The 51,910-nt window shown below is 38.7% G+C and overlaps 3 protein-coding genes across 3 annotated transcripts; 2 read left to right on the forward strand and 1 right to left on the reverse strand.

Moving 5' to 3' along the window:
• Positions 1-2,771: 2,771 nt before the first annotated feature.
• LOC106944879 (taste receptor type 1 member 1) lies at positions 2,772-8,139 on the forward strand. Its single transcript, XM_015028170.1, has 6 exons — positions 2,772-3,301; positions 3,547-3,844; positions 3,959-4,681; positions 6,007-6,213; positions 6,550-6,670; positions 6,876-8,139. The coding sequence occupies exons 1-6, from the start codon at positions 2,991-2,993 to the stop codon at positions 7,802-7,804; spliced, it is 2,589 nt and encodes an 862-aa protein (XP_014883656.1). The 5' UTR covers positions 2,772-2,990; the 3' UTR covers positions 7,805-8,139.
• Positions 8,140-14,782: 6,643 nt separating this feature from the next.
• On the forward strand, positions 14,783-16,145 carry her3 (hairy-related 3). The gene is made up of 4 exons (XM_015028171.1): positions 14,783-15,072; positions 15,153-15,248; positions 15,339-15,420; positions 15,511-16,145. The coding sequence occupies exons 1-4, from the start codon at positions 14,881-14,883 to the stop codon at positions 16,029-16,031; spliced, it is 891 nt and encodes a 296-aa protein (XP_014883657.1). The 5' UTR covers positions 14,783-14,880; the 3' UTR covers positions 16,032-16,145.
• Positions 16,146-18,809: 2,664 nt separating this feature from the next.
• On the reverse strand, positions 18,810-51,356 carry gpr153 (G protein-coupled receptor 153). The gene is made up of 6 exons (XM_015028173.1): positions 50,875-51,356; positions 35,382-36,012; positions 29,036-29,465; positions 26,322-26,511; positions 24,103-24,287; positions 18,810-22,152 (listed from the first exon to the last, which is right to left on the reverse strand). Exons 2-6 carry the CDS (start codon positions 35,753-35,755, stop codon positions 21,304-21,306), a joined length of 2,028 nt encoding a protein of 675 aa, XP_014883659.1. The 5' UTR covers positions 35,756-36,012; positions 50,875-51,356; the 3' UTR covers positions 18,810-21,303.
• Between the last annotated feature and the right edge of the window lie 554 nt (positions 51,357-51,910).

Below are 51,910 nucleotides of genomic sequence, written 5' to 3' on the forward strand. Positions count from 1 at the left end.
CAGACTTGTATGTAAATTAGACTAATCAGAGGCAGGTGATTGGCTTAACCAGTTATCGCTTTTACTTACGGCAATCTGTGTTATGTGACTAAGCTTTTACATGACATGTGTTGTGGGGGCGTAGTCAGTGAATGTTGACTGCGCCCCCACTGCAGTTTCCCACCGAAGCGACAGAAGCCAAGTCATTTCAGAACAATTTGCTCTACACTTGTCTTACTTGTCTGAAATTTCTGGCCTTTGATAAGCTATATTTGAATGAAATCAACATGTGAAACATGAAAGTGTAGTTGTAAACATCACAAAATCCTGATCTCAGTCCTATAAAGGTGTATACAAAGAAGCTAACCTGCCTGCATTAGGTCAAATGAAACACCTCTGTAAGGAATAATTGGACAGGTTTCAAGCAAACTGTTTGGAGGAGCTGAAATGTCTCACCCAAGTTGTAATGGCTAACTGCAACACTACTGAATGGAAATTAAATGTGTGTGACAGCTGAATTTTATGGAAAGAATAAAACAAATCTGTGAAAGAACTTCTGGCATGATTCTCCTCAGTATCAGCTGTACTCACGCACAAATACACAATAAACTGATCCATTTAACCCACTTTTTTGAGTGCTCCACTGTTTTTGTGCATCTTTTTTGGGCCTCCCATGAAAGGAAGTCAAGTACCGAACTTCATACAGGGACTGGCAAATACTCCAAATCCCAGAATGCATTGTATCAACATTTTTTTTTATTTTTATACAGAGCTCCCAGAGGAAGGGGCTTCACAGCAGGGAAACTGTGTGATGAGATGGGGAGTATTGGACTGCATCTTTGAAGAAGCCTTGGATCCAAAGTAAATAGTCAGAATGTTGTTTGGGCAACTGGTGACTGTTTCCAGATTGGTGACAAGCCTGAGTCTGACCTTTCACCTCCTGTAGAAAAGTCATACTAAAACTATTATAGACTCCCTCAAGTCTGATCATGTCATCATAGCAGCTTAATTACCCAAAGACCGCACTAAAAACTCATAAATGAATTAATAAAAATACCTCTTTTCACCTTTTTTGAGGCGTTATTCTTTGCTCTGTTTGCAGAGGAACATTTTCTCTTTTCCTTTTCATGTCTGTTCTGTCTTGCTCAGTAAGTGCCCATCCCTTCCGCCCACAGGGGACAAGCTGTTCTGCCTTTCCACAAGCTGCCAACCTGAATTCAAATTCGGGCGACATTGCTGCCCATCAATCACTTTAGTCTGTGGTCTGATTGCAAATTTTCCTCGAGCAAATGAGCTCAGTGGTTTAGTTTTAAATTATGCAGGGATCATTTGTAAGAGGAGGTGGATTTTAACATAGACCAACGAGCCGGGGTTAAATTCATTTGCATCTCTGTTTGTGTCTCTATTCTGATTGATCTTGTTGAAATGCATCTACAAATAATGAGACTGCGTCTCAGATATGTTTTTATTTCAAAGGTGTGAGTGAATGAACAGATTGCAACACACTACAGTTTATTAGACAATACTGGTTGGAAGTAGTATATCAGAAGAACATTTTCGTTAAGTGATATGTTGCATATAAGTATTGTGCATGAGTGTGTGAGTCCTGACTTAACTAACTGAAACAATATTGAATCATGTAGTCGTATGACCTAATATGGCAACAGGCCTGATTTTCTGAATCATCCTAAATGAAAAAATAACACTGTGTAAAGATTCACAATCTATTTTTGTTTTAATTTGATGCATCTTTTTATTGTTTGTGTCTTAGCCAAACTGAAAGGAAAATTAGCAAGAGAACTATTGGCATGAATCCTTGGTTTGGATGAAATCTACATGTCCTCCAATTGCATGCAAAGATTTCTTCAAGTACTTCTTAAACAGCTGATATCTCACATGAATGAATTAAAAGCAACAAATAAAATGAACACATCCAAAATTAGGTTGAGTACAGTATTTCAAAACATTTTTGTTATCCATTAGTTTTTGTTTGGGTTTTTTGATTCAAATCGTTTAAATACATCGGCTGTTATTATGTTTTATGTTGTTTTGGCTAAAGTGTCATGATTGGTGGTTTTGTTGCTGGTGAGGTAGATGCGGTGGACTCAGGTTTGCTGAGCAAATGATGGTTTAATGAAGGAGTGAACAGAAATCCAGGCAGCACAAGTGAACGATGAGGCTAAGAACTCAAACACAATGGTAGCACCGGTACACAATTTGAAACAATGACAGCAGATGACTGAGCAGGGAACACAGGTGGGATTAAATACACAAGGAAGGCAATCAGGGGAAACAAAGGACAGCTGGGGACAACACAGAGACTCAACTGAACACAGAAACCTAAATAAACACACAGAAAAACCAAATCCTCACATAAAGAAAAACTAAAACTTTGTTGATAATTAGAGGAATTAACAAATAATCAAACTGATCTGCAGAGCTCCAAAAGTGTTACATTGAGGGAATGTATTGGCCAAATATGGAACATACTAGTTACCCTAACTTAGATCATATAGCAGATATGTTGGTCATGTTGGTTGTATAGTTCATCCTCAGAAAAAAAATCAGTCTGGAGCTATCAAATATTTCTGGTAAACTTTCTTAATACAACCCTAATGCAAAACCCATCGTGTTTATATTTAGTCTGCTTTAGGCCATTTTATTTTTATATGACAGCAAGCCAAGCTCTACCTTTTCATTTATATTGATGCAATGTCCAACAGACAACACTGGATGTCAGTATTTAACAAATAATACAGTGGATCTAAAATCCACCGAGCCACCTGGGATGAAAATGGGCTTCATTGCTATCAAATCAGTAAAGGAACTGTTCTTTGTTCTTTGTCTATATAAAGACTAACATATTTGCTGCTGAACATTTTCACTGCTTTATAACCTGACTGAATCATTAAACTTGCTTGTTGTTGCTTGTTGTTAAATGTCCAACATGATTCTTTTGCATACTGATTTGTAAAAACTCCTTGAACCATGTACCGGCCTGCATTTGTCAGATGTCCCGTATTTTCTCATGCGTGGAGAGGAACGATAGAGGCTTGACCGACACCAGTTTATCACAACAAACTATAAACAGAGCTAATTCTCGCTGTAGCACACAGCAGACGTGGAGGGCTGCCAAAATGAAACACCTTCTTCTTGCTGCTGTGCTTTTGTTTGAAATTTTTTTGCATGCTTCAACTCGATGCACCGCTCCGACCTCAGAGTTTCATCTGGACGGGAATTTTTTGATAGGTGGACTGTTTGATATTCATTACGCCTGGGGCGCTGGTCTCCATCGCCGACCAGAAGCTCTCGACTGCTCGACGTGAGTTAAATTACGACAATGATTCATGAGGGAAAATAACGAAAGAGCAACATTTTAAATTGGATATAAATATACTCTCTCAATAAGACTAAAGTACGTGTTGGATTGACTGCACAGACAATGCATTTATCGACAAAGATAACTTGATTAAATACGAATTGCAGTTTGAAAGTGATGATTTAAAAATAAAAAATTTTTCTGGAGTTATTACGGTTTGTTCTGATACTTTGCTTTCTTGTCCTCAGTCAGTGTTTCAGCATCTCAAATTATCGGAGGTTTCAGTTGATGAGATTCACGGTGGAAGAAATCAACAACTCCACCAGCCTGCTTCCAAATGTGACTCTGGGCTACGAGATGTTTGATCACTGCTCGGACACGCTTAGTTTCCCGGGAATTTTAAAGCTCATCTCAGTGAATGGTGAGATCCGACCCTGGGCTGAGCCAAACACAAAACTGTCCCAGGTGATAGCAGTGGTTGGTCCTTTCACAAGCACTCAGGCCCTCACTGTAGCCCCGTTTTTTATGGTGGATCTCATTCCTATGGTAAGTATTGAAAGTTATCATCACAATATCAGGTGATGTATCAAGCTAAAATTCAAATGTAACTGTGTTTTTCAACTAGTGAAGCTGAATTTTTCTGTAACTCTTCTTTGGCAGGTTAATTATGGATCCTCCATTTCTATTTTTTCTAAGAAAACTAAATTCCCGTCGTTCCTTCGAACAGTGCGTCCCAGCAGCAATGTTATAGAGGTGATTGTTGCCATTCTGAAGCACTTTAAGTGGAGCTGGGTCGCCTTTCTTTACACTGCCAATGATTTTGGCAGCGACGGCCACAACTTATTCGTGAATCGGGTCAGGGACACCAACATCTGCATTGGATACACCACAGACCTCAACGCCGACATTAATTTTTCTATGTTGTTCAGTCACATTGAGCTGCTGAGGATACGCGTAATCGTTGTCTTCACAGATGAAGTGGCTGCCGAAGTTCTCATCAAATCAGCTATCCGCTTTAATGTCACCAACAAAGTTTGGATAGCAAATGATGAATGGTCTCTGAATAAACACCTGCCAAAGTTGGAAGAAATACGAAGCATTGGAACGGTGCTTGGTGTGGCCCAGCCGATTGTGACAGTTCCTGGTTTTGGTGATTTCATCCATTCTGCTGAGGGTCAGACCGAGTGTGGCTACAATGGACAGCAGATGTGTGGCAATCAGGTTTTCAACTGCAGTGAGTGGAGTGCACAAAGTATCCTGGAGGCAGACCCATCCTTCTCCTTTCCTGTTTATTCTGCTGTGTATGCGATCGCTCATGCACTGCACAAGACCTTACAGTGTGAAGAAGAGGGATGTAATAATATCACAGTGTATCCAAACATGGTAAGGATCAGGATGTGATCATTCGTTTCAGCAATTTAAGTTTAGTTGTACCTTTAAACATAGTCATACGACTCAGGTTATTGGTTGTTGGATATTAACCCAAGTTTTGCAATCTATTATTTTACAAATCTCCTGTGCAAACAGGATACTGACGGGGTCAAGGGTCATACTTATGCTGTTCCTGGGTGTGGAACACCGTTTTTATTTACATTCATCGTATGGCAGTTATAATAAAAGCTAAAAGGAAGCTTTTATTATAACCTTTAATTTCAAGATATAAAATTCAATAAATACATGATTTAAAAATACTTGACCTGGGGTGTAGGATGTCTTTTGGTGTCCTCAGACAATGCCAAGGAGGAAATGCGTTAAATCTTTTGGAAGTAGTTGTTGGTGTCCATCAACAAGTAATAGGCTTGAAGTCTAGTCATAAATTTTGAAATTCCTGTCAGTTGCTGATGTTCATTTCCTTTTAAAGACCATTAGAACGGTTATCAATAGGATTAAGGAAAGTGACCTAGAAGTCACATCTTGTACTGCTTGAATAAACGCTGTGCAAGTTTAAAATCATTCGTGGTTTAGTTTTATACAAAAACATCCCCTGAATTTTCTGCTGTAATAAATTTTCAAGGAGATCATTTGTTGTTGAAAATTATCAAGATCTCCAAAACCGCTAGAAATGAAACTAATGTGGTTGGAATGGCCCAGTCAAAGCCCACTATGTTGTGTTGGAGCCTTGATAGAGCTGAGGACCAGATAATGCATCCAAATCAGAAAAATAAAACTGCATATGAGTGAGACAAATGTGTTCAGATTTAAAAGAAAGACCGACTACCTCACATTATTAGTGCTACATGCTTAGTTTGCTCACACACTGTTTCTGTCTTTGTTATGTTCTGGTTCAGTGTGTTCTGTCATTTATCTGAAACTCTGATGACATGCTTAGGACATTTAGTTATCTTAAAGGGAGTTTAGGGAATTATTATATTTCATTATTTTGTAATAGCTTCATGAATGTGGATTGTTGGGAAATTTTTTTATTTTATTTTGTTTTTTGCAAGGTTTCAAAAAGCATTGCTCAAAAATTTTAATTTTTTTCAGTCAAATTTATCATCTCATTTAATAAATGTGGAATTTTTAAGGTATCTTTTAAAACCTGTGTGATAAATTATTAAAAAGATAGTAGTCTGCTGCATGAATCTTGTACATATTCAAGTGTATCATTTACATTTTTTTCATGACTTTGAGATCAAGTTGGAGAAAAAAATACATTAATTAAGCACAAATTTGGAACTATTCATTTGACTGTCGTTTATCCATTTTAGGTTCTAGCAGAACTACAGAAGTCCAATTTCACTCTGTTAAACCACACCATTCAGTTTGATCAAAATGGCGACCTCAAGTTGGGACTGTATTTCCTCGTTTTCTGGAATAGTACTGGTGATGCACAGAAGTTTGGATTTTATCAATTTTATCCAATAGTCAATTTCTACATCAACAGCAGTGAAATCATCTGGTACACAAATAAAGAAGTAAGCACTCTCTTGTTTGGATGGATGGATGGATGGATGGATGGATGGATGGATGGATGGATGGATGGATGGATGGATGGATGGATGGATGGATGGATGGATGGATGGTAAAAGCAGCAATCAGTGAGAATCAAGCTTTTCAATAGGTCAGCTAAACATTAAAGTATTCACTGGAAGCTAAATAAACTTGCTGAACAGAGTGAAGATTATTCTACTTACTATCCTCAGATGCCATCTTAAAAACCTAGACTAAACGTTTTGACAAACTGTTTTGATAGCTGCATGAAAGTTGTGTGTGTGCTGATTTTTTTGTGTGTTTGTTGTTCCTTAAAACAGGTTCCCACTTCTCTTTGCACCCCAGAGTGTCCTGACGGATATGCAAGAAAGCAAAATTACATCCACAGATGCTGCTTTACCTGTGAAATCTGTCCAAATGATACTTACATCAATGTTACAAGTACGTATGAGGATGTGGAATTATTGAGTTATTAATATTATTATTAAATTTTTAACATTTTGGTTGTTTTCAATAAACATGTGTCGGTTATAACCGCATTGTAAGAAAATTGTCAGTAATGAAAAAGATTTTATACCAGCTATAAAACTGTGTCAGAGTTATTTAATTAAAGGGGATTTTAACTTGTTTATGTCTCAATTTTTAGAGGATCCTTACAACTGCATCAGCTGTAAGAACACAGAGTGGTCTAATGAAGGAAGTACATCATGCAACCTGCGGCTGGTGGAGTTCATACCGTTCACAGACATGGGGGCGGTGCTGATCATGGTTGGAGCCTCCACCTTAGTGGGCCTCAGTGGAGCCATATCTGTTCTCTTCGCCTTCAACTACAACACTCCTGTTGTCAGATCTGCTGGAGGACCGATGTGCTTCCTGATTTTAGGCTGCCTCGCTCTGTGCAGTGTCAGTGTGTTCTTTTACTTCGGCAAACCCACAAATGCTTCGTGCATCTTAAGATACTTTCCCTTTCTGTTGTTCTTCACAGTTTGTCTGGCATGTTTTGTGGTGCGCTCTTTTCAGATTGTTTGCATTTTCAAAATAGCTGCCAAGTTCCCCAGACTCCAAAGATGGTGGACTAATTATCACGGCCAATGGCTGCTCGTCACTGGAGCATTCACAGCTCAGGCCCTGCTACTCATTGTTAGCTTTGCCTACGATTCTCCCAGACCTTACAACGAAACATCGTGGCACCATGGCCAAATTGTGCTCTTCTGTTCTTTGAATCTAGATGCAACCTCCTTTTCTCTTGTTTTACTCGGCCTATTGAGCTGCCTCTGCTTCATTTTCTCCTACATGGGAAAAGACCTCCCAAAGAATTACAACGAAGCCAAAGACATAACCTTCTGCCTGCTGCTGCTGATCCTCACCTGGATCTTGTTTGTTACCATTTATATGCTCTACCACGGAAAGTTCATCCAGTCTCTGAATGCTCTTGCAGTGCTCTGCAGCCTCTACTCGTTCTTGCTGTGGTATTTTCTGCCAAAATGTTACATCATTATTTTTCAGTCCCACAAAAACACACCGCAGTACTTTCAGTGTCTCATACAGAACTACACCAAAACAATCAGCAAGTAGATGCTCTGATTAAGTATGACAGTACCAATCACATCTGTGAATGAATGAGTCAAAGCAACACTGCAGGTATGTTTGAGAAATTCTGGAATCTGACCAATTTCAACATGTCAAATTGCAAAGTCAACTTTCATTTAATGTATGTTTGACATATACAGTATTTTTTTACAACAACTGAAGGTGACATAGTTACTCTATTGTGGTATAAAATGCCACTATTTAGTAAAAATTTATATTGCTTAATACCAGAACGAGTTGGATAATATTTTCTATTTGATTCTGACTTCTATTCTAACCACATGAGGGCGCCACTTTAATGCAGCAGGCTAAACAACCATCCTTCCGTGTGAGTGTGACAGAGAGTTGATTTTCTTGTTTTGTTTACGAAAATAAAGTTCAATGTTAAGTACATTATTTTTTACATTTGTACTTATTTATATGGAGCCAAATTACAACTAATTCCACCTCATGGCACTTTACAAGACGAACTGGTTCTAATTCATCCTTAGAGTCCAAATCAATATTTTGTTGCTGATTCTAGTCCATTTCTTTACAATTCAGTCATTTGGTTCACTTATACACAATTTTACCTTGATTATATCAGAGAACAATCAAAGATTGATGATATAATGTTCAGTGGTGAAAAGTTCTGTCTGAGGAAGCTCATTCAATCTGATAAAACCTTTAAATATTTCATCCTGAGAAATCATGAGGTGACTATGGAAACCAATATTTTGCTACTAGATAGTACAAACATTTTGCAGAGCCAGTAGCAGCAGCCAAAGCCAACATTATTGTATATTTGCTGACATTCATTATATGGTCTACACATTTTTCCTCTCGCATTTTTTTCCCATTATATTTCTAAAACAGGGAACTGTTTCCATTTGAATGAAAGTTGCAGAAACTATGTAAATGTAATTAAAATCTAATTAATGTTGTTCAGTGCAGGTAAATATTCTAATTTGACTCAATGCAAATCAATTCAATTTGCTGCCAATTCACAGCAAATGTCATCTTGAGGCATTTGTTGTCTCGATCACAGGAAATCCAGAGGTATTGATTTGAGTTATGCAGTCTGGTTGGTCGAGACGCTTCATTAGAAGAAAAAGCCACAGTGCTGCACCAACACTTAGGGCTAGACATCTTAACAAGGATGCCTCAGAGAGAACCACTAAGAGGGGACTTATTTACCAAAGGTCAACATCCACCCTTTCCAAAGTCTGGCCAAAGTTTTATGAGGCTTTCAGCTAGTGTATTTTATGGTTTCCCCTTTTTAACTTATGAAAACACCAATGTGATGAGTTCTACAGAGGATTTCAATACTGATAATAATCATTTGTTCAGTAACTCATATAAACTATTTTCAGAATATGGCTAATAAATAGCAATAGGTTATCTAACCTAGAAGAAATTGACTTAAGTGTCAAACAGAAGTCAGGCCAGCAGGGGGCACTAAGCAGCCGTAAACTCTGCTTGGTGGCCCTCACCTTTTCAGTCAGTATGAAGCTGGATCTCAGAGATAAGCCCCTTCAAACCAAGTCCATGTATCTATTTTTATTTTGGGGGGGCGGGGGATTAATCTCTTAATTTAATTTGTATAAAGATAAACACTGTCTTTTTCCTGTTGCCGGGTTTACTCAGCACTGGTTTTAAAATAAAGTGCTGAGCTGAGGCAACCTATTGCTCTTTATTCCCCCACTTTTAAAAAGTAAAAGCTTCACGCCGAGATGCTCGGTTGGACTGGGGGTGGAAGGGTTGCCCCTCCAAGTGAAACGGAAGAGGCTTGCCGCAGGGGGCACATGGGGGGGCGCAGTCCTGGTGGGTAAATTGCCATTTTGTTGTGGCTTTTCAGCTTCCAGGCAAGGGGAAAAAATGGGAGGACGGACCGTGAAACTAGGAACGAATTGGTAAAAAAGTGCCACTTAACATGGCATATGGCACTTTTCTTAGAGAGCGGGACGCTGACACCTACAAATTGACAATTTCATACCAATTTCAGAGTAACTTTAGCCACACACGACGGTGCCTCGATTAGCAGCAGTTTAGATTGACACAATCTGCAGGGCAATGTTACTCTTCTAAACATCAAGGGGAGAAATGTTTAGCTGGTGATCATATTTATTTAATTTCTATCATCTTATAAAGTCTCTCCCCTGTGTAACATTTTGACAGCTTACACTGGACAAAGAAAATGCAACTATTTATTGCGTGTTGTAATTCTAATAATTCTAAATGTTTATCCTTTAATGTAAAAAGCACCTCCAGTATCTAATCTAAGAAAACGTGTTGGCTTTGAGAACTGCTGCAGCCACAGATCTTATAAGTCATATGTTTAATAAATGTTCTTCTTCTTTTTTTTTTTTTTTTTTTTTTTTTTTGTTTTGTTTTGTTTTGTTTTGTTTTGTGTTTTTGCTGATGCAGCATACATTTTTCTTCTAATAGGAAATATCGAGCGAGGAAAATCGCGGGAACGCCCCGCGGCTTTTCACTTGTAGCTTTCTATTTTCCACTTTTGACCAGATAAAGAGGAAAGCCCTGGGAAAGAATCAAGCTGCAATTGGTCCATCATTTTAGGTCAAATAATAATAAAAAAAAAAGCACAGCAATTTGCGTTTGCTGGTTTAAGGTTTGGCATAAGATAGTCAATTCAGCAGACACGGATCAGTAACAACTGACACTGGACAGTTTTGTTACAATGCAATCTGACCTTTTATTTTCCACCGAATGCTTAAGTATAAAATATATTTCGTTTTTCTGGTTTTCTTAAGCAAAACCTAAAAAGAAAAACATTAAGTACACCAATATTACCATTTATTTCTAAACAATTATGTAATTATGTGCTCTAAAGCTGTTATATTTTGTCCCTTCATTACATTTCTATAATCATCAGCTAAGAAACATCATTGGTGTATTTTGGTAATTATTTCTTTGAACAACAAATTTAAACTAGACAGATAAAACACATGGCTTTCGTAATTATGACACTAGAGTTAAATGTTTGTCAAGTGCTGTTCTTTAGCCTTTCATCATCATAGCCCCAAATTCAGAAGGCGTTGCGCGTAAAGCTAAAAGATAAAGTAATTTCATCATCATGTTGTTACTTAAAATCAAACGTTGCTCTTGTGGCTGTCGCCTTACGCGCGACTGAAGGCAGTGCGCCAAAATCTGCTCTGGTATTCTCATTCAAATCCTGCTCTACTCCCTCAGAGTAAATGGCAGATGTTTTGCAATTCAAGACGCATCAATGCCCATGTGCTTCAGCCTTTAACAATGGGGAACTCCTTTAGTCAAGCTCTTGTCTTTCATTTCAGAAGCCAACAAAGGGCTTCATCCTCCAGCGCAGTTATAAAGTTACTTTCCTGGTCAGTTCATTTCGGCCCTTGAGAAAAAAACCTTAAGCGATGTTAATGTGCGGCCTCTGCTCCTTTCATGCGCTAACCCCGGCGCACACAGGAGAACAGCGGCCTTTGTGTCGCCACTCCAAAATAAGAAGTCTTTAAATAACCCGGGGAGCAGTCTATAGAAATTCATGACGCTATTTTTTTTTCTATATGATGTTTGATCAGAATTTCGCCAGCACGTCCGTCGCGTGGCTTCTTCTGAAATCCTCCAAATATTTTTAGTTTTTTTTTTCTCCCAGTCCACCTGTTCATGTACCTGCTCTCCCTCTCCCTCTCTCTCTTTCTCTCTTTCTTTTTTGTACTGACGCCCTGGTGTACACAATGAGGGTTTGGTCACACCTCGAGTTCAGCTCAATGGAAGGCGGTTCATCGATTTGCTCCGCTCTCCGTGAGCCAAATTATGACCCAAAGTTGGCGTATATTTTTACCAGTGTCCTGCAAACATGTAATAAGCTAAAACCTTTATAAAATACTTGGTGAATAAATATTTTTTAAAAAGTTTTTTTTGTTTTTGTTTTTGTTTTGTTTTGTTTTGTTTTGTTTTTGGAGAATATAATGCTGCTAATTGATGTGGCCTAAAAATGGCTTCCAATAAATGGACAATGCGTTTAAACGGGAATTTAAAAAATGACCATGTTCTTTCTATTAAAGACATGGCTTTGCATAAAACCCGATGTTTTATTGCATGCCAGGTAAGTATTATCCAGATCTATATAAATATAGAGTAAGATGTATAGATTGGGGAAAATATTTGGACTTTTTGACATTTTCTTCATCCGTTTATCCATCCGCCCGACCGAAGCCATTTCCAGATGTTTTATTTCATATATAGATGGTAAAATACGTTGTCGAGGACGTTTAGTGAAAATTCTGTGTTGAGGGAAGCAAGGATAAATGTTGCTCTTTGGGTTGGAAAGGCTGCCAACCCCTGCTGTAAAGAGCCACGTTGGTTTCAACGCGCTTTCTGCTAAAATCTTTGCACCGTCATTAGCCTGTAGCCATTGACTTGCAGATGCATCGCTTTCTTTTCAGCGGGGAAGCAGTTTATTGCAGTAATTGCATAATTGCAGCACTAATTGTTGTTAACAAGTTCCCCAATAGTCCAATTATTGCAGCGGTTTTGTCGCGTCTCCTCCGGCGGGAATCCATGACAAAGGTCCGATTGGGTTAATGAATGACCCGCGGCTGAAAAGTGACAGTGTGAGAAGAGGTCCGATCTCTTTTTATAAACATACACCTAGCGTGTCATTTAACGGCACTCACATTATTGTCTCCATTTGACGCACACGTCTCTTGCTGCGCTTTTCTTATGGGTAGATGTGGCGTAACTCCATGAACTGCAAGAGTTTTTTTTTTTTTTTTTTTTGAGAGTCCTGCAGTCATCTGCCACAGGTCACGCTTCAGAAACGTTCACTAAGAGTTACCCAACACTAATTTAAATCAAGGCGAGTAATCAGAAGTGAAGATTATTATTAGGGGTGCAAAAAAGTAGGGGGGGGGGGAAACAACAACAAGAGAGGCGACAACTGCTGTTAGGACTACATGTCAAAATCAACTCTCCACGGTGCTGTGCGGGGGGAAAAACAGGCGTGAAAACGATGATTATGTGCCGCAACGCCGGGACAAAAGCCACCAGAAAGGCTACTTAGACCAGAGCATCCAGAACAGATTTTATACCAAGGTTATAGCATCACAGCCATGGCAGGCAATTTCTCGGTTTTTATTCAATTGATGTTTATTTAAAAAAAAAAAAAAAAAAAAAAAAGGCCGACAACCCCATGCATCAGTTGGAGTCTAAAAGTTTGTAAATGATTTGATTGAAACTTCGATCTGTCGAGTCCCATGTATAAATCAAAATGTTCTAGGCTGAAAACTGTTGGTTTTAAATATACAGAAACTCTTACGAATCTAGCTGAACGCGATTCTTGTGTTTACGTCAATAATTTGAATGACTGATATTCAATACATCCAAATGCAACTTTTACAGTGTAGTCTAGCCGCAAATTAAAGCCAAATCAAAATAAAACATTCTTCGACAATGTGCTTAAAGCAACTTTATGAGAACACTGGCAGCACGACTCTAAACTTTGGCACTGCAAATGAGAAGGTATAATATATATATAAACTAATCTGAGACACATTTAAGTATTTCCATGCGGCCTTGTGTGCGCGCACGCAGGACGCGCACTGAGCCTCCTTGAGCCTGAAGTCGGCGCATTGTTTCAAATGGCACGACTTTCCCAAGAGTTAACCCTTTTCAGAGAGCAGTGTGGCAAATCGGGAGGCGAGAGTCTAAGGACGAGGGGGCGGCCCGCAATTCTCCTCGGTGCCTCACCGAACCCGCATGCCACGAAGACAAAAAACTGCTGACGCACAAAAGCCAAAAGAATCCGAAAAGTCCCAAAGAAATCAGAAAACGTCCGTAAAGTTCACGTTTCACTTTCCAACTTAAGCAGGTGTTGTATTTGTTTATTATCTTTTTTTTTTTTTTTTTTCGTTTTTATTGTTTGGTGTAAAGCAAAGCAGTTTGACTGATAACAGCATTCTTCGGATGCAGAAAGTTTTTTTTTTTGTTTTTTTTGTTGTTTTTTTTATTACAATCAGCACGCACCAGAAAATCAGAATCTTGTCTGGACATGGTGGGGAATTATCACGGTGCTGCCTTGAACCAGGTGGCGTGAAACTCACACATAAAAGCCTGAATGCAAGAGTCAACACTTCCCTCTCTGCACTCCAAGAGCAACTCGTTATGGTTATCATTTTTACGCTTCTCTGTTTTTTTTTTTTGTTGTTGTTGTTTGTTTGTTTTTTCGGGCCCTCACACGTTGATTTTTGGACGTGTGCAGACAAACATACAGTAGACCGACCTTCAATCTGCCTGCTAGATTTGTAGACCGGTTTTGCTACCGAAACTGTTTGACAGATCCAAAATGCTGTGTCTATTTCATATAAACTCGGGCTTTACTCGTGTGAGTTTGTGTTAGTTTTCCATTAGTTTGCGCAACCTGCTGGATAAAATTCTCCGCAATTATGTGCAAAAATACTGAATCTTGCATAAGACGTGAAGAGTCATGTGCTCCACAAACATGAATAACAATATATTAAAAAAAAACATTAAAGACAGAAGGCGCGTTTGGAAAAAAAGTCACAAGATGACCTGTTTACAGCTTGAAAACGCGTAAAGGCGCTCTGCTTTATTACATTTACAAAACACTGTTTATGGTGGAAAACTTAAACTTCACATGGCCTATCACCCTGGCTATAAAATGTGGTGGTGGCAGCATCATGTTGTGGGGATGAGGAGGTTTTTTTCAGCACGTGAAACAAAAACAAAAATCAGTTTCTGGAAGTTCAGCGTTGGAATATCCTATGGTTGTGAATGCAGCACAAAGCTGAATACAATTTGAGATCTTCATTTATGAATTTAAAAAGGCTTTAATGTTAATTCTTTAGCTATCGTATGTTTTTATGTATCATGTACAATTCTAACAAAACACACTCCGAATGTGGAGCGAGGAAAAAAACAAACAAACAATAAAGTTAAATATAGACAATGCCTTCAAATTAAAACAGTTTTTAAAATGCTTGCTGTTCTTGTGTTGGTCTGCAGTGGTGGTTGGCTTACGCTGGTGAATGACGCCATTGATGTTCATTTGAGCGCAGGAGACAGGCGGGATGGTTTGTATTGACATGTTAAGTGGGTGCTCCTATAAAAAGCTTCCCCGGATTCTCCGCTCAGGGCAGCGGAGAGGGAAAGAAATTAACTTCAAGCAGAGTAAATCAAAATCTGGACTTAAAAAAAGAAAAGAAAAAAAAAGAATGGTGGCAACATCAGAATGTGGTGAAAAGGGCAAACCCGGAAGCAAGGTACAGATGTAACGAAACTCAATGGAGGGGGGGGGGGGGAGAAAAGAAAAGAAATTAATCTAAGCCTGACCTTTTTACAGGTTTCAAAACCTCTCATGGAGAAGAAGCGAAGAGCGCGGATAAACCAGTGTCTGGACGAGCTGAAGTCGCTTCTGGAGAGCTACTACAGCAGCAGTGTGAGTGCAGACGGCATGTCTGGACTTTTAAAAGATGTAACTTTACCCGAGTGATCCAAATGTGATCGTTTCTATCAAACTGTTTCTCAGATTCGAAAGCGCAAGCTGGAGAAAGCCGACATCTTGGAGCTCACGGTGAAACATCTGAGGAACCTCCAAAAGATTCAGAGCAGTGAGTTGCTAACTTAATCTGAGTCATTAAAGCAGCAAGACGTGTTTCTCTATAAGTTATCTTTTCTTTCCCCCTCGATATTCGCTGCAGTTTCCGCCGGTGCTTCTGAGTTTCCTGATTACCAGCTGGGCTTCCGGAACTGCCTGGCAAACGTCAACCAGTACCTGCTGCTGGCTGATCACCTGAACGGGAGTGAGCGCTGGATGATGTCGCAACTGTCTAACAAGCTGTGTCGCTCTTGGCGGAGAAGTGAAGCGTCCAGCACCACGGACAGCGACCCGAGCCAACCTGAGGCGGCGGAGGCGGAGGAGGAGAAGGAGAAGGAGGAGGAGAAGGCGGGGAGGCTTCGGCTGCCGAGCGCAAATGGACACGAAGGAGAGAGGAACCCGACCAGATCTGTAATACCGACACCCCGAACGGCTCACACGGCCTCTTCTTTAGCCATGGAAGACACGAACAAATTATCTGACGCCAAACAGACCCGTGTTTTTGCGCAGAAAGCTCCCACGGGAAGCATAGAGACGCAAAGCAGCCGTCACCGGAACCTTGAGTGCGCCAGTCAGCGGCTTGAAGCTGGGAACGCGGAGCGCAATGTGTGGCGGCCCTGGTGAAGCTGATGGGAAACCCACTCACTGAATGTTTATCATTGCACTGTAGACTTTCACCACTGTGTTATTAAGCTCACTTATGTATTATTTTATTAATAAAACTGTCAAAATATTGACTGAGTTGTTCATGGAACTTGGAAATAAGAAGAGAAAAATGGTGAAACTTTGTCCAAACGTCATTTGTTTTTGTTTGTTTTTTGATTATGCTGTTTTTAGTTTATCGTGGAAAATAGCTTAAAAAACAAACAAACAAAAAAACAATTTCATGTAACTGTAATTTATCACCTATAAGACACCCAAAATGGTTTCCAATTCCTAATTACATTAAATTCAAAATAATCATTAAATTTGTTTTCCTGTTTGTTGTAACAAACAAACAAACAAAGAACTGATTTGTTATTAAAACATAAAAAGTTTCTGAAATAGTAAATAGTAATACAACTATTTGGCCTTTTGGCAGAAGCCTATTTTGAGAGTCGCAGCTAAAATGTGCCGCTCACTGACAATGACAACACTCAGCTTCAAGACAGTTTGGCTTTAATATAATTATCACTCTTTAAGGTGGATCTAAACTTAAACTATCACTTAAAACTAGATCCAAGCTTAAGTTTCAACAAATTGACGCTGAAGTCTTATGACAGTTTTTGACTTTTACTAAGGTGATGTTTTCATTCATGATATAACTAATATAGGTATTATTTATTTATTTGTAAAGAAAGCAGCATCTAGTGCGGAACCATTTCAAGATAACATACTTGATTAAGATTTAGATAAGACCCTCCGAAATGGATTTTTACAGTGATCCGCCAAATGTTGCATATGAAACTGAAAAATGTCCTGAAACTGGAACAAAACCGGGATCGAGACTAATTAAATAAAAATACGAAAAACAGTTGTGTCACAAAATGAATTAAAATATAAAGATTATTTTAAAAAGAGGTGTGAGGTATAGAAAACAGAAAGAAATCCACTAAGATCAGGATATTGGAAAACATCATCAAAATTCACAGTTTCAAAGTTTTCATTTACTTTCACAGCTCTTCTGGAGCTTTTTCTTTCCTTCTCTTGTCTTTGTCGAGCATTCACTTTTTTTTCCCCTTCCCAAAAGTATGACATGAAATGCATCGGACGTGGACCTCCGCTTCATTCTTCTCCACTTTCACGCATAAGTACCGAAACAGGAGCGGAGAAATCGGACGCTTGTCGGACAGCGTGGCGATTTTCTGCTATAAGCTGCGAATTACACGCCAGGATCCTTCATTAAAGTCCGCAGGAGCTGGAGACAGTGGCTGCAGGAGGACAATGACGCCTATATCCCTCAGATTAGGTTGCACCTTGAGTAAGATCAACATTTTAAAACTAAGAGCGGAACAAGTCAGTAATGTGTGGACTATAAGTTGCTTTTACAAGTAGACAAAAGTTTGATACACAGCAAATTCAAAAGTGTATTTGCAGTGTGTTATATGTTAATTCAACACTTGTTTAGTCTAATTCAGCAACATGGGTGTTAGTTTCCCTAAAAAGTTCCAAAGAGTTAAATAAAAGCAATCCTGTTCAGTGTTGATTTCTAAATTAACACCAACAGTAACTCAGTCTGGTGTTGATTTAGAAATCAACATCAGACAGTTCCTCCCACAATTGTAACATATTTGTGACATCACATCAGGGGAGGAGCTACAGGTAGGGTGAGGGTTGCAGCAGGCCCCTAGCCCAGGCTTAGAAGGGGCCCATATGGGAGGTAGAACATGCCTTCAGGAATTCATTTTTTTTTTAATCACATCTGACAAGAACTGTAAAAGGAAGACCCTCTCCTGTCGGGAATTGTGTACACCCATCAAATACCGTTCCCCCCTTTAAAATAGGGGGAACGGTATCTGATGGGTGATTCATGGCCATCAGCGCACTCAGACATGTCTATGGTCAGAACACCTGGCTGTCATATGGCGTCTCTCTATCCTGGGAAGGATGGCACCTTACAGCGAGGTGAATCGCAGAAACGCCCACAAGCTCTTTCAAATGGCGCAAACTGAAATAACGCATCTGCCTCCCACACGAAGCTTGTTCCTAATAAAACAGGACATGGAAAAGTAGAAGCAGCTATTTCAAACCAAAATGTTGAAATGTAATTGTCATTTCATATCGGTCGTTCTAACCCTTTGCTTGGTTGGTTCGTCCCCTAAAAACTCAGCCTGGAAAGCTCGCATCATCAAAGTCAAAGCTGCTCTGCTAACAAGACCTCTGGGGGCCAGAGACACAAGGAAAGTTTGTTTAATGCGATAAAGGGGAGCATCACGTGACGAGCGCACTGAATGCACTTCAACTTTTTCTAAGGACTTCTATGAACTCTTCCACACATTGTTTCACTCTCCAAGTTTGCTCCACCAGAATAGGGACGCACATGAGAACTGAAGGGAGGCAGAGAATCCTCCATTAGCATGAGACTGAGGTCAGCCGGGTGGAATTAACGGGCCAGACGTGGATGAAGTGCGCTCCAGACGCTCCTTTCTGTGGCCTGATGCGGATAAACGATGCCCTTGAAGGTGCAGATTTAGGAGCCGACATATCACGACGGGTAATGGCGACACAGGGTTTATAACTCATCCATACAATAAAATTATTAAAGATATTTACCTAAAACAGCTAAAAAATAAGACGTCCCTTATTCCCCCAGGGTTTAAAGCACTACAAGATTTCATGTTTATCCAGGTTTTAGAAAGCAGACACTAATCATCAGATTATCCGGTGAACACACACCAGAACGATTCTACACACAAACTCAGGTGTTTTCATGTGAATTTAATCAGTCATATTATGTTAACAAAGTCATCAACTCAACAAAAAAAACTAACATTTAACGTCATTCGTATTTGAGTAATAAACCTTTGAATAGGTCACAAAAAATGTTTAATATTGTAAATACAACGGAATGAAAAAAAATGTATATATACCTAAACCACAGCAAAATATGACTGTGCGAGGTGATTTGCTTCCAGAAAGGAAAACATGTTTAAGCAAAGTTGTTTGAATATCCTGAAATCGGTAAGAAACACGCAAAATTTAAACTAAGCTGTTAAAAAAAAAAAAAAGGGATGACGCCAAGCATAAATGCCCAATAAGTGCTACTTTATTCATTTGGACGGTGATAGTAAAACAAAAAACTAATTTTATGACAAATAAAGGTGCAAAAGGGGATCATTTCAGTTCTTCATGCCTACTTAATAAGCTGCACTTTATTAGTGCAAATACATTCACATTCACAGTTACTATCCACAAGCACTCAAAGCTCCCGATTGTATCTCCTGCTTACCGTCTTCATTGCATTACTTTAGCAAATTATCACTCTGGAAGAGATGAAATGTAGTTTGTTGATTTATTTGGAATTTGTGCAGAAACACATGGTCGATATTTAGTAAAGTTGCTGCTATGTTAGAAATTATTGTGCATTTTACTTTCTGAAAATTTGAATTCAAGATAAGAAATGCAGATCTTCAAGTCACTTGTGAAAGTATTCCTACCCCTGGAGGATTTTTAAAGATACTTTACCACATTACAACCACAGCAGTAAACTTAGTTTTATAAAATTTTGTCTAACAGATCAACACAAAGTAGTGCGTAAATGTTAAATGGATGGACGTTGACTCACATTTTTTTAAATTTCTGTTACATGAATTATAATCTAAAAAATTTGGTTTGCATTTCAGGCCCCTTAATACTCCGACACCCGTAAGTAAAATCCAGTGCAACTAGCTGCGTTCAGAAGAAGACTGCAGATTGAGAAGAACAACAGTAGTGTCTAAATAAAGTCTTGTTCAGATGGGAACTAATTAGATATTTAACACGTCATGTTCTGCTGAACACACAATCTTCACAGTGAAACGTTACGGTGGCGGCTTTATGCTGTGGGAGTGTTTTACCTCAAGAAGCCTGGTGCTAAAAACAGGGCAGTCCAGGAAAAAAAAAAAATCTTCACATGTTTGGCCTTTCTGTTGGTCTTTCATAAAATAATAAAATACACTGAGGTTTGTGGTTTTAATGAGATAAAATGTGAGACATCTCTAGGGATAGCCTCCGCAAGGCGCTACAACATCCCTCTAAAGAATTACAGGGGTTTACTCAGATTTAATCTTCACTTTATTTTTGCAGAGCCCGGTCAATTAAGCAAAATAAACAAAACCTTCCAAAGCCCATTCATTTTCACATGTCGCCCAGGAGAACCAGGTCACTTATAAGTTGAATTGTAGTTCCAATTTATGGTTCATAATTTGTGCTTTATGTGAAATAACTAAATGTACAGTGCATCTGAACCAAAGCGTAGTGTGAAGTCAGATTATCGAGGGTCAGCAGGGGGAGTAGAAAACACGACTTGCATATTTGTCTTAAAAGCTGTTTGTTTTGTAATGAGCTACATCTGTGCCTCATTATCACCAAAGTCAAGAAAGATAAACCTTTGGGAGGAAAGATTTCATATAAACAGAAATTCCCAAAAACATAAATATCCAATATTTTTCCATATTTACATATTTTAAAAATAACTCTTTTTTTCTTTCTTTTTTTTAAATAAAGGATGGGGCTTCACGTTTTCAAAAGATCACAGAAACCATTAATTAGGCAAATGATGGAGTGGGATTAAAACTCATTTTCCATTTTATGTGAAAAATGTTTTATAAAAAGGTTTTATGTGGTGACTGGTAATTTAAAAATGAAAGAAGTTGAAATGACTCCTGCACTGAAGCAAAGCTGAAGGAAAATGTGCTGCGTTCAGGAAAGCTTGTGTTCGTACCACACAACAAAAACACATTACAGGCCAAATAAAACACAACTCAAGTTCAAGATTTTAAAAGAAGACAAAAGAAAACATAATAATAAAAAAACACATCCTTACCAATGCACATGAAAATATTTTTATCCTCCTATAAGAGCCAAACGACAGAAACAAGGTTCAGGAATGATCACACCAACTAAAAACAGTTCCTTTGTGTCAGTGCTGGCGGAAAAGTGTTTGTCACTGGAGATTTTGCGTTGTGACAGATAAACAGCTGGATTGATCAATATTGATTTCAGCCCACACATGAAATCAAGGCCCAGTCAAAAAAATAGGTTCAAAGTTCCTAAGGCCGTCTAGGATTAGCAGACGATTATCTCTGGTAGGTAAGAAAACTGAATAATGGCACAAGTAAAAAGGTCGATATGTTCCAGCCTGTCACTTCTCTTAACCCACTGAGGTTTTCAATTAGATATTAGGTCCTAATATTTATATCAACGTGGGTGCTTTGCTTCAGGTGGTGGAGCCAACAGAATCAGAGTGAAAGGTAATGTATCCCGAGGACGACGCTGAAGGTGTGCTTAGGAAACTGTTTGTGCTGCCTTTACTCTCAGCCTTGCTGAGGTGCTTCTGCTTCAGCCAGTCTGCTCCGGCGTTGGACACGGCACCTTCACCTGTCCTGTGCCTGCTGCCAGAGCGCCCTGCAGTCCTCTCTCTGCGTCGGGGTGAGCCCCCTCCGTCCTGCTGTCCCCCGTCACGCTGGCCTTTACTGCAGCCCTTCCCCGAGCCGCAAGCCCCGTGGCTCGTCTTACCAGGGGACCGGTCCGGTTTGGGGGAGCCCTCTGGCGAGTTGCCCCTGCTGCTGCTGCTCCTCTTGTGCTCCGAGGTCCGCCTGAGCGCCTGAGGCTCCCGCTCAAAGTCTGTGAGTGGGAAGTGGGGAAGGATGATGGCGTGCTGCTCGTACACGTTGGGGATGAGGGAGACGGTGGACGTGCGGCGCGGGCTCCTCCGGGGGCTCGGCACGGGAGTCTCGTCTATAAAGTTAATCACCTCGTCGCGGCTGAAGCACCGCAGCTCGTCCTCGTAGTGCTCCCCGCCGCACACGATGCGGGGCAGGTGCCTGAGGGAGTGCATGCTGTCCTCAGATCGCCGCCGCTTGCGGTGAGGGTGGTGATGATAGTGGCTCTCCTCGTGGTAGGAGACCAGGCTGCTCCTGCGCCTCTCGCGGCGCGGCAAGGTGGAGCTGTAGTGGGCAGCCACTATCACGTCCTCGGTGGAGCCCCATCGATGCAGGTATGAGGGGATCTGGTCGCTGGTCCACATGTCTGTTTCGTCGTGGGAGTATCTTCTTGTAGGGGGCACCTGGAGGGAAGACACAAAACAAACCCTTCATAATAAAGATTGAGACATTAAAATGGATGAAATATTAAAAAAAAGTGGCTACAAAAAAATATGGCAAACATGCTATGTACCGTTATCATCCTCTTCAATAATATAGTTTTATACATGTAGGATTTATCAGCTTTACGTAAAGATTTAGTGCAAGATTTAGATTTTTATTAGTGCTAATTCAATTGCTAGAGGCCGTTTTACTGTGGTCAGTGGAGGAAAAGAATGAAGCATAAACAGCTTAGATTCTGCATAGCGCCCTGACTCAAAATTAAATCCCACATGCAGCAATTTCAAGCTTCTATTTCCTCGTCTTAAGAGAAACTTTTAGCAAAGAGTTATTCTATTTCTATGATCTTATCTTATAAAGGTTTCCTACTTGTTATACTCACATTGTGTTCTGACAACTATTCAAAGACAGTGGGTTTGTCAGGATGACGTCAAGAGCCTCAAGACTGATATCAGTCTGCCCCCCTGTGGCGTCTTTCAGTAAATGCAGAGAATTAAACAGCAGACGATACAGTAGCATTGAACTCTAAAGGTGAGAGAGCTGGACAGCAGAGGGCAGCATAAGCTTTAGAATGAGTGAAGATGCAGGGCGGACAGGGAAACATGGACACAGAGCAAATAAAGCCAAACAGGCTTTATTTCTGCTAATCAGACACCTTGCAAGTTGTGAAGCTCAGGCGACATTTAATTGAAATCAGAAGGATTTGCAGACATATGTCACACTTGATCTACTTCGGAAACAACTTAATATAGTTGATTGAGTCAAAGTTCAGTCAGTCATCCTGTAACTGAAACAAGTTTATGTTTTTCTTTTATTTTTGCAGGCACACACAAAGATCAACACAGTCTAATACAACTACACAGCAAAAATAGACCTAGTGATGTAAACAAAGGACAAAAGATGATGGACGGGGGCACCGAGTTGGTATAATGGAGTGATGGCTACTGTATACATCTCTGTTTGATGACGTCTTAACCACAGTTAAGTTAGAAACACATTAAATGTTGCGTTTGAAGTGTCCATCTTTTATGTTGGACATCTGATGTGTTGGGCCAATTTAAAGAAATTGATTTGCAGAATGGATACGTATAAAATGGACCTCATGATACTCTTTTTTTTTTTTCCATTTTTACTGAATAACACAAAGATGACACAGTACTACTGTCGGATGCTTTGTAAGAGGTAATATTGCATGGTTGGGAATTGCTGACTTTGGCATTACATATCCCCACTACAGTCTTTTAGGACAGTTCAAACTATGATTACTTTAAACCACGTTAAGGTAATACGGAATCAGAGAGGGTAAAAGGCTATTTTCAAAATGGAGCCAATGTCTGAAACAAAGCACATATTTTCATTCTGAATTGTTGAACTGTCCTGGAAGGCTGCAAGTTCCAGCTTTATTGCAGATGCAGGTTGAGAACGAGCTTTTTCACAGCTCTTCATCTGACTGGGATGGAAGCTGGATTGAATGAACACAATGCTATTTTTCATTATTTTTTTAGCAGAACATGAGCAGACGTTTATATCGCTTGAGGAAAATCCTGAAATGTAAAAGGTAAGTCAGTTACTACACTCTTACCCTCTTCCACACTATTGTAATGTTTGTAAGTTCGTGACGAGGACATAGTACTTGGTAAATGAAGCACAGTTAATGTATTGATGGGACTACTGATGGTCATATTTACCAAACATTAGTCAGCCTGAGAGAATTTTAGATTCACCCTAGGAAAACAAAACAAAAAAAGGCCAAAAAAAAAAACCTGCTGCAAATCAGAGAGAAAGCATCACAATTATTACCATTTCAATCAAGCTGCTGCAAAGGCATACAAGGCCACTTCACCATGCATTCAATAATAAAGTAATTCAACTGATTAAAAAAAAAAAGAAATGAAGGAAATCAATAAATATACCTGCAAATACTGCATTTTATCTTCCTGTTGTTCCCTCAATGGATACCCTTGCAGAACCCCCCTTTCTAAGGTTGAGAACTCAAACTTGGCATTACGGTCTATCGTCACGATTTCAGGCGCCGAGCTATAGTCATATGGTCTGTCATATATTAAGTCGGCATGAATTCCTCCATCTTGGCTGTTTTCTGCAAAGTGCAGAAAAGCACGAGCATCAGGATTAGAGAGCAACGAACTCCATACACAAGACAGACAGACAGACAGACGAATAGAAAGGAGAAACAAGTTCAATCGTTCTCTGATTTGTTGACTCCTCCTATGTGTGTTCTCAGGAATGTAAGCCATAAGCAAAGAACCAAGCAGAGATAGCCAAGGAATTGCTTGTGAAATTCAAAACCAAAACCAGAATTGTTGCAATTTTTTAAATCTTTATTATTATTATTATTATTATTATTATTATTATTATTATTCTAACACAATAACTGGCTTTATGTTCACAACAAATCAACTGAAGATGGGTATAAAATGATCTTGAGGATAAATGTTGGCCAAATGGATGGAGGATGAAAGTTGCTATTTGCACAGGCAGCTTTGCATGCAAAGTTAGTAGCTTTGGGAAACAGGAAACAGTTCTTATACATACAACTGTGATGAGTTATACATGGCAAGCCCTCTGGAAAAAAAAGAAAAACAAAACAAAACAGAGAACTGGGAGTGTTAATTATCACACAGAATATGAACTGCCCTGTGTTTTTTTAATGGCACCCTTTGGACAATTTTCAGCTCTGAGGAAAGGCGTCAAAAAGAGAAAAAGGGTCGGAAGGTCTGGAGGATTAGAAACGGGGCAGGAGGGGTTCGGATGGGGTTGAGTTTAAACAAAAACGGGGAGAAACATTTTAGCAGAGTTCATGTTTCTACCTGCTGCATGATTATCATGTGACCTCATTTTAGAACCAGATGTTGCAGAAGTGTCTGTTTTCTTGGTGGAAATTTCAAATGAATTAACTTGAACTGAACTGAATTAAATCGAGTTGAACTAAGTACTAAATACCGGTTTAGTATGTTGCACCGTCTGTATCATGAGACTTTCTGATATCAGCTAAGTGTCGTTTAACGTGTGTGTATGCCTTTAAATGACTTCAGTCAGCAGCTGACTTATCATTGCACAAATACAAAAGAAAAAGCAACAGAAAATAAAACAAAAAAAAACAAACATAAAAGCAGCATTAAAAAAATCATTAATTCAATGTATTTTAGATTTGTAACCAATACCCAATTGTTTTATTCCTGACTTGAGGGAAATATGACCATCAAAATGACATGAATATGCATTTTAACAGCGTTTGGTTCACTTTCACTAAAAGCTGTCAACTGAATGAGGAATCCTTTATTCTGCAGGATAACCCATTTTAAACCCTTACAGTAAAAACACAGATGCTTTGTTAAGCAATGCAGCTTCATATATCTGTAGCAGTTTTAAAGCATAAATACAGACATCATAGTTATAAGCACTTTATAAAGCTACACAGACACTTGTCCTTTCAGTTTTTATTTCATAACAAAGGTCACATGATAACACTTGACCTGTGACTTGAGATCATGAAGAGATTAAAGAAAAGTAATTAAAGCTACTTAAAAAAATATTTGCAAATGTTCTAACTTAAAAAGTACACAAAAAAACAGAAAAAAAACCTACAATATGTGATTTTGAGATAATAGCTTCAAAATCACAGAAGTTTTCCATCGAACAGTTGCTGAAGTTTAAAGTCTTTTCAAGGCAGAGAAAGTACCTGTGTGACTGTTCTCTTTTTTTCTGACAAGCTGGAGCAACAATCACTGCCACTGCGCTGAACATTTTAAGTTTTGTCAACTGTGTCGTATATCAGCTTGTAATCCAGGACGTTTAATCAATAACATAAATAGAAATGTTCCCTTCCTTTCTTGACTGAACAGAAATAATTTAACCTAAACAGGTGCTATAATTTAACATTTTTGCCACCAAATATTCTGTTTTCATTCTTTTTAGTCATGAGCAATTTGAAAAAAGATTTCCTTTGGATTATTCTAGACTAAAGCTGTTTAGACATGTACGTAAAGAGCTTTCCTTCATTAATTTAACAAGTTATCATTTTAAAAAAGGCTTTAAACATCATCAGCTGGGCAGGTGCAAATGAGGGAAAAACGGAGGCGGGGCAGAAGGGAGATGCCTTACAATAACTTACCCTCATCCACTTCGTCGTTGGACATGATGGCGACACACTTCTCCCACACCATGCGGATGTCGGCCCGGTAACGGTCACAAGCCCACAGGAACATGGGCAGCAAAATGGACTGAGCGATGGAGCACCACAGCACACACAGCACCATCCAGTTATACGAGCGGTCAAACTTCAGACTGGCAAAGCTCACCACCTTTTCAGAACAAAAAGTAAAGTATTTTACAGGTTGCAGTTAGGCTTTTAGTGTCACAAATAGTATGACGCTATCAATTGGAGCAACATTCAGAAAACTGTTTAGGGGAGAAATTGAGGGAGTTGCATGAAAATACTCATATGGTACTCATTCTCTGGTCTGGCATGTTGGCGGCAATAATTGCAAATTTTGTGATGACAATATCACCGACAATTATAGGACTCCAAATAGTCCTTTGCGGTGTGACTATTGCACAATGAAATACTAGTGACATAATGTGCAGTCTTACCAGACATCTATAATGACATTACTAGATTGTATAGTTGAAGTAATGGAGCACAAACACTTTACATCAGCATTAAAGGGATACCACCTCATTTCAGCATTAATATAAAAAAGATACACACAAAAACACCAACAGAAATCACAGCTTGCAGGTGATGACAATTATTAGTATTCTTTTCATGTAAAACAACTAAAACTCAACCTGTTTCAACAGGCTGAGAAACCTCAGCTAACCTTGAACAGAGGCCACTGACTGCAACAGCAGCTCATGGTGTTGTATCACTGGCCAAACCCATCTCCAAACAGCCAGGAAATACAGATGGCAAAACATTTTGTTCATTCAACAGCATCAACTATAAACTCTGTAGTTTGTAGTTAACGAAGAGTTCAATTTGCACTAGTGGCCGCTCCCTCTGGGAGCTACAAAAAATATTTCTAGCAGGTGCTCAGTACTGCCAGAATTAAAAAGTGATGCAGAAAAACCGCAAGTATAGAGAAAACAGGCTTAGTATATCTGTTAATTTTCATCAAACATGTCAATTTGTTTAGAATCATTTAGTGCGTGATTCTTTTACCAAACTTCAAACAGATATACACATTAATCACTATCACATGCAACCCTGAAGTTATTGATCTTAGCATCAAAACAAATCCCATCTAGACCCGCAGATATTGTACGAGCATGTGGTTTAGTTTCTGGGCTCTCTAAGGCTGGATCACTCCATGTAACTTCATACACTCCAAAACAAAGACGCAGTATATTTGTGTGTGAACAGCTTTCCATGCATTTAAATAGCTCATTAGATCAGGACCAGCAGACTTGGCGTTTCGTTTGCTGCACTAGAAACATGATCTTTCATCAGTAATTCAGCTCTATGAAACAATATACAATGCAGTGTTGTTGTTGTAAAGTGTGTAATAATTATTTTTTTAACAAAAGGAGTGGATTATGTTCAAGATAATTCAGCAAAAAGGCATTTTTAACTCCGACACTGAAATAAACTATCTCAGCGTAATGCTGCATGGACTGAGGACGCTTTTCATCTTGCACAAAAAAATTGCAACACAGACTCAAAAGTATAGCCTCTTCTCATGATGACAATTGCAACAAAAAGAAGAGATCTAGAGAAAATACAAATAGATAAAAAATAATGTAGAGCTGTTCAAATAAGAGGCTCTTGATTTGGCTGAGTGAGTTTTTCTTTTCCTCTCCAACTTAGAGGACCACAGGAGACGCATGGCAGAAAATTTAGCAATGAACTGTTCTGGTTTTACGCTAAAATTACAACTTAACAAGAGAAAATAATTCAAAATCTCCAAAATCCAAAGTTGCCAAAATACGAATAATCTTCACAAAATGTACACGTGAAGCAGAGGAAGAATAATTCAAGAATGAGAAGCTTCAGATAAACTGATATCTGATTACAACGATAACTCATTTCAATGCTTATTTACTTAACAGGTAATTAGTACGTTCTTAAAAAGGGAATCACAGCAGTATTTCTTCTGAATATACAGGAACAAATATTCATGTCCTCTTTGTGAAACATTGTTTTGGTTCATGTGATTTTAGAAAGCTTTACGGATTATAAAAAATATTCAGCAGATGGCATACGCAGACAGACATAACCTAGGCAGCATATAAACTGACTAGATCCATGTGCCTTCTGCAGCTTTTATTGTTAAAAAAAAAAAAATTACTGTTGGGAAGTTAATTTACCAAACTTGTAACTAACTTGCTTTAATCAGCAAAGCTGGTTCATTGTGGATATATGAAAAAAAGAAGAAAACATCCAACTTTGAGAACTTTAAATATCTTTAGAAAAGGGGAGATGTGAAAGACTATTAACTCCTTCACTCAAGATTCAGGCATACTTTAACTCAACATTACCCAAGATTGCATAAGTAGAGTCACAATCTCTTCATATATAATAAAAGTGCTTTAAAAAACAAACCTGGAAGAGATGGTTTGACAGATAAAAATAAGGGATATGCGAGAGGAAATATGTCCGGCTGTTTTTCCCGTTTCTTGAAATCCACGACTTCCGATACCGTGCAGTGTGATGTCACATTTATTGAATTTCATAAATCTAAACCATTCTTGCAAATCGTGGAGTAATAGCGTCCAAAGCCAAATTTTCTCTTTGTTTAGTCTCCCTGACTAACACGACTCCATTTTCCATTGAGCGCTCAAATTTGACCATCTAACACTTTCGGCCACTGCCTACAATAAACTCACCAGTATGGGGAAGCCAGTCAGGAAGTCGTAGATGAAGACGATGCCACTGATCAGGTAAGTGATCTGCAGCGAAGTCTTGAGAGGCTCTGATCCGTCAATGGATGACCTGCGCTTCCCCTGAGCATCCTCCACCACGATGGTCGGGACGTTGAACTTGTTCTTGTCGGCGTTGTGGCCCGCCTGAATGGAGAAGGTCTGGAAGAGAGCAATGCCGATGCAGATCACGCCCATGGCCACGCTGCCGCCGATGAGCAGCAGGAAGCACACGCCGAAGCCCAGGCCGATCTCTGTCACAATGAATCTGCAGTCGGAGGTGTAGAAGCGATCGATTGTGTCGTGCCAGCCCACTGCTGGGAGCGTGGACAGGATGAAGGACACCATCCAGATGCCCATCACTGTGTGAACTGCCTGCTTTTTGGTGTTACTCAACCTGGAAGCACAAGCAAAGAATTTTTGTTTCAATTCGGCGAAGCTGTCAGGGCTTCAGCTTAAATTGGCCGTTGCTTTATGTTCTGCTCCGTAAGTCCTGCAGCTTATTAGTTTAAAGCCTGTGAGCCTCGTCTTCTCAGCGAAATCTCAGAGGTATTCCTGCGGAAACTTTACCACAGTTACCGTATGCAACTGGAATGTAAACGGCTGGAAAGCTGACAAAGGTGCACAGAACCCTGCTAACATGTTAGACTTTGATAAATTATTTGTAACTTATTTCATATTTAATATCACATTTAACCTCAATCAAATGGAAGGCTGATCAATCACCCGTTTGCTTAAGTGTGAACACCATTAATCTAGCATTTTGATGAAGCACCTTTCATTCAGTTTCAACTCTCAGGCTTCTTGAGTTCATACTTGCCGTCAACTAAGGTGAACCTGAGTAAACTAACAAAGTTCAGCTGTCCTCGCGAGACGTTCCAGACATCTGTTCATTTTCTTTCTTGGCCGAAGCTGTATTTTTGCTGAAAAGCAAACATCATTCAAATCTAGGGTGCAGAAACAGTCCACAGCATTATGCAAGCACTTTCTATCAACAAGAAAGACAGCCGCTGATAAATGGAGAAAATGTACGGCAACAGGGACAATAGAGAAAACTAGATGTTGTGTGAAGCAAATACCAGTCAGAATTGACTCAAAATGTTCTTTTCTCTACAAAACATATTGCAAATCAGCCTCACTGTAACGCCCGGTGTACATCCAAGTCGATAAAAGAGCGACTTAATGAGAAGAAAATGTGAAACGGCTGTGGCCAAGTTCAGCAAAGTCTGACAATTAAAAATCCATTGATTCTCCTTCAGAGGGCTGCTACATATGATCAATTATGTCCTCATGTTCTGATTTATTATGACAATGTATCCATGAAGAATATTGTCAAAATATTGTCAAGACAGGAAAAATAACATCTTCCCACCAAAGTAAATTAAATGTCAACATTGAGAAGGTGTTTCAAGAACCAATTGAAATATTTATCATGATCTCTCCTCCAAATCACCAATCCTCACGTTTTAACAGGTGTGTGACCAAGTAAGTAGACGAGTTTTTTCAAAAAGGTTCAACGCAGGGAACCTCAGGACGGCAACAAAAGAATAATAAATTGCGCACAACATTAAACGCGCAAGGGGGAAAAACTCTTCATGGTGGACAGGAATATAAATGAAACATTCATTATTCAAATATACATTTAAGATTCTAAAACTGAAGATCTGTTTGAAAAAGCACCGCATCAAAAACAGTTATGGCCTGGACAAAGCAGAGAAGAAAGTGGAAGGAAATCGATTTTTTGATGATAGTTTCCTTCGGTCCATTTGTCATCTGGGTCTTTTTCAGCATGAGAGAATTTCCATTTCCTTTCACCTCCAAGCCGCTGCTACAATGAAGATTTTTCTCTGTCTTTGTCTTCTGGTGGTGTGGCTATTGGCACACTTAGCAGGAGGACACATCCATCTTAAAACTACGGTCAAGTTTGACCTGTGTTGTATTTTTCCATATTTTCCTAAAAACAATAAATATTTTTTTTGCAACAGCATTGAGCCAGGCAGGGAATTAGCAGAAAATCCTGAAGCATAAGCTTCTTCTTAACTCCTGTAACATGAATAGTTGCAGCAAAATGGCCCCTATGGTGCTTTGTGCCACCATAAAAGTATGAAAAGATATAAAGATGGAACAAGGAATCAATAGGTGACTGGAAATAGCTGATTTTTGACTACGAAACATTTAGAAAGTCTACAGATAACAGGAAATTTGAACATTTTAACGCAAAGTTACTCCATTTTATCCTGCTTTTTCTTATGTGAAATGCGAGATTTGGAAACTTTAACAGCCTTTTAGAAATCTCTTTTTTGATAAAGGACCTTAATTGGTTTAAAGCAGCTAACACTTGGCAAACTTATAAAAATAGTTTTCCTCACACAAACTTTTATTTTCCCTTATTATTTCACCCGTTGTGAATTATTTATGATCATTGTTGCTGTTCAATATCGATGAGACAGATTCACATCTAGCTTGAGCCCTGAGACAACAGATACAAGCTACAAAGTAGAACCCTGGCAAGTCCAAATGACGTTCTGACACCGCGTGTTTAAATTTGCTATCAACCACAAATTAAAACAGCAGGAGCTCCTCAATTCCCACTTTCACATTTCACATAAAGGCAGATTGACTTGGAGTTTAAGAGGAGAGAGGAGATAAAAGACAGGAAGCTCATTTGCTTTGCTCAGTCAGAATTAATCTGTCATTAAGAAACAAAACAGGGCCCAGGAAAAGTGTTAAGGTTGTATTTTTCTAGGTGAGTTGCTGCTGATATTAGCCATTCAAAAATTTTGTATTTAAATATTTTTCACAATTCTTGCCGTTAAGCAATTTAGGCGAATGTACAAAACCGAATGAGAGCTTTTCATTGCATGAACCGAGGAACTACGTGGGGTTTGGAGAAGCTTCATTGGCTTTGATCAACACATCCGAATCTTAAACATTTAATCTTTTTCCAGATGATGACTGATGTTACAAAGTGAAGAAGGTCCGCAATTAGATATTTCCAGTTTCAGTAGGATATTTAAAAATTAAGTCAGCCGGGATGTAAGAAGATATGAAAAGAAAACAATTTGCAGTTACGTAATAAAGATGCAGTTCATTCTGGATGTGAGGGAGAAAGAGAAAGTGAGACTTTTAGCAGATAACAGGAAGGCTAAAATGATTACAGCAAAGATGCTCTGCATTATTCTGTTGAACTTTCAATCTCTGTTATGGAACATGTAGACTTTGGAAATATTGATAGACTAGTTCTTAAAGAGAAAACATTACGTTGGTTGACTGCAGGTGAAAGCTTGATGAAAACTGAGAATATATCACAATATTCTGACAGTGGATTTTACCACTTGTGACTTGTACTATTTTTACTGCTAATAAGTGGTGCAACAGTCTAAAAATTACAGATTTTTAGAGGTTATGTTTATTCTGAGCTGTATATAATGTCCACTGTCTAATAAACACAGTAGAAAATCAACTAATTTACATAAGGAACAGATGCCAAGGCTAGAACTAACCTTTGATCTATTTATTTACATCACCACTTCAGTTCATAAAACACTTGCTTTATAAATTGATTTTTTAAAATGCCCTGGCTGAAGTAAGGTATTTCTTCTGCCTCATATATCTAATTAGAGTAAACTCTTTTCTCTTTAAGCTCTTTCAGCCGAACGCCACATCAGCCTCTCCAAAGGAATTAAGAGCAAACGTGGCCTTTACGTCTGAAGATACATTTCATTCTTATCAGGTTAAAATGTGATTTTAAAAATATTTAAAACCTGTTTAGTCTATGCGCACTGTGGCAACATAAATAACACAGAAGGGGCAGCAGTTGCCTTTTTCCCCTGTGGGTTTTTTTTTTTTTTTTTTTTTTGCAAACACAAGTAGATCTTGTTGTCACAGTGAGTAATGCTAGCCTTTCCTGAATGTGCCCGGGGTACATGGGGGAGGTTACGTCACCAAGCTGCATGAATCTATTACCAGACTGAGCGAGGAAAATAACTTACATGAGATAGTGAGCGCAGGGTGATGAGAATACCTCCCTAAACACAAAGCTGGAACTCATAATTCAGGGCTTCGGCGTATGTTAATGTCAGGGAAAAGGCAGCTCAGCGGGATGAATGGGAAGCAATTTAAAAGAAAGATGAACACTAATTACACAGCCCGAGTCTGGAACTTTGCTTCCTCCATATCATTGTTGAAACTAACTTAAAAAACAAGAAGAAGATCTGGAGAGGGGACAGATAAAGATGAGAAAGTAAAAAAATTAAATCATTTTGTGCAAAGCCACATGTCTGTGTATATGTGTGTGTTAGTCAATAGTGGTAACGGAACGGGTAATACAGAGAGCAAGAGCGAGCACTTTTTTTTTTTCTTTTTTTTTTTGAGCAGCTGCTTGTGTGCAAAACTTGCCAAGCTGACCGTAGACCGAGCATCTGTAGGGTTGATGCCATTGGCAGTGCAATCACTCAGTTTTCCAGCAGGGAAGAAAAGGGAGCCAACATAATGCTGCTCTTTACCAGATGCACCATGGTTAGGCCTTCAGGAGGACACAATATGCACTATGCATCTGTAGAATAACACTCAACTACAACCTGTTTTTATTTAGCCTTTACCTTATGTTGGAAAATCTTTTGACAGAATGTTATAAGGCTGAGATATGCAAACGTTGAGTAAAAGCTGAATTAGACTAAAGATGAGACCTCTGGGATGCAAAGGTGTACAGTTTACAAACTACACACCTTTTCATTATCATGTACTCAAAATTGTTGTTAAAAGTTGTTAAAAATAAACCTAGCCGTTCTATTAAATCAGCTTCTTATTTTAGTGCAGCACTCCAGTGCTGATATAATAAAGACACGATCCTGTTTAAAGCATGTGACTCGGTGTGAACACCAGACGTCCCGGGAGGTCTCACAAGACAAAAATAGTGCTAAAGCTGTTAAAGTGTGGTGAACCTCGGTTTTATTATTATTCACCGTTTCTTGTTAATATCATATGTTGTGAGAGAACCAAGTGAAGGTGGAAACTAGAGCTGGCAGATACTGGCTGTTCAGACAGTCTGACACGGTGTTACCTCAAATAACTGCAACCAGCTAACATGCTGGCAGGAAAGAGATTTCACCTGATGCGATCCTTCCCACTCGCAAACTGTACACAGGCTGACAGATGGCACAAATCTGTCTGGGTTAGAAACCCGCGGCAAAAATCTAACATTTCTGACCTGAATGACACCTTATCTTCTGAGATTTGCTTCTTTGGGTCTATGGTTAGATTGTAAAGTTTATCACTATCTTGTTTAATAATTATCGTTTGAAGATATTTTGTATGAATGCTTACACGTAGAGATCGGACTGATCCAGCCCAGTTCCAGTGCTCGAGTGATACTAACAGGATCAGATATTTGACTGATTTCCATGATACAGGTATCATGTCTGTCTGTGGGAGCTGTTGATTATTTCTGACTGAATCTGCTGTCGGTGCGCAGCCTGCTGCACGCGTAGCAGCACGTTATTCAGAGTTATTTTTGTCCTCAAACAGGGGAAAATAAAAGACAGATGTTTGTTATGGGTTTTGTGTAACAATTTAGAATCGTGGAAGTTCATGTTGAATTGTTTATGAAAACCTGAGGAGAGAAGTGACTTTACAGAAAACTAACAAGAATCAGCCGCAGAAACAATTTGTAGCTTCTATTTGTGCTCTCACTAACATTATTTCTCCAATCGATACGTTTGTTTGATAAATCAAATATATGGAGATGTAGCAGTTGGTCATTTAACCAGTAGGTTGCTGGTTGTATCCCTGCTCTGTTTGTCTTAGTCATTAAATCAAGACAGTACAACCCACCTTTCCTGCTGGTTGTGGTCAGAGGATATGTGGCGCCTTTGTAGAGCACCAGACAGATTAATGCCACAAGAATGCTGACAATATTTACGCAGTTAAACCAAAGACTAAAGAGAAATGTCCTGTGCAAGAGTTCCTTTGTGCAAAAAAAACATGACCATGTGCCTTGAATAATGGCCCACCCACCATATGTATTCTCACTCTCATCATGTCGGCGAATACTCCAAACATAGTTTTCATGGCAACCATGTCTTCTGTGGGGAATAGCTCCAATAATAGCTCCAATAATAGCTCCAATAATAGCTCCACTTGTTCCCCAGAGGGAACAAGTGGAGCTCTCCATAAAGGGCAATTTAAAAAAAGGAGAGAACAACAACTGGTCGATTTATCTATAATATGAAAAACAGGAGCTAGTCTTTTAATTTGTGTTATGACATTGGTTTAATCTGAAACAGTCGTAGGGCATCATAATTAAATGTCATACCTGTAGTTCACCGGCCAGCGGACCATCCACATGCGGTGATAGGAGAGCGAGGTGACCGAGAAGCAGGTGACCAGTGTTAGCGTGTAAAAGGTAGAGACAAACACCTTGCACAGACCCTCGTTCCACTCGTAGTTAGAGTGCTGCCGCCGCAGCGTTATGACGCAGTACATGGTGATGGGGATGGCCATGTTGAGAATGTGCGTCCCTGCCAGGGTGCAGATGAGGAACTCCAGCGGTTTCCACTTCTTCTGCTTAGCACTGACGCTAAGAATGCTCCAAGTGTTAGCCAGGATGGACACGCCCGAGCAGACCAGCCAAGCCAGCGTGTTGGCATTGATGACGTCATCCTTCATAGTGGTCATCTCATCCACCATGTTGGTGCGGGGCAGGGCGCGGCCTGAAGGGCTGGGAGGAGCCGTCGGCAAGAGCAGGTACACGTAAGGAGAAGGAGGTGGTGGCGACGGGCAGGAGGGGACGCAGCGCGTCGGACGAAGCCGGCATCCTATCTGGGTGGGCGTGTACTCTCCATGGGTTGAGGACAGCAGGCAAATGTGGTGGTTGTGGAGCAACACAGTGGGATGTGAGAAGAGAGGGTTGGCAGAGCTGAGCCAATTCTTTTACATGCATAAACCTGGAGAGACACAAAGAAGGAACAGCGATCAAATTCAGATCGGTACAACATCTGTGACCTGAATGACGACGCCTCCAAATATACAACACTCATCATCAGTACATTCATAATGCAGCTTCTTAACTGTCCCTGCGCTGCTTTGTTTGTTTAAAGTGGGCGACACAGATTTAAAAAAAAAAAAAAAGCAGCCTAAAACCAACAAAAATCCTATAAAAGGAATAACCGATTTCCATTTGGTGGCTAATGAAACCACTTATGCATGGAAGAAAAACCAGGCCTGCACAATGTAGTAAGTCTCAATCATCATTATAATATCATCATTATAATATGTAGAAGGAAATGCATATTATTTCCTTCACAATCAGGGAGTCTATATGTTTTACCAGTTGGATGGATTCTCGTTGGCCTTCATGATATTGTCTTTTAAAGATTTTGACTGAGAAGATAAAGCTCAGTATAAGAACATCGTGATAGTAGAAAACAGGCTTATTCACAATTGATGTCATTGCAATGTTTACCAATAATAATTTCCCTAACCTTCTGCAGTCTTAATGAAACCTACATACCACAATAGACAGAAAAGCAAATGTATAACCAACGACAACATATTTAGTTTCAGTCTATGACTATAAATAGCGATAAATGCAAACGCAGAAATAGTCACTTAAGAGTTTATTCATGCACCTAACACTTCTTACTCTTGAAGCACCTTTTACAGGCTAAAACTGCAGTTCTCTGCAACATATCACTAAAAATCAATCAGCCAAGTTTTTTTTCTTGCATATAAATATCCTGCAGAATATCAGGTTAGTAAACCTGAAGGAATGGATGAGATATCCAACATCCATCTGTTGTTATTCACCTGAAATGAAATGCAGTTTTCAACAAAAACAGACTCATATTAAAGGTACTTAGCGTCTTAGACAATAACGTTAATTATCAAATCATGGCCAGCTGAAAAATAAAAAGCATAATGAAGGTCGACATGCACTGGTATACTTGCAGTCAGACTAATCACCATTATATGCTGTTATGCATATTTGAGGATTAAATTAAAGTAAGCTAGTCATTCTAAAACATCATACAGTATTATGGTCAAACGCATATTGGCAGCGTCTTATCAAAATAAACGTATACACATAAAAATGTATATATTTGTATGAGTTTTTCTGCTGAAAAATCTTATAAGCTGCTGAGAGGAAACACCACCTCTGACCTTGTAAGCCCTCTCAACCCAGTGCAGGTGGCGCCAAACAGGAGAACTCTGGCTAAATAGCATCACTTTGAATATGTTTTCCAGCCCGTGCATAAGACCATGATAGCACTGAAAACCTCCTACAGCGAAAGGATGCTTCATCTATAATGTGCAACTTAAGATATCATAGGTTGTTTCTCCCAGCAGCTGGCAAACTGAAGAACTAATTAGATACCAGATGTGCAGTTTTAACATCTTAATGGACTAATACGTTTGTTATAAATAATTTACACCTACTTTTATTCATAATTGTACCATTTTCTCACCACTTAATGTACGATTATTGTACAATTTCTACTTTGTCTTTAATATTATTGGTTATTTTATTATTTTACATGTAACTGTGGGCTTCCACTTGCCTGTCACGTTGCTGCTGACACTTTAATTCTCTCCACAAATAAAGGATAATTCTATTCTATCCTATTGTATGCACTGTATCTCATTTCTCAGAGGAGTGTTTAACCACTGCCTGGATTAACTGTCAAGACGAAAAAGGGAGAGGGACAAAGAGAGGTGGAAACCCTCGGATTCAGCTCAGTTACTGAAACAACAACAACCAATTATCAAAGATTTTGACAATCAAATTTCAATAATTACTGATCAGAGCTCAAAGGGGTTGGAAAGCAACGTAGGGAAACCAACACTGTGCCACAGATATTTACCAGAACATCATAAAATCTAATCTGTACGAGGATCTTTTTTCAGCCAACCACAACACATCTCATGACACTCGTCACAAGAGGAAAACGCTGGTTCCCCCCAAAGTGACGAGAAAAATGCCTGGCACAGCTGGAGCCTGTTGTCACATCCATTTCCTGTCTTTTGGCTTGTCTAAACACCGACATGCTGCAGGCAGGACCCCCGAGAAGGAATGATGAAAATGGCAACAACTGTGTCACCGGCACCCTGATCAAATCTCCACTGATCTAATTCTGCTTCTTCCTCTTTACAGCAGGACTGTATGCAAGAACGTTGACTTTGTCTCAATTATTGTTGTTCTCCAGGATAAAGAATAACCACAGGAAACCGGTGGCAGTTATTTTTCTGAGAAATAAAGCATACAGAAAGGAAAAGGATGATAGATATAGCAGATTACAAGATAATACCCATTTAAGCATTGATATATATGTGCTTTGTGCTGTTGTGAATCTCAAAAATGTGCATGAAAGTACGAGCTATTGGTTGAGCCCTTTCATAGACTAAAACTGTAAAATTTAAGTTCACGTTATTTTGTTAACTAAAAATAACGCTATATATATATATGTTCTTTTGAGTTCTAAAGTTGAAAGAATCCAAAGGTTTAGCTTCGCTATATTCCCCTGCTCATTTATTTTTCACTTTTTGCTGCCTTTACTTAAGCGCATTTTACCCAGAGAAGGATGAAGCAACACACATTGTATCCACAGCCTTCAAAAACAGTCTTGGATATGAAAAGAATGATTCATGGCTTTGATTTGGGAATCTCCAGGTGGTTGGGATGGACTGAGCAACAGAAGAGCCGCTGAATCAAATAAGTACTGAAGCAAGCGTCACAACATGACCCAAATCAACCCACTCCGCGTGCCCCAACATATCCCATAAGGGAAATACAATCAATGTGTTTTCCTTTGCTTGGGAGACACAGAGGCAGAGCAAGAGAAGGAATCTGAAGCAGTAAGGTGGGGCGTAAAGGACATAATGGAGGTAGAGCGGATTACTCAAATAAGATCTGACCAAGAAGGGTTTTTGACCAAACATGACCTTTGTTTTCTCACTGACTAATTGTTCTTGTTGAAGATCAGTTAGGATTAATTACTTTCCTCAAAATCAGAAATGGACATTCAAAAATAACTATAGAAAAGTTTGCTTTGACTTCACGGTGAGGACAAATAAGCTTCTGACTCATTAAATTCAGTGTTTTCTGGTTTCATCTGAGTGTAATGAGAATCACCATAGTTTTCATATTCAGGAATTAAACACAGACATATTGGCTCCGTCTATTTGATGTGTTTTCTGTGTAACAGCTGCTCAGGAGTTATCCAGCAGGAAAAACACGCAGAACAAAAGCACTTTGGAAAGTATGACTAAATTTGTTTTCGTCTGCGATCACTCACTGGCGTGGGACATTTACTGGATGCAGCTTTTCACAGCAGTCAAAGGATTGTCGCTTCTATTAGTTGTCTTGAGTTTCTCAGACCTCCGACTGAGCGCATTCGGACATATTTACTGGCTGAGGCACAGGCGGCGCCGTTGTTCATTCGTATAATGTGCAACTCAATTCAAGCAAATTGTTTTACAGATCAAACATTGCAGGTACAATCTCTGTCATATGTTCGTGAACTTATCTAAAATCTAATCACAGCAGAACTTTTATAATCGAATAGGGATCATATGAAAGATCGAGACAGGTTAGTACTTAACGAGCAGAGACACCAACACCAGCAGAAAGTCGTGTTCAATCTAATTGCTATTCAGGAAAGGCAAAAGCAGGTTTCTACTGTTAAAACTACTCCATTTTATTCCATGGAAATCATTCTCTAATAAGCAATGGCAGTTTAAAGGTTCTTTTTTTTTTTTTTTAAAAAAAAAGCATCCAACTAATTAATGCTGAAAGCTCTTCATGGTGTACTCGGGGTGATTTGAATGAAGTATGACACTTTTGCAGACATTTTTTATATTGAAGCTGCTCTGACATGGCACAAGTCGACTTTTGTCTTAGCCCTGCTCTGACTAGCCTCTGTTTCACCAAAGTATAATGTCTGCAGACACTAAACATCGAATAAAAGAGAGACTATACCTTTCCTAGAAAGCAGACGAGAGTAGAAAAAAATTCGAAGCCCTTCCTCCAGGATGACTCAGCCAGCTTAAGAGGTACACAAATAGGTTTAAATTCAATAGAAAGAAAATATTTGATGGATCCAATTTGTTTATCTCTGAATGTGTACAATTGGTAGTTTAATGTTCAGGGATACAGTGAACTGCCTTTATTGTCAAGTACAAAATAGGAGTTACTTTATTATACTTAAGCTCAATGTTAAAGATGAGTCAATGTCATTAACATATTTAAATACATCTTTGACACACATATGCCCAATATTTTATTTTGACCTGGACAACTTTTGTTGCTGGTTAAAAATAGACAGTGAAAAATCAGACAGTAGGTTCACAGGATGTCATATTCTGCTGAGAATTCACATTAGCTGCAGATGACAATACAGTCCATGATTAACTGATGACATTTCCTAATCAAACTAAATGTAAGAAGTCCACAAGGGCCCATCTTCCTTAGAAATGTGTAACTTTAGGGATATTGACCGACCGCATTCTGATTTGCCAACAACCCAGCAAGAAATGTAGATCCAGCCAGCATCATTTTACGCATTGTGAAACCTTCAATCAAAAGAGGCTTAATCAAATAAAATTTTTTTAAAAATCCACCAAAAAACATCAAAATATTATTTTCCTGCTTCTCAAAGAAGTATCAGGCTTAGAACAGGAGGAGCAGCAGTAGTAGTAGCTGTAGCTCAGGTTTTATTTAACCATTTGACTGACGGTCTTTCTAACTACAGAAGCTAACAGCTCGATTGCCCACAATCCCACGGGCCTTCAAGCCAAATCTGTCCTTTACACAAGGGAAATCAGCACTGACAACTCAAAGTGCACACACACACACACACACACACACACACACACACACACACAGAACGGAGACTTTCTCTCTCTGACACCAAGACACTGAATGTTAAATGAGAGGCACAGATTGGAAAACAGAAATGGGTCATGCATTTTAATAGTCATTCATTTTACATGTTACCTAACTTAAACGAACTGTCGGCATAAAAAGCAACGCATGAAAGTGAAGCTGAAGTTAATATAGCTACCTTATGAAATTGCCTTGTTTGTCACTAAACGGTTCTTTTTTATCAATAATTATGTTATTTGGACGTTTCCCTCCAAGGACAAATAAAAAAATGTCCCTGATGGTTATATGTTATTTGCAGATTCAGATTGGTCAATTTGCTCTTTATTTATGTCTGTGGAGCAGATAAATGTTGTTACTCCTCCATTAAGACAAACTACTGAACCTGAATAAAGATCTGTACAAAAAACACAACGTCTCAGTCAGAGGATTTCACCTTCCAGTAAAATGAAGCCTCATTCAGCCAATTGCTGTAAATGATGGAAAAAAAGTTACTCTTTTGTTTTCCTGGGTTTCTTTCATGTTTTATTGTGCTTCTCATATTTCTTTTTATTTGTACAACTTTAACTTTGATTTCTGTTGTACGACACTTTGTGACTTTGTGTCTGTGAAAAGTGCTTACTAAATAAACTTCACTGACTTAGTTACAGCTAGTTGTCCAGGTTCAGAAATATCAAGTGACCCCAGATCATCGCACTACCAACTCAACTGTTTAGCTGTCGGCATCTTCTTTGTTTAAATATTAGTTTTAAACCACATGCAACCTGACACATGTCTTAAAATCTACCAATTTGGTGAAATTATTTTCAGAAAAATCTTTGTCAGAAGTTTTTTGGCAGGCCTTTGTGTCGTTTTTGGTCAGTAATGGTTTTGGCCTTCAGACTCTCCCACAGAGGCCATTTTTGCGAAGCCTCTCTCTTACTGTTGCATCACAAATACTAACCTTATCCGAGGTTAGGGCTGTAGTTCATTAGATGTTGTTGTGGGTCCTTTAATGTCCTCCAGCATGAGTCATTAAAGTGCTTTTGGAAAAGCTCTCCAATGTTTTCCGTTTTCTTCATTTGTGGGTAATAGCTCACTGCAATTTGCTGGAGTCCCAAAGTCTTCAAATCGGCTTTATAACCAACCAGATCCTGTTAACGGACCGCCAATGATTTTGTTTGTTCTCTGTTTTTGAATTTCTTTAGATCACGTTATGATTGAGACGGTGCTTCATGTCAGACAGGCTCTACTGACTGCTTGTGCTGCTAGTGAAATTCAACTCATCTTTCCAGAAATCATGTAGGAGTATTTTGTTACTGCCTTACTCTGATACATTTAAATGTGATTTTCAAAACAGCAAAAAACAGAAAAAAGTCTGTAAGGGGGCAAATACTTTAATAAAGCACCTTATAGTGCACATCAGGTAGTGGCTGCGTGTTTACAGTAAATACCGAACAAACCACATTACTTCATTCCCGGGAGCAAACAAAATCATTTATCACCATAATGCCTTTGCCTGTAAGATGTGCACCATTTACATCAGGGAGTCCTTGTGAAAACAGCCACAGGGGAAAATGTGCCTTTATTCTTCAGCACACAAACTTATCTCCTTACACATGAGTCATATTTTGGATGGAGATAACAGGAACAAACTTCTCTTTTGCTTCTTTACCTCATCCTATAATCATCTTAGAAACAGAGAGGATGAGATCAAATCTTGGCCAGCCAAGTATTGGCAGGCGTGAAGATGGATTTATCTATTAAAATAAAGGATAAAATGGTATCTGCAGAAAATCAGACTGGTAATTAAGCTGTCCCTTTGTTCTTGGTCATATCTATACTACGCCAGCTAAGACTTGGTCAGTGTGTCAGGAGGCAATCTTTGCATCTTCCTGCTTTAAACAGTAAAGCTTTTATAAATGCCCCGGTGTCCAGTGTGATTCATGGGGGCCTTGTTGGCCAGCCAGCCACACTTCTATAGAGCTGTCAGAGAGGAAAATAAAATATGCTCCAAGGAGCACTGCTGCTTTCCCCAGAGTACAGGCTCAGGATTTGATAGTACATCTCTGATGTCTACACATGACAGGTGATTAACTCTGAAAGTACAGTCAGCAAAAAAATAAATACTTTCAGAGTCATTTCCTGCTGGCACCAGGTTAAATGCTCCATTCTTCCTGGTTCTGGTTCTTCTCCTGTCTTTAAAAGCTTGAAACTATCTAAAGTTTGCTGAACACATGATGTATATTTTTTTTCTCTGTAAACATCCAGTTACTAATTTAAAAATAGTCTGAATAAGAGATGAACATGTGGCAGTCCCCAGAGGAATATCTATTCTAGAAAATCACTTACTAAAAGCTTTCTTAGACGGATGGGGGGAAAACGTTACATATAGACCTGACTGCTGACAGCAGAGACAGAGGGATGAAAATCAATATACTAGTAGAGAATTGATTCACAATGAAGAAATAAGGAAGTGATCTCTTAGAGAACATCTACCTTTGCCAATGACCATGAAAAGAAGCTGATAGATAAAGTACAATGTGGTTTAAAATAAAATAAAGAAGAACAGGACAAACTGAGTGGAGCAGCTGGCTGGGACATTTTTAGTAGGGATTTTACCAAGAACATCGCAGTGCCAACAGTGAAACACAGGAAATGGGATTGTGCTGAGGTGGGGCTGCATTAGAGTAAACGACTCTGTTTACAGCTGACATTTACAGACTAACAATATATTCAAGTTGGGCCAAACGAGCAACACAGTCATCCGGTGTACAGAAATTTGTTCCAGGAGGGGGAAAGAGCAAAGAGTAAAAGTGAAAACTGGAAATAACCAACAGTGCATTGCATATTGGTTTTTCCTGAAGCTGTTAAGTTGCCACTGGCATATTAATATTTTCTCCTTTTAAAAGCATGAGGTGATCTCATTTGTAATTATGGAAAGTGAAGCAGGAAAGAGTATAAAAAAAAATGTGTAAAACTTTAGCACTGTTGTCAGCAAAGTTTAACCATTTCCATTTATGTCACCTGAATTAAAGAGAATAAATAAGAACTATGAAGCCAACAAGATGAATAGGAAATCTAGATCTGAAAGATCTATGGGACAGTTCTGATTTCCAGTTCTAGTGCGGCTTTAACCGGTTGATGTTAATTTCATCCTCCAACCATTTCTCTTTAAAAATTAGAATTAGCAGCATTCAAAATATTTTCTCCAGCCTTCCTGTAGCGAATATTCATTAATTATTGATACCAGGAACAGATCACACAACATGTGTGAGAAACGACTCAGCTAGCTAACTGGGCTTAGCATCACTAAGCTCAGTTAGCATGACTCACTGTAGATGGCAGGTTCTATGTTTGCTCCCTAGGTAACGCGGACCATTACCTCAATGCAGAAATTTCCAAATCTAGCCTGTCCTATTACAAGCAAAAGTTAAAAGCTCAAAAGGATGGAAAATATCTGCTGAATCCATCTCTGGGTCTATTTGCTTCTTTGTCAATTTGACAAACATCCCCAAGGTAAGTGAATATTGACCTCCTGAGGCAGAAAAACATTTTTTTCATGTCTAAAAAAATCCAGGAACATGACGACCGAAACTGCAAATGTTCAATGTGACTGGGGGTCCATAACTGCTCTGATGGCCCAAAGCATGAACTTAGTTTGCTTATGTCTCAGTCCTGCCCTGAGCCAGAGGCTGAGTGGTAGATATCAGTAAAAAATAAGAAATAGAAATAAAAAATAAGAGCTCTATGACAGAGTCCTATATAATTTCTCCAAATCGCAAGAAGCTCAAGGAGCAGAAGGCCAAAAATATGTTCATCAATGAACAAATTTGCTCTGAATAGAATGATAGGACCCATATAGTCCAGCGCCTCACATAAATAAAGATTTCCTTGAAACAAAAACAAACAACCTTGTAAATAGCACTTTCCTTTTTCTTTTTTTTCCTTTTTTTTACCGTTCCGTCCTTCACACAGTGTTGAAGTGTTCCTCTTCACCACATGAAGGATTGGACTGACCCTCAAAGACTAATACACCATCAATCTTTCTCATTTACATTGAGCGCTCATTATCTATTTATAATGAGGCCAAGAAAAATTCCTTTGAGCCAAGACAGATCACCAGCACAATCCACTTTATCTCAGTGTCCCATAGATAAACCAGAATGTTAAAATGTGCACACATCCTCCTGAGGAGATAAAGAGCAGGAAGCAGAGGAAGAACATCAAACATTATCTGCCAAAAGTAAGCATTTTATTTAAAGTACAAATCACAGGAATTTGCAAAGCAACTGCAAACTCTGCAGGATTGAAATACACAAGTCCAATCAAATATCATATATCATATTGTGTTACTGACAAGCTCACATTTTTTTCCTTAATTACACAACAATTAGTACACTAAATCATTACTGCACATAGTCAGCATCAATATACTGAACCTTTTACTGTGTACGCTGCTTAGCAACTGTACCAAATGTTAAACAACTCTTAAACTGAAATAACAGCAGAACCTCAGCCGCTCATTCGTTATAAAAGGAAAGGGGGCTTTTCTTGGGCTTTAATGGTTAAAATGCCCAGCTGACACCCAGTGCTGCTCTGCCAATGTTAAATTATTTGGACATAAAACTTATAAGACTAGCAGCTCCATAAACACCAGCAAATCAGAACAGGATGATAGCAAGCTAATATTGTCCTACGATCCTTCTGCTTGAGTCGCTTGGAAACATTAAAAAGTGATTCAATAAGAGTGAATTATGACTAATGCAGCATCTGAGTTCACTTGTCCATCATCTTTTATACAATACACATTAAGCCTGTTGTTAGAAATTAGCTTATCTAACAGCAATCATTGACAAGTGTAAAGGAAAATGTAGCAACTGTTATACACTGCAGGTAATTTTAAGCAGCTTTATTCTATATAAACTAGAATATATTTTAATATAAAATGTATTCCATTTTATATTCTAAAATAGAATATAAAGGAAAAAGGAAAGAGCAGAAAACAACTTCTTTCTCTGTTAGACAATGAATGGGAAAATAAAGCAAAGAGTTGAGACAGGAAAAATGTTACAGGTTTTTCCATATGTATTTTAGTTGAATTGGTTTAAGATTATTGTGTTTTAGGCATTATTTTATTTATGCTTTATTTGCTTCACGTATATTTTAAGGTGATTCAGTAATAACTCGCTTATCTACCGATGCTGATGACATTAACCTTTGTATTACTTTTCACCAAAGAGCAGCCCTACTTTTAACTCTGGTTTCTATTATCTGCAACACACATCAAAACTTTTGCTCCGTCTCTCATTTTCCATTTAAATACATTTTTAAACTGTACATATAGTTCAATACTGTGCTGGAGATGGTTATTTCTGCTTTTCTGTGTGCGTAGAAAAGAAAAATTTCACTAGCCTTCCTAGCACTCCTTTACTGATCACCATGCAATAATTCCCTTTTAACTGAAGCACCTTTTAATTTTTATTTTAAAAAGTTGCTGCATAAATAAAAGAGATTAATGTAACTGTATTTTTTACTTTACCAGAAGTACAAGTAACCACAATTTTACTAGAGAAGTACTTCATCATAACAGTGGCCTAGTTGTATTTTCTTTCAACAAGAGTGGAAAACTAGAAATAAATTGCTTTTACACACAAATGTATGCTCTTAGCATGAATACACAATCTTCCCATCTTGATCTTCCCATCAAGAAATCCTCTCTGTAAATGCTAACTTGTAACAGAGCACGCTGCCAGCAGACGAAAGCAGACAGCAAATGTGGAAGTGCACATACTTAAGGCCTCAAACAACAATAACATGTTGTGAGCACATGCCCCTTCCGCTTAATCACAGCATTTCACTAATGCGCAGCAGGGTGGCAGAATAAGTTGGCAGCGTGCTCTTTACCCAGACTTGAGCCCCTGTGTCAGCCCCGCTCAGCTGAAGTTTCCAAACATCTTCCTGCTTCGATCATCGGTAAACACAAAGATTAGACAGTAAATTAAAAAAAGGGTATAAAATGTATTTAAAACATTCTAATATTCTGATTTACCAAGCAACGCTCTCTTAAAATAGTTTTATCTATCAGACAAAGCAGAGTCTGTACCTATAGATCAAATGCTGCTGTCAACTTCCAGCACACTTTTGCCTTTTATCTAGAAGGCAAAAATTTTTTGCTGAATCTAATAAATATCGCGAGGACAGGACAGTTAAAGCATCTGAAAGATGGAAAATTATCTCACTTACTGACATAATCCTGATGTGCTTCTGAAAGACAGATTATATTTTAAATTGTGAGCACATGTGAAAATTTCTGTCTGAGCTGTATGCAGTTTAGACTGGTGATATTTTGTCAAGTAAAATAATACTTCCACATTTTCTGTCAGGAAATGTTACATAACAGACCCAGAGCAATGATTTGGAAAGAACTTTGTATAAACACCGGACCCTCTTTGAGATTGTAGCTCCCATTAGCCTTCCACTTTCAGAGCCAAGAATCTCATTGTATAATCTTTAAAACCTAGCAAGTTACCACTATGAAAACGACATGCAGCATTCAGTATATATATAAAGTTCTTTCTTTTTTTTTGCTTCACAATCAAAGGCCACAATCCATCAGGTTTCATGATCATGGAAAAAACATGATGAGGGCTCCTCTTAACAACATGAGCAACTTGTTACACAGTGTGCAGCTGAATTTTCCATTACAAATGCAACCCTTGAAGCCCTCTTCCTGTTTACAAAAAGTTACCTTCAAAAGTACCTGGATGTAAAGGGCTCCATTCCCCTTTAAGGTTTTTACATTTTGTCAGATTACAACCACAACCCTAAAAGTATTTTAATGTGGAATAATGATACAGACCAACAAACTGTAGTGCAGTTGTGAAGAGGACAGGAAATAACACATGGCAACATTTTTAATGATTTGTTTTTCTTCATGCTTTTTTATTTCTGCATTCCTGCAGCATGATTCTGCCACCACCATGATTCATCGTGAAAATGGTTTGTTCAGGGTGATAACCAGTGTTACTTTTCCGCCACATAGGTTAAAAAGTTCAGTTCAGGTCTAATCTATCCAGAGTACATTTTTCACATCTTTGCTGTGTCCTTTTCCTGGCTTGAGGAAAGCTACAAATGGGATTTCTCATGGGTTTCTTTTTCCTTCTTCGTGATATTTTGTGTGTCACATGAAGTTCCAGACAAAAAAGCACAAATTGAAGTTTGTAAATTGACGAAACTTGACAAAAGGATTAAGTGGTATGAATGCATTTGTTTGCATATGGAATATTCTCCAATAGATGTAAACGTCCTAACCCTTAGATAACAATTCAGTCTGCTCTTTAATGCTGCCGTTTCAACATAAATCTGTTTAGATGAAAACAGTTGATTTGTTGTTGGTAAATGGAGAATGGAAAGGTGTGAACGCAGCCTAACGTGGTCACAAAATGATGACAGAGCTGAACGTGCGACAAACAAAATGTCACACTTGCCCCGTGAAATATTGAGATCTGGTGTAGCAAAAACTGTCGCACACAGGCCGCAGCTCTTCACCCTTTACGCATTGTAAAATGTTAATTTGTTTTCTGACTGGAAGACATTCATCTTGAGCTTAACGCACAAGGTGGATGATCAGAGACCAGCGTAAACATGCTAACCAATGCTAAGCAGTGATAAAAACATGTTTTGGTTGTTGCAATGCCAATAAGGATTTTTCTATTCAACTGATTTTTTTTTGTTGATTATTGAGAAATTATATATTTAATCAAATGTATGAGCCAGATGTTTTTTTTTCTTTTATTGTACTTCTTTAACATTGTTTTATTATTTTTGAGAGATACACATCTCATTTCCAATCAGAAACAAATGTCATAATTGAGTAATGGTTTTAACTCTAATCCTGCCAATGTGGTTTGAATAATTGTGGACTTAAATGTACTCTCTGGAACTGTGAACTAAAATTCAACTTGGATTAAATCAGAATATAACACATTTTCTCACAAGCTTTTAGAATCTTTTAGATAGGACTGGACATTTTATTTGGAATAATATGATTCCGACTTGAAATAAAATGTTTCAACATGTGATATTATTGTCACATTAAACACATTCTGGATTGTTGTCAGTCTCTCTGACCAGTTAAGATTCAACTGTCGCAATGTCAGTTTTATCAATATGTTTTCTTGTGATGACAGTAATGAGCTAGGTAGAAAACTCTGGATTTATTTTTTTATATCGTGCTCCTGACTGATACATTTGTATGAGGAGGAGGTGTTGGTCCTTTATAAGTGCTACATTAATCATTGATTTAGTTGGAGAATGGAAATATTATTTCAACCCTATGAGGAAAGCTGGACTTTATTTCAGGTTAATCAGATTCATTTTATTGATGTTCAGTGCGTACCAAATAAAACTAAATGCTGAAATTGAATCCAAGTGTACTTTAACGTAGTATTGGTTTAGATGTTTGCATACTTGCGTTGCGTTTTTTAACCTAATGTTTTAAAAAAAAAAAACATTAAATGATTATGTCTGGTCATATTGTTACAGTAAGCATAAAAGTGGAGTTTCCCCAAATTGTCCTAAATGGAAGATCCAAATTGAAACAAGGTTCCATTGTCTGTGGAAATCATTCAGATTTTCTTTAAGGCATCAGTAAAATAAGTAATAATAAGTAAAGACGTGCCAGTAGTTCCACTGCTTGCTTGGTAATGTTCCTGACTCTTTGATACAACAAGTTCAAATTATAATGGTGGCAAGGGAAACTGTTTTGATAAACATGAACCTCCTTTTCTTCAAGTGAACAATCCTAAACGTCTTTGTTTAAAAAATAAAAAATGAAAAAAAACTAGGAAATACACTGATGATTTACTGCAACAATGGAAGAAATCATTAGAGATTTTGTGTTTGAACTATAACTTGGACTCTAGGATATTATATTGAATATTTTGGCAGGTCGAGGCGGGATTGAACTTTCTTCCTTTCATTTTGTGTGTTGCTGTCTTATGCTGCTATGCGTTCGCTTGTGATTGACCAGTTTTCCACTGAGCATGCGATGTAGGTAAAGAAGCATGTTGAGGGAAAAAATGGGGAATTTTTGCTAAAATTGTGTAGGATATCATCATATTGGGAAAAGGTTTTGAAATTGTTTGTCATGGTCCTCTGGAGACTGTGTGTACTCCTTACTAAGGCAATGTAACTATGCTTGTTCCACATGCTTGCAAAGCGTGAGATCACTCTTGAAACTTTTGTACCTGCTCCACCTAAATTCAAGTTAAAACTTCCTTTAAAGGCAAAAAAAAAAAAACATCAACCCATGTACTTTGTACTAAGCAGTCTAATGTTGTAAATGGATATAATCACAAAAATATAAAAACAGCTGACAACAAATAGGATTAGCACATTTCTAAAATTAAGTTTACAAGTCCTACTGATACCTGTAATAACGTTTATGACTTCTAAAACATTTTTGTATCCTAATTTCAGTTTAGTCAATATGTACACTGCTGTATCTAGGTTACATGCCCTCTTTATTGGTGGGTGTTCTTGTCAATACTCAGCGTCCTCTCTGTAATTACCAGTACAACGTCACATACATTTATTGTAGCTGATGCTCCTCATTTTAAAAAGCTGCCAAATCCCATAACTAAACCTACAGTGTATATTGGATGCCATTCATCTTTTAATCAGGCCACTTCTCGGTCCGAATTTGTTTCTGGTGCCAATTGATATAGGTCAGACCTGTCTGGCCAACGCAGGTCCACATTTTGATTCAAACATTTGCATTCATATTCACTTTCTTCGCCAGCAGCTGAGCTGTTTCTGCTTCAGAACACCACCTGTTTGGATGGAGCCTCGTTATTTATGTTTGCTTAACATCAATTATGAATTAGCGGGCTAATCACCATCGAGTGTGGCATTAACATAATAAGCTTCCAGAGTTTTATCTTACCTTTTTTTCCTCCGTCACAGGATGATCAGTCTCCTAGCAGCTCTTTCCCCCCCCGAGAATGAAAGGCGGTTGCCTCGTCTCGTCAGTTCAAGTCCATTAAAGTGGCTTTCCTGCGTTTAAATCCTCAAGCTGTATACAGTGACGGGAGTGTCGACAGCATTAAGTTAAGGGAATGACCTACAAGGAAAAGGGAAACCCACCACAGCACCGCAGCTGGAGCCAGTTACTCCTCGTCTTGCCAGTCTTTTTGTTTCATTCACAGGAAGGCGAAACATAAAAAAAAAAAATATCGAGCAGTTCGGTTTGTTTGAAGAACAAACATCGGATTTTCTTTGGAAACAGCGCTGAGCGGAGCGACAGTGAGAGCAGGTAAGATAATTACAGAATAAAAGACAAAATTCTTCTTTTGCCCTCCGACGCAAGCGAGGCGCACGATGGATGAGGCATGACTGATGCGCGCTCCCGGAAGATGAAGCGCGCTCGTGAGTCAGACACGCCGCGGCCGTGGGAGTGAACCGCAATAAGGAATAATTCATAGAATAAAATAACAGGATCCTCAGTTAGACTGTTGATTTCTTTCTTCTCTGTTCTTTCTTTTGTTTTTGACGTTTTCGTGAAAAATAACTGTAAGCATCAAGAACATAAAGTGTTGTGAACTAATTATGAATGGACTTCATTTCCCATGTTCGGAGAAAACCAAAGATTTAAATAGGCCTACAGTGTTTAGATTTAGTGGTCGCCTTTGTAATTGTAAAATGATCTATTGCGCTAAAGCCTTTATCAACTGATACATGTTCCTCCTCCATGTTATTCATGCTTCTTTTACATGCGCCTTTCATTGACATTATAGGACTTGTTATATAAGTCTCCGTCCCTGGATGATTCAGTTAGAGCAGTTTTCTGCCCGCAGGGCTGAGATTGCACCCATGCAATGAAAAGGAAAAAATTATATATATATATATATATATATATATATATATATATATATATATATATATATATATATATAAACCACTCTATTAAATAAAGACAGAAA

This window comes from Poecilia latipinna, unplaced genomic scaffold (genome assembly GCF_001443285.1).
Source record: "Poecilia latipinna isolate Pla-1442-1.1 unplaced genomic scaffold, P_latipinna-1.0 Scaffold117, whole genome shotgun sequence".
Classification (NCBI taxonomy): Eukaryota; Metazoa; Chordata; class Actinopteri; order Cyprinodontiformes; family Poeciliidae; genus Poecilia; species Poecilia latipinna.

Bases quoted from the DNA above. Each gene is read 5' to 3' on its own strand.
- LOC106944879 (XM_015028170.1), top strand. From the start codon at position 2,991: ATGTCCCGTATTTTCTCATGCGTGGAGAGGAACGATAGAGGCTTGACC. The intron at 3,302-3,546 runs GTGAGTTAAATT...TCTTGTCCTCAG, and splicing joins GAAGCTCTCGACTGCTCGAC to TCAGTGTTTCAGCATCTCAA. The intron at 4,682-6,006 runs GTAAGGATCAGG...TATCCATTTTAG, and splicing joins TCACAGTGTATCCAAACATG to GTTCTAGCAGAACTACAGAA.
- her3 (XM_015028171.1), top strand. From the start codon at position 14,881: ATGGTTTGTATTGACATGTTAAGTGGGTGCTCCTATAAAAAGCTTCCC. The intron at 15,073-15,152 runs GTACAGATGTAA...ACCTTTTTACAG, and splicing joins AGGGCAAACCCGGAAGCAAG to GTTTCAAAACCTCTCATGGA. The intron at 15,421-15,510 runs GTGAGTTGCTAA...TATTCGCTGCAG, and splicing joins CCTCCAAAAGATTCAGAGCA to TTTCCGCCGGTGCTTCTGAG.
- gpr153 (XM_015028173.1), bottom strand. From the start codon at position 35,755: ATGGTGGATGAGATGACCACTATGAAGGATGACGTCATCAATGCCAAC. The intron at 26,512-29,035 runs GTGAGTTTATTG...TGTTCTGAAAAG, and splicing joins TGACTGGCTTCCCCATACTG to GTGGTGAGCTTTGCCAGTCT. The intron at 22,153-24,102 runs GTATATTTATTG...TCTTCCCTCCAG, and splicing joins ATAAAATGCAGTATTTGCAG to GTGCCCCCTACAAGAAGATA.